Source organism: Oncorhynchus nerka, linkage group LG5, assembly GCF_034236695.1.
Source record: "Oncorhynchus nerka isolate Pitt River linkage group LG5, Oner_Uvic_2.0, whole genome shotgun sequence".
Lineage (NCBI taxonomy): Eukaryota > Metazoa > Chordata > Actinopteri > Salmoniformes > Salmonidae > Oncorhynchus > Oncorhynchus nerka.
In genome coordinates, this window is record NC_088400.1 from 23,428,643 (window position 1) to 23,500,731 (window position 72,089).

At 44.2% G+C, this 72,089-nt stretch overlaps 2 protein-coding genes across 5 annotated transcripts; both read right to left on the reverse strand.

Moving 5' to 3' along the window:
- Nucleotides 1-14,470: 14,470 nt before the first annotated feature.
- LOC115129253 (cytochrome P450 4V2) lies at nt 14,471-22,507 on the reverse strand. The gene is made up of 11 exons (XM_065018470.1): nt 22,200-22,507; nt 21,994-22,106; nt 21,670-21,755; nt 20,342-20,532; nt 20,165-20,218; nt 18,842-18,990; nt 18,415-18,591; nt 18,053-18,155; nt 17,733-17,867; nt 16,910-17,089; nt 14,471-15,958 (listed from the first exon to the last, which is right to left on the reverse strand). The coding sequence occupies exons 1-11, from the start codon at nt 22,390-22,392 to the stop codon at nt 15,798-15,800; spliced, it is 1,542 nt and encodes a 513-aa protein (XP_064874542.1). The 5' UTR covers nt 22,393-22,507; the 3' UTR covers nt 14,471-15,797.
- A 284-nt stretch (nt 22,508-22,791) lies between these two features.
- On the reverse strand, nt 22,792-51,616 carry fam149a (family with sequence similarity 149 member A). Of its 4 annotated transcripts, none has more exons than XM_029659402.2 (15): nt 51,107-51,616; nt 44,671-44,760; nt 44,195-44,366; nt 43,712-43,854; nt 43,367-43,498; nt 38,931-39,092; nt 38,564-38,757; nt 38,182-38,327; nt 37,877-37,980; nt 37,393-37,638; nt 36,919-37,045; nt 36,472-36,594; nt 35,106-35,184; nt 33,917-34,072; nt 22,792-24,700 (listed from the first exon to the last, which is right to left on the reverse strand). In XM_029659402.2, the coding sequence occupies exons 1-15, from the start codon at nt 51,235-51,237 to the stop codon at nt 24,624-24,626; spliced, it is 2,082 nt and encodes a 693-aa protein (XP_029515262.2). In that variant the 5' UTR covers nt 51,238-51,616; the 3' UTR covers nt 22,792-24,623. The 4 variants fall into 4 exon arrangements, with proteins under 4 accessions (XP_029515262.2, XP_029515261.2, XP_029515263.2 ...); XM_029659401.2 differs by lacking the exon at nt 51,107-51,616 and adding an exon at nt 45,885-46,216; XM_029659403.2 differs by lacking the exon at nt 51,107-51,616 and adding an exon at nt 45,885-46,215 and having other exon boundaries at nt 37,393-37,581.
- Between the last annotated feature and the right edge of the window lie 20,473 nt (nt 51,617-72,089).

Consider the following 72,089-nt stretch of genomic DNA (forward strand, 5'->3'; position numbering starts at 1 on the left):
CCTCTCTTCTCCAGACCATCTCCGGTGACCTTCTCCTTACCTCACCTCGCTCATCAACTCATCCCTGACCGCTGGCTACGTCCCTCCTGTCTTCAAGAGAGCGAGAGTTGCACCCTTCTGAAAAAACCTACACTCGATCCCTCCGATGTCAACAACTACAGACCAGTATCCCTTCTTTCTTTTCTCTCCAAAACTCTTGAACGTGCCGTCCTTGGCCAGCTCTCCCGCTATCTCTCTCAGAATGACCTTCTTGATCCAAATCAGTCAGGTTTCAAGACTAGTCATTCAACTGAGACTGCTCTTCTCTGTATCACGGAGGCGCTCCGCACTGCTAAAGCTAACTCTCTCTCCTCTGCTCTCATCCTTCTAGACCTATCGGCTGCCTTCGATACTGTGAACCATCAGATCCTCCTCTCCACCCTCTCCGAGTTGGGCATCTCCGGCGCGGCCCACGCTTGGATTGCGTCCTACCTGACAGGTCGCTCCTACCAGGTGGCGTGGCGAGAATCCGTCTCCTCACCACGTGCTCTCACCACTGGTGTCCCCCAGGGCTCTGTTCTAGGCCCTCTCCTATTCTCGCTATACACCAAGTCACTTGGCTCTGTCATAACCTCACATGGTCTCTCCTATCATTGCTATGCAGACGACACACAATTAATCTTCTCCTTTCCCCCTTCTGACGACCAGGTGGCGAATCGCATCTCTGCATGTCTGGCAGACATATCAGTGTGGATGACGGATCATCACCTCAAGCTGAACCTCGGCAAGACGGAGCTGCTCTTCCTCCCGGGAAGGACTGCCCGTTCCATGATCTCGCCATCACGGTTGACAACTCCATTGTGTCCTCGTCCCAGAGCGCTAAGAACCTTGGCGTGATCCTGGACAACACCCTGTCGTTCTCAAATAACATCAAGGCGGTGGCCCGTTCCTGTAGGTTCATGCTCTACAACATCCGCAGAGTACGACCCTGCCTCACACAGGAAGCGGCGCAGGTCCTAATCCAGGCACTTGTCATCTCCCGTCTGGATTACTGCAACTCGCTGTTGGCTGGGCTCCCTGCCTGTGCCATTAAACCCCTACAACTCATCCAGAACGCCGCAGCCCGTCTGGTGTTCAACCTTCCCAAGTTCTCTCCACGTCACCCCGCTCCTCCGCTCTCTCCACTGGCTTCCAGTTGAAGCTCGCATCCGCTACAAGACCATGGTGCTTGCCTACGGAGCTGTGAGGGGAACGGCACCTCAGTACCTCCAGGCTCTGATCAGGCCCTAAACCCAAACAAGGGCACTGCGTTCATCCACCTCTGGCCTGCTCGCCTCCCTACCACTGAGGAAGTACAGTTCCCGCTCAGCCCAGTCAAAACTGTTCGCTGCTCTGGCCCCCCAATGGTGGAACAAACTCCCTCACGACGCCAGGACAGCGGAGTCAATCACCACCTTCCGGAGACACCTGAAACCCCACCTCTAAGGAATACCTAGGATAGGATAAAGTAATCCTTCTCCCCCCCCCCCTTAAAAGACCTAGATGCACTATTGTAAAGTGGCTGTTCCACTGGATGTCATAAGGTGAAAGCACCAATTTGTAAGTTGGAGCGTCTGCTAAATGACTTAAATGTAAATGTAAATGTTGAAGGTTTAGAGGCCATGATTATTTTCATCATTGTGTCAAGAGATATAGTACTAAAACACTTGAGTATCTCTTGATCCTAGGTCCTGGCAGACTCAGGACAACTGAGCTTTGAAGGAATACGCAGATTTAAAGAGGAGTCCTTGATTTGCTTTCTAATAATCATGATCTTTTCCTCAAAGAAGTTCATGAATTTATTAATGCTGAAGTGAAAGCCATCCTCACTTGGGGAATGCTGCTTTTTAGTTAGCTTTGCGACAGTATCAAAAATACATTTCGGATTGTTCTTATTTTCCTCAATTAAGTTGGAAAAATAGGATGATCGAGCAGCAGTAAGGGCTCTTCGATACTGCACGGTACTGTCTTTCCAAGCTAGTCGGAAGACTTCCAGTTTGGTGTGGCGCCATTTCCGTTCCAATTTTCTGGAAGCTTGCTTCAGAGCTCGGGTATTTTCTGTTTACCAGGGAGCTAGTTTCTTATGACAAATGTTTTTAGTTTTTAGGGGTGCAACTGCTTCTAGGGTATTGCGCAAGGTTAAATTGAGTTCCTCAGTTAGGTGGTTATCTGATTTTTGTCCTCTGACGTCCTTGGGTAGGCATCAAGGAATCAAGGAAGGGCATCAAGGAATCTTTGTGTTGCCTGAGAATTTATAGCACGACTTTTGATGCTCCTTGGTTGGGGCTGAGCAGATTATTTGTTGCAATTGCAAATGTAATAAAATGGTGGTCCGATAGTCCACGATTATGAGGAAAAACATTAAGATCCATAACATTTATTCCATGGGACAAAACTAGGTCCAGAGTATGACTGTGACAGTGAGTAGGTCCAGAGACATGTTGGACAAAACTCACTGAGTCGATGATGGCCCCCGAAAGCCTTTTGGAGTGGGTCTGTGGACTTTTCCATGTGACTATTAAAGTCCCCAAAAATTTGAATATTATCTGCTATGACTACAAGGTCTGATAGGAATTCAGGGAACTCAATGAGGAACGCTGTGTATGGCCCAGGAGGCCTGTAAACAGTAGCTATAAAAAGTGATTGAGTAGGCTGCATAGATTTCATGACTAGAAGCTCAAAAGACGAAAACAATTTTTTTTAAATGTTAGCAACACCTCTGCCTTTGCGGGATGCACGGGGGATATGGTCACTAGTGTAACCAGGAGGTTGAGGCCTCATTTAACACAGTAAATTCATCAGGCTTAAGCCATGTTTCAGTCAGGCCAATCACATCAAGATTATGATCAGTTTATGATTAGTTCATTGACTATAACTGCCTTTGAAGTAAGGGATCTAACATTAAGTAGCCCTATTTTGAGATGTGAGGTATCACGATATCTTTCAATAATGGCAGGAATGGAGGAGGTCTTTATCCTAGTGAGATTGCGAACACCGCCATGTTTATTTTTGCCCAACCTAGGTCGAGGCACAGACACGGTCTCAATGGGGATAGCTGAGCTGACTACACTGACTGTGCTAGTGGCATACTCCACTAAGCTGGAATGCTGGCTAACAGCCTGCTGCCTGGCCTGCACCCTATTTCATTGTGAAGCTAGAGGAGTTAGAGCCCTGTCTATGTTGGTAGATAAGAGCACCCCTCCAAATCCTCAACTGGCAGCTTCATGAAATAGTATCTGCAAAACACCAGTCTCAACATCAACAGTGAAGAGGCGACTCCGGGATGCTGGCCTTCTAGGCAGAGTTGCAAAGAAAAAGCCATATCTCAGACTGGCCAATAAAAAGATAAGATTAAGATGGGCAAAAGAACACAGACACTGGACAGAGGAACTCTGCCTAGAAGGCCAGCATCCAAGAGTCTTCACTGTTGACGTTGAGACTGGTATTTTTCGGGGTACTATTTATACAGTGCCTTGCGAAAGTATTCGGCCCCCTTGAACTTTGCGACCTTTTGCCACATTTCAGGCTTCAAACATAAAGATATAAAACTGTATTTTTTTGTGAAGAATCAACAACAAGTGGGACACAATCATAAAGTGGAACGACATTTATTGGATATTTCAATTTTTTTTAACAATTCAAAAACTGAAAAATTGGGCGTGCAAAATTATTCAGACCCTTTACTTTCAGTGCAGCAAACTCTCTCCAGAAGTTCAGTGAGGATCTCTGAATGATCCAATGTTGACCTAAATGACTAATGATGATAAATACAATCCACCTGTGTGTAATCAAGTCTCCGTATAAATGCACCTGCACTGTGATAGTCTCAGAGGTCCGTTAAAAGCGCAGAGAGCATCATGAAGAACAAGGAACACACCAGGCAGGTCCGAGATACTGTTGTGAAGAAGTTTAAAGCCGGATTTGGATACAAAAAGATTTCCCAAGCTTTAAACATCCCAAGGAGCACTGTGCAAGCGATAATATTGAAATGGAAGGAGTATCAGACCACTGCAAATCTACCAAGACCTGGCCGTCCCTCTAAACTTTCAGCTCATACAAGGAGAAGACTGATCAGAGATGCAGCCAAGAGGCCCATGATCACTCTGGATGAACTGCAGAGATCTACAGCTGAGGTGGGAGACTCTGTCCATAGGACAACAATCAGTCGTATATTGCACAAATATGGCCTTTATGGAAGAGTGGCAAGAAGAAAGCCATTTCTTAAAGATATCCATAAAAAGTGTTGTTTAAAGTTTACCACAAGCCACCTGGGAGACACACCAAACATGTGGAAGGTGCTCTGGTCAGATGAAACCAAAATGGAACTTTTTGGCAACAATGCAAAACGTTATGTTTGGCGTAAAAGCAACACAGCTCATCACCCTGAACACACCATCCCCACTGTCAAACATGGTGGTGGCAGCATCATGGTTTGGGCCTGCTTTTCTTCAGCAGGGACAGGGAAGATGGTTAAAATTGATGGGAAGATGGATGGAGCCAAATACAGGACCATTCTGGAAGAAAACCTGATGGAGTCTGCAAAAGACCTGAGACGGAGATTTGTCTTCCAACAAGACAATGATCCAAAACATAAAGCAAAATCTACAATGGAATGGTTCAAAAATAAACATATCCAGGTGTTAGAATGGCCAAGTCAAAGTCCAGACCTGAATCCAATCGAGAATCTGTGGAAAGAACTGAAAACTGCTGTTCACAAATGCTCTCTATCCAACCTCACTGAGCTCGAGCTGTTTTGCAAGGAGGAATGGGAAAAAAATTCAGTCTCTCGATGTGCAAAACTGATAGAGACATACCCCAAGCGACTTATAGCTGTAATCGCAGCAAAAGGTGGCGCTACAAAGTATTAACTTAAGGGGGCTGAATAATTTTGCACGCCCAATTTTTCAGTTTTTGATTTGTTAAAAACGTTTGAAATATCCAATAAATGTCGTTCCACTTCATGATTGTGTCCCACTTGTTGTTGATTCTTCACAAAAAAATACAGTTTTATATATTTATGTTTGAAGCCTGAAATGTGGCAAAAGGTCGCAAAGTTCAAGGGGGCCGAATACTTTCGCAAGCCACTGTATAAGGGCACAAGGCGAGACCCAGATGCAGACACAGGGGGCAGATGGTTTGAGTCTTTGATATTTATTATATCCAAAGAGGTAGGCAAGAGAAACGTCATGGACAGGAAAAAAACTAAAAACCAGTTCAGAGTCCAGGAGGTACAGTGTGGCAGGCAGAATGGTCAAGCAGGCGGGTACAGAGTCCAGAAAACAGGCAAGAGTCAAAACCAGGAGGACTAGAAAATAGAAAAGGCAGGAGCACAGGAAAAAAGCACAGGAAAAAATACGCTGGTTGACTTGGAACATACAACTGTGAGACACGGGCTTAATCGCAGTTGCAATCTACTGCAGACAGCCTGCAGAGTTCTGTCTTACTATCCAGGTCTGTACCCAAACAATTTGAGCTTCTACTTTTAAAAATCCACCTTTCCAGAAACAAGTCTCTCTCGGTTGTCGCTTGCTATAGACCACCTGGGTATCCTGGAAGGATATTGAACTCATTCCGTCAGTAGAGGATGCCTGGTTATTCTTTAAAAGTGCTTTCCTCACCATCTTAAATAAGCATGCCCCATTCAAAAAATGTAGAAACAGATATAGCCCTTGGTTCACTCCAGACCTGACTGCCCTTAACCAGCACAAAATGTCCTGTGGCATACTGCATTAGCATCGAATAGCCTCCACGATGTGCAACTTTTCAGGGAAGTTAGGAACCAATTAGCTTAGCAGGCAGTTAGGAAAGCTAAGGCTAGCTTTTTCAAACAGACATTTCCATCCTGTAGCACAAACTCCAAAACGTTCTGGGACACTGTAAATTCCATGGAGAATAAGAGCACCTCCTCCCAGCTGCCCACAGCACTGAGGCTAGGAAACACTTTCACCACCGATAAATCCACGATAATTGAACATTTCAATAAGCATTTTTCCCACGGCTGGCCATGCTTTCCACCTGGCTACCCCTACCCCAGTCAACAGCACTGCACCCCCCACAGCAACTTGCCCAAGCCTTCCACATTTCTCCTTCACCCAAATCCAGATAGCTGAAAGAGCTGCAAAATCTGGACCCCTACAAATCAGCCGGGCTAAACAATCTGGACCCTCTCTTTCTAAAATTATCCCCCAAAATTGTTGGAACCCCTATTACTAGCCTGTTCAACCTCTCTTTCGTATCGTCTGAGATCCCCAAAGATTGGAAAGTTGCCGCAGTCATCCCTCACTTCAAAGGGTGAGGGGGAGACTCTAGACCCAAACTGCTACAGACCTATATTTATTCTACCCTGCCTTTTTAAGGTCTTCGAAAGACAAGTTAACAAACAGATCACCGAACATTTCGAATCCCACCGCACCTTCTCTGCTATGCAATCTGGTTTCCGAGCTGGTCATGGGTGCACCTCAGCCACGCTCAAGGTCCTAAACGATATCATAACCACCATCGATAAGAGACAATACTGTGCCGCTGTATTCATCGACCTGGCCAAGGCAGCGTGCTGTAAACCCGAATGAAACGGCGGTAGAAATTAGCAAAGCCTGGGAATGGTTCCAACTGCACCCTAGACATAGGTTGAGGCCAATCCACCACTGCTTTCACCTTTCCATCTGGACATTATCCTCAGCAATGACATATCCTAGAAAGGCGATTGTAGAGCGGTGGAACTCACACTTCTCGGCTTTCACAAACAATTGGTTCTGAAGGATCTGCCTGACATGAAGAACATGTTCTTGGGCCGACCGGGAAAAAAACAGGATGTCGTCAAGGTAGACGAACACAAAACAGTTTAGCATGTCGGAGCACATCGTTTACCAAAGCCTGGAAGACATAATGTCCACTGGCTGTGTCGATGGCTGTTTTCCACTCATCCCCTTCGCGTATTCGTACCAGGTGGTAGGCATTCCGAAGGTCCAGCTTAGAAAAAATGGTGGCCCCCTGGAGAGGTTCAAAAGCCGATGAGAGGAGTAGTAGGGGGTACCGATTTTTAACCGTAATGTCATTCAGTCCCCGGTAGTCAATGCACGGACCAGGGTCTTGTCCTTCTTCTCCACAAAGAAAAACCCTGCGCCGGCAGGAGATGCAAACTGAAGGACGGCCCCAGTAGCCAGAAACTCCTCTATGTACTCCTCCATAGCTTTGGTCTCCGGCCCAGATAAAGAATATAGCCGACTCCGAGGTGGTGTGGTGCCTGAGAGAAGATCAATGGCACAATCATAAGGACGGTGCAGGGGAAGGGAAGTAGCAAGTGCCTTACTGAAAACTTCAAGGAGGTCATGGTATTCAGTGGGAATGGCAGAAACAACCAAAGCTTTGCTAACGTCCTGAGGAAGACGTCTGGGGGAAGGCTGTGCAGCTTGAAGACAGTGGGAATGGCAAAATGGGCTCCAACCCAGGATGGAGCTTGTCGTCCAGTCAATAACAGGGTTGTGTTTTTTGGAGCCATGAAAATCCTAAGACAACCAGAACATGGGGAGATTCAATGAGGAGGAACTGTATGGTCTCACTGTGGTTACCTGAAACCCATATATGAACGGGCACAGTACTATGGGTGACTCTACCTATGGAGTGGCCGTCCAGTGCCCTAGCACCTACGGGAACCTAGAGAGATTGAGTGGGAATCCCTAGCGCAGAAACAATCAAGAACTTTCATCAGCCCCAGAGTCAATGAGCACTCGGAGAGACTTAGATTGGTCTCCCACAGCAAAAGCACAAAAAAGTGTGCGTTTGTTGGGAATTAGGGAACTCCCAGTCTGGATCACCAGAGTACTTGTACCCACCAGAGACAAGGGCAGGTAGCTATATAATGTCCTGCCCCTCCATAGTACAGACAACAGTTTGAACTCAGCCTACGTGAGCGTTCCCCAAATGATAACCTAGCTCTTCCCAATTGCATAGGATCAGGAATATCCAACTCACCCATCGTTGATGATTCACGAGAGTGCTCAGGTGGCTTCAGATCTTCTCGGAAAAACTGCCTTTGGGAACTTTCAGATTCCTTTGAAGATGAGCGAGCCATAGTGGATGAACGAGTGTGCCTGAGACCAGACCTCCTCTCACTCCTGCATTCCCTTAGGTGTCCATCAATTCTAATGGTGAGGGAGTCAAGGCCCAGATGGTTTGAGTCTTTGATATTCATTATATCCAAAAGGGGTAGGCAAGAGAATGGTTGTGGACAGGCAAAAAGTCCAAACCAGTTCAGAGTCCAGGAGGTACAGTGTGGCAGGCAGGCTCAAGGTCAGGCAGGCAGGTACAGCGTCTCAAAAAGAGGCAAGGGTCAAAACCGGGAGGACTAGTAAAAGAGAATAGAAAAGGCAGGAACGCGGGAAAAACACACTGGTTGACTTGGAACATACTAGACGAACTGGCACAGAGAGAAAGGAAACACAGGGATAAATACACCAGGGATAACAAGCAACACCTGGAGGGGGTGGAGACAATAACAAGGACAGGTGAAACTGATCAGGGTGTGACAATTTAAAGAATATGCCAGTTCAGGACTTGTGATGCAGCTGTTTCTCAAACTAGACGCTCTAATCTACTTGTCCTCTTGCTCAGTTGTACACCCGGGCCTCCCACTCCTCTTTCTATTCTGGTTAGCGCCAGTTTGCGCTGTATTGTGAAGGGAGTAGTACACAGCGTTGAACCAGATCTTCAGTTTCCTGGCAATTTCTCGCATGAAATAGCCTTCAGTTTTCAGAACAAGAATAGACTGATGAGTTCCAGAAGAAAGTGCTTTGTTTCTGGCCATTTTGAGCTTGTAATCGAACCAACAAACGCTGATGCTCCAGATACTCAACTAGTCTAAAGGACAGTTTTATTGCTTCTTTATTCAGAACAACTGTTTTCAGCTGTGCTAACATAATTGCAAAGGGGTTTTCTAATGATCAATTAGCCTTTTTAAATGATAAACTTGGATTAGCTAACACAACGTGTCATAACACAGGAGTGACGTTTGCTGATGGTGGCCTCTGTACGCCTGTGTAGATATTCCATAAAAAATATGCAGTTTCCAGTTACAAGTCATTTACAACATTAACAATGTCTACACTGTATTTCTGATCAATTTTATGTTATTTTAATAGACAAACATTTTTGCTTTTCTTTCAAAAAACCCAAATTTGATTTGGATTTTTTTCTCATTTTGTCTGTCATAGTTGAAGTGTACCTATGATGAATATTACAGGCCTCTATCATCATTTTAAGTGGGAGAACTTGCACAATTGGTGGCTGACTAAATACTTTTTTTGCCCCACTGTATGTCAGAGCAGTATTGGACTAAGATACAGTGACATAGTATAAAGTACAGTATATACATATGAGATGAGTGATGCAATATTTACAAACAATTAAAGTGACTAAGATACCGTAGAATAGTACATTTTACACGAATGAGATGAGTAATGCAAGATACGGAGACATTATTCAAGTGGCTAGTGTTAAATTTCCTTAAAGTGGCCAGTGATTCCTAATCTATGTCTATCGGCAGCCAACTCTGTCTGATGTGCTAGTGATGGCTGTTGATGGCCTTGAGATATAAGCTGTTTTTCAGGCTCTCGGACCCAGCTTTGATACACCTGTACTGACTTCGCCTTCTGGAAGATAATGGGGCGAACAGGCAGTGGCTCAGGTGGTAGATGTCCTTGATGATCTTTTTGGCCTTCCTGTGACATCGGGTGTTGTAGGTGTCCAGGAGGGCGGGAAGTTTGCCCCTGGTAATGCGTTGGGCAGACTGCACCACCCTCTGTGATTGTCTGTAGACCCTGCCACATTCGTCTCGTGTCTGAGCAGTTTAACTGGGACTCAACTTTGCCCCTATACTGACATTTAGCCTGCTTTATTGCTTTGTGGAGGGAATAACATAAGACAACTACTAGAAGTGGGTATGAAAGCTGATTGAACATTCTTCCTACTCATACATTCACTGAAAGGAATTTTCATTCAGCAAGGTCAGGTTTTGTTGTCTTGTACAAAGTTGGAGAAATCGCTCTCCACAAACTATCAATACTGACAGGTAGATTCTCAGCAACAAAATAGTGATTCAATTAAGATCCTACATCTGTAGCTGTTCATTCATCAAAACACAAACCTGAGTCACTCCTCACTTGATATGTACAGGTAACTGCCAAAATAATGGAAATACCAACATAACGGGTCGTAATAGCGCGTTGGGACACCATAATCACTTTATTTTGGCAGGTACCTGTATAAAGCTGTGAACACTGTTACACATTCTTTTCACAACTCCGCTGCTGCCTATTTCAAAAAATCCTGTGAACTAAAAGTTTGAAGATGGATTCTCCCTTGAAGAGAACAATCAACAGAGAGAGGTATTCCAGCTAGTTATTTCGGGAGATTTAACATCCTCCCTCTATGTTTTGGATGGCATTGATCTCCCCTCGTTGTGCAGTGTCAGCCGTATGTAGAGGCGTTTGATGAAGAAGACTGAAGTCCTGGTGTTATCTGCTGTAATCTCCTAATGGGGTAATGACGGGCTACCTCCTAACCAGACAGCGGCTAGCACTGGGTCTTGGTCACAGTGGTGGCTCCCAATTGGCACCATGTATTGGCCCTGGTTACAAGTAGTGCACTATATAGGGAATAGGGTGCAATTTGGGAGGCACATCTACCCTACCCACTCAGTATCACATGTTGTGGACTGTTTGCATGCGGCTCAGTGAGCTGAGCTGTCCTTCAAACACATTTCAAAAGAATCAGGCTGTGTGTTCCACTCTAAATCAATCTCTTTTCTCTGTGCTTTCAGCAGTCTGTCTGGAACAATCTAATTTTACCAAAGGGACCGTGTTGAGGTTGTGTTAATGCCTAGAACACCACAACACTGCTAACACCTGACCCTATTCATTGCTGCAACGGTCACGGGAGAGGAGCCATGCGTTCTCCGAAACATGACCCACCTAACCACGCTCCTTAACACCCGCCAGCACCAATGTGTTGGAGGAAACACTGTTCAACTGGCGACCGGGGTCAGCCTGCAGGCCACAAGGAGTTGCTAGGGCACAATGAGCCCCACCAGCCAAACCCTCCCCTAACCTGGACGACGCTGGGCCAATTGTGCACTTTCCTTTGCCACAGCCCGGGAATGAACCCGGGTCTGTAGTAACGCCTTTCACACTGCTATGCAGTGCCTTAGACTGTTGTGCAACTCAGGAGGCCCTACCTGACCCTATTCATTGTGTTATTCATTTTATTGTGTAGTTGTTCGGTTGGGCCTCACATTATTATAGGGGAGTGGATGTTGTAGAGGAGGTGTCATGAAACAACAGCTTTTCACCATACAACAACATAGAGCCTTTTACTGCATGAGCATCACTTCACTACCTGGGGTGTATTCGTTACGGAAACTATTGAACATTTTACAACCAAGTGGTAGCAAACTGCAAAACAAGAGTCTCCATTGGACAAATTCAGGCAGGTCCCTCCTCGTTCCATATGCTTCTATTTAGGAACAGTTTTCCAACAGAATGGGCGTAATGAATAGGCCCCCGTAAACATCGTCATGGCCATGGATCTTGTCTTCTGTTTCAACAGGGTTCGAGAAATCCATTCAAGTGATCTGGAATGTTGTCAGCTTTATACTTCCTCGAAGAGGCATTATGTTAGCCAGCCACTAAATCTAATGCATTACATTGATTGACTGTGGGACTCCGCTCTTCATTATTCAACTTTTGCTGATTTGGAGTGTCCATTTCCCACTGGGCACACACTCCTTTCAATGAAATGACATTGAACCAACGTGGAATAGATGTTAAATGGACAAATATGCCCAGTTGGGTATGAGTAAGACCGGAGCCCTTGACCTGGATTACAAAAGTCCTGTTTATACCTGGTTCTAACATTCGTCTTTTGTCCTGATCTCATCCACACTCTGATTGTGCCCACATATAATAAGCCAGTGCATTTACACATGGTATTAAAATGTCTCTCTTCTCCATCCACTGCGTCCACATTGTGAAAGGATTTCCTTGTCCCTCCCTGTATGCACATTATTTTTATAGATATTCTGTCAAATATATGTTTTTTTTTTTAAAGAGAAATCAAGTCAATGGTGCCACCGGTCAATGATTTTAGAGAGTGAAATAATGATGATTTAAATGGTTTCATTGTCCAGATCTGTCTAGACTTGTAAGATATCTAGACACAAGGAGTCCCTGACTTCCTCCGGAGGTTGGCAGGGAGATCTGATCACAATGTGTCTTTTGATTGTCTGCACTTGTCTAAGAATGACGGGCAGAATCAGAATGTGGACAAGATCAGGACAAAGGACACGTTTGAATCAGGTATAAACTGGGCTAGTGTGTCTGAGTGGGAGTGCTGTTCTAGGATCACTTTTACCTTTTATATCACAATGAGTAAGATTACATGGACTGGGGGGGGGACCTGATCCTAGATCAGCACTTCTAGTTTAAGATGCTTTGTGGATATGGACCCTGACTTGCACCCTATCTGTTGCCTTGAGGAGAGTGAACAGCTGATGAGCAGTGTTGTAATGCAGTTTAACCACATTTTGTGGAAAAATGAATTGTGAGTATAGGGAGCTTTTTTCACTGTGACCGGCGATTAGTTTACCCAACAATTATTTTTAACCACTACATCACTGCTGATGAGGTGCAATACTGGCCCACGGTGGACATCTGCGTTATTTCAAACAAGCCTTCTCAGGAGGGTGCCATTTTGATCCGTTTGGATGGGTTCCAATGAACTAATCAATCCTCAAACGTTCACTCTGGTGTCTAGAGTGTGGTAAGGTTTGGTGGTGCATGGCCACTGTGAAGTGGGCATACTGAGTTTTGCATTAGTCAGCTCAGTCAGATCAGTTTCCCAGGAGACCAGCTCTCACCTGAGGCATTCACAACCCGGAATCCAACTAATGATGGAAGATTCCTGCCAGTCTCTTTATTACTTGGACATCCTGCAAATTATGTTGGAAATGGGGCATCAGAGAACCAGGGAGGGCAGAGCTGCCAATATGAAGCCCATCATGATGGAATTTATTACAGGTAATACCCAGCATCTCAGAGCTGAACAGCATGTAAATATTGGTTCGGGCAAACTCAACAAAAAAAAATGTGAAGCATGCCAGCTAAGCCATTACACAACACAACACATTAATTGTACCATAACAGTGAAAAAAGGTTCCCACAAACTGTTTGGGCCTACGTAAAGCTGTACCAACAGCAGAGCTCTCTTTTCAGCACCATGGAGTGAATCATTATATGATATGATATGGATGACTTGCTGAAACAAATATGGTTTCTACTGTGAATTGAGATGTACAAACTATGGCATACGGGGACGATGAGCAGATAAGAGGCAATTCATAATTTCCATTAATACATTAATAATGAGCGAGCTTGAACGGACATAGTCAATATAACTATTTGTTCAGCACTTCTGAAATATACAGTGACAGAATTCAGAACATGGGCCGTTCTTACAGTATTCTTCATGTACATCAAGTCAGAACCGTAGGATAAATAAAGGGGGCATATAAGCAGACAATGAAAGCTCTTACAATATTCTGGCATTTCTCTAAAACAGGCTACATGTAAGCTGGTAGCTGTTGGTGGTGCACTACACAACATACACTTAGTAGGACTTTCTTAGCTACAGTATACATATCTCCCTGGCATTTTACATCATTTATGCAGACATTGTTGGGCTCACCTTGTGCTGTGCTTTGAACATGAAGGTGGTGCGGCGGTCCTTTGTGGGCAAATCAAACTTTGTCAAAGTCTAACATTTTCTGGATTTACGGTGCTTTCAAGACAACTGGGAACACTGACGTCAGTGATCTTTAGGTCGGAGCGCTAGAAAGAAGCCCGATTTCCCGACTTGGAATTCTGAGTTGGATGACCATTGAAAACATATTTTCCCAGTCGGAGCTCGTCCCCCCCCCCCCAACTTGTGTAATGTTTGTCGAATGGCCTATGAGCACCGATACCTTTGATCTATAATTTCTCTACATATGACAAGGATTAAAAAAATATTTGCCAGTAGATTGTCGTCTTGATTCATGATGATGACTGCTAGAGATTGAATGTATGATGTTGACAGTCCAATCAAAGCTACGGTAGATATAACGTGATTTGACAATTTTGTCTGTGGCCAATCACCTTGAGCCTTCTTGGATGGGCACTTCTAATGTAACTATATGGCAGCACCCAAGGGGCCTGATTTTTCGAGCTCTGCCCGTATATTTTGCTGTGACGTAGTGTTCCCATAAGTAACAGAACACTGAGCCAACCATGGCGCAAATAGAGAACATTACCAACCCCAACGCTCCGTATTTTCCACTGGCTGCACCACCACCACAGAAAGCACTGAGCTAGGCTGAAACACCTGCATTTTGGAGCTGCCTTACTCAAGAAAGCAAAAGAGACCATGTTTGTAAGCGGCTTTATTAACTCAATTATGATTTTTTTTTTTTTTTACATTGTTTGCAAACTGATGTGATACATATTAAAGCCAAAATAACAGGCACTTTTTAATTTTTGCTGAACGAACGGGGCTCTGCCACACCTGCCCTGAATTAAGGGTCGCCACTGGAGCTGAATCATTAGGTCAGAAACACTGATTTAGCAAATATATTTATCCAACCAGAATCCCTTTGTTTTACTTTATTCAACTAAAGAAAATAATTTAACCTTCATACATAATTTGTATTTATTAAAAAAACACTTGCTATAATATAGACACAAGATTGAGAAAGAGGCTACAACAAAACAATGTATTACGACATGACAAAGTACCATAGTATTATAGTAGAGCTGTTTGCCGGAGGAGACTAGCATCTCTTCTCTAGCATGACAAAGTACCATAGTATTATAGTAGAGCTGTTTGCCGGAGGAGACTAGCATCTCTTCTCTAGCATGACAAAGTACCATAGTATTATAGTAGAGCTGTTTGCCGGAGGAGACTAGCATCTCTTCTCTAGCATGACAAAGTACCATAGTATTATAGTAGAGCTGTTTGCCGGAGGAGACTAGCATCTCTTCTCTAGCATGACAAAGTACCATAGTATTATAGTAGAGCTGTTTGCCGGGGGAGACTAGCATCTCTTCTCTAGCATGACAAAGTACCATAGTATTATAGTAGAGCTGTTTGCCGGGGGAGACTAGCATCTCTTCTCTAGCATGACAAAGTACCATAGTATTATAGTAGAGCTGTTTGCCGGAGGAGACTAGCATCTCTTCTCTAGCATGACAAAGTACCATAGTATTATAGTAGAGCTGTTTGCCGGAGGAGACTAGCATCTCTTCTCTAGCATGACAAAGTACCATAGTATTATAGTAGAGCTGTTTGCCGGGGGAGACTAGCATCTCTTCTCTAGCATGACAAAGTACCATAGTATTATAGTAGAGCTGTTTGCCGGAGGAGACTAGCATCTCTTCTCTAGCATGACAAAGTACCATAGTATTATAGTAGAGCTGTTTGCCGGGGAGACTAGCATCTCTTCTCTAGCATGACAAAGTACCATAGTATTATAGTAGAGCTGTTTGCCGGGGAGACTAGCATCTCTTCTCTAGCATGACAAAGTACCATAGTATTATAGTAGAGCTGTTTGCCGGGGGAGACTAGCATCTCTTCTCTAGCATGACAAAGTACCATAGTATTATAGTAGAGCTGTTTGCCGGAGGAGACTAGCATCTCTTCTCTAGCATGACAAAGTACCATAGTATTATAGTAGAGCTGTTTGCCGGGGGAGACTAGCATCTCTTCTCTAGCGTAATCCAAATACCCTTCTCTGGTCGGAGTATGAGGTCACCCAGAGGTCTCAGCTCCTCTCGGCTCTGGCAGGCCCGCACGGAGAAGTGACGCAACACCGAAGACAGCACCACCTTCTCCTCCATCATGGCAAACCGCTGGCCTGGAGACAAAGGACATACAGACATGCATGTGAGGACACCATACACTGACATAGGCCTTTTCCGAATACCCATACTTGTGTTCTAAATAGTAGGCTTTTTGGGTATGCTTTAAATGTCATACTAATTTTGTATTTTTATCAAGTAGAATTTGCTGCACCCTCACAGGTGTTTCAAACAGCTGATAATCAAAATAGGGGACACGCTCTACAAAAATGAATGAATGGCGGGAATCAAGCTCACTTGCGCATTCAGATGAAGCCTTCTCAGTATGGATGAGTGGTAGGATTATATTTGTTGCTTACTGCATACTTTTTTACTGAACAGTATGTTCAAAATAGTATGTAGTATTAGTACACAGTCTGTAGTTTTAGTAAGTAGTAGGCAATACAGATTCAGACATAGAGTAGACAACAATCTGACCGTAAAATCAGACAACTGTTTCCTTTCATTCAGCTTTTGTGAGTCTCTCTCTTTGTCACTCTCTCGGTCCTCTCTACCCCCCCACTATCATCTTGAGGAGAGAGACAATCGGTCTCATTCAGTGTGTGGGAGACAGGGCTGATTGGCGGCAGCGGCTCTACTCTCAGGAGATGGAGAGTCAGTGCTCCTTTGCTCCTCCTCGCTAAATGGATGATTGATTCTTGAGGAAGAGTGGGCTCTTAAAGGGAATGGGAGCGTAAATTAGGTAAGTGAGGAAGCTGTTTCATAATAAGTGTTGGCTTTATTGCAATGTGACCCATCAGGGAAGGTGCAGCGCCCTGCTTCTAAATTGAGCTTCTCCTTTCAGTTTCTTTTCCACTTCCTGAAGCCAGACTGTGGGTCAAAATCATTTAGCTGGGTCCTTGCCCTTTGTCTGTACCATTGCAATCATTTTGATATATAATGGTTTGTATATTAGACCCATATTAAGAGGAGAGAGGGATATGAATGGTAATATGTCCTGAGCGAACCGATGCAGTTCCTGGGTCCAGCGGAGAAGGGGATGTATGCGTAGGGATGTCGTCCTGTGCTGTTCTCTATCAGGAAACGCTCTGGCCGGAACTCCTCGGGATCCGGGAAGTATCGTGGATCACGGTGCAGGGCGAAGGGAATGATCAGGGCATTCACTCCTTTAGGAATTTTAAAGCCATCTGCAATGGGAGGATATTAAGTATCAGTCATGGAATTAAATGTAATTCATTTCTAACTGTGTGCTCATTGTACAATCAGGAATTAAATGTAATTCATTTCTAACTGTGGGCTCATTGTACTGACAGTTGCATTGAACATTATGTCAATATTTTCTACCTGCAGTAAAACACTGACTTGTATTAAGCAAAGATGTTGCTTGGTCACACAGTGGAATCAAAGCTCAGTCCTTTGGCAAAGAGTGACATGTACCCATACTCAGACTAACAGATGCTTGCCCACCCTGAGAAGGAAGACCGGATTACTAACACTGTGATTTCACCACTGAGTTGACAAATCTGTATTTCCTCTAAAACTACAGTTATGCTCATATTCAGAGATAACAGGAAGTGCATATAATTTTCTAATTAGTCTAACAGTGAAATCCATCCATCTGCTTCCGCCTTGGTTTTACACTATCAGAAAATGCTTTTACTGCAAGCGGAGAGAATGGAGAACAGGCTGCCAGAGCTGACAAATACAAGTCCTGACATGTGCCGTTTCAATGAGATGGAGATGACACCCGTGGATTCAAACAGTGAGGATCTTAGTCTGCTGCCATTTTACAGGTAAAGGTGCACTTTGGGACAATCTGCTGCCACCTACTGATGTGACAGTCGTCGCTTACGGTGCGTGCGAACATGGGCACGGCGGGGAAGAGGCGAAGGGTCTCCTTGATGACGCATTCAAGGTAACGTAACCTCTTCAGGTCATCGACGGTGACGGAACGGTTGGAGGAACCTGGGTGGGTAAAAGAGGGACATATGGATGGGATTTCAGAATACAATGGTCACATGGGATGAGGAGAGAACAGGAATATGAATGTAAAGCAGTAGTGAGACAGAGAGATACGTGGCTATATGTAAAACAACTGTCACATGGGATGAGGAGAGAACAGGAATATGAATGAAAAGGAGTATATTTACCAAACACCACATGGAGCTCCTCCTGGACCTTGGTCTGGACCTCAGGGTAGGATCCCAGTAGGTGAAGGGCCCAGTTCATAGAGGCTGCTGTGGTGTCATGGCCCTACGAACACACAATCATTCAGAAGAGTGCATTAGGGTTGTGTTGAACATTGTGCCATTTGGGACCCATTAGGGTTGTGTTGAATAGGGTGCCATTTGGGACATAACCCATGTGCAGTTGTCTAATGTACATCAAGTAATTTCAAGTGAAAGAGGAACTATCCCACCTACAGTATGAAATGTTGTTCGATTGCAAAGGGCCTCAGTGGAGTCACATGCTAAATGTGTGAGCATATTGGTCTTGGGTTTCGTTACACTACCTCAAACATAAAGGTGTCCACCTCCTCTTGGATATCACTATGGCTCAAGTAATTTCCCTCGTCATCAGTGGCTTTTAACAGCATGTCCAGGAAGGCAAGTCTTCTCCTTTTGATGCCATGGTCAGATTCACTGTCAGAACCTGCATTCTCCATGCTTTCTGCTCTCTCCTTGATCACCTGGAGATTACACAAACATTAATACCATACATTTATATTTCATTTTTGTTCAAAATAAATCTGTGCCAATAGCCATGCTAACAAGATGATTATTACAATATATAACAGATGATAGTCAGTCGACTGGAATCCTTTCTGACCTGTTATATATTGTTATGTCCATTTGTTAGCAATATCATTTTTGGCAGTCCAAACCACAAACACTTAGACATACAATAGGTTCCTTAAAGACCTCAGTAGATCTACTCACACTCTGAGTGAATGAATGGAGGATCCTCAGTCTATTGTCATGGTCCTTCCCCTCCCATAACAGACTGTAGATGAAGTCTGGCCAATACCAGGGAGCTCTCTGGCGACGTCCGATGATGTCACTCATTCTGTAAAGAAAGCTCAGTAAATCTAACAGAAACACCAAGGAATGTAGACAGGGTGTAGACAGTGTATAAGACTATGTCATGATGGAATGTAGACAGGGTATAAGACTATGTCATGATGGAATGTAGACAGTGTATAAGACTATGTCATGATGGAATGTAGACAGTGTATAAGACTATGTCATGATGGAATGTAGACAGTGTATAAGACTATGTCATGATGGAATGTAGACAGTGTATAAGACTATGTCATGATGGAATGTAGACAGGGTGTAGACAGTGTATAAGACTATGTCATGATGGAATGTAGACAGGGTATAAGACTATGTCATGATGGAATGTAGACAGGGTGTAGACAGTGTATAAGACTATGTCATGATGGAATGTAGATGTCATGGGTGTATGGAATGTAGACAGTGTATAAGACTATGTCATGATGGAATGTAGACAGGGTGTAGACAGTGTATAAGACTATGTCATGATGGAATGTAGACAGTGTATAAGACTGTCATGATGGAATGTAGACAGGGTGTAGACAGTGTATAAGACTATGTCATGATGGAATGTAGACAGGGTGTAGACAGTGTATAAGACTATGTCATGATGGAATGTAGACAGGGTGTAGACAGTGTATAAGACTATGTCATGATGGAATGTAGACAGGGTGTAGACAGTGTATAAGACTATGTCATGATGGAATGTAGACAGGGTGTAGACAGTGTATAAGACTATGTCATGATGGAATGTAGACAGGGTGTAGACAGTGTATAAGACTATGTCATGATGGAATGTAGACAGTGTATAAGACTATGTCATGATGGAATGTAGACAGTGTATAAGACTATGTCATGATGGAATGTAGACATGATAAGAATGGAATGTCATGATGGAATGTAGACAGTGTATAAGACTATGTCATGATGTAGACAGTGTATAAGACTATGTCATGATGGAATGTAGACAGTGGTGTAGACAGTGTATAAGACTATGTCATGATGGAATGTAGACAGTGTATAAGACTATCGCTGTTACTGATGGAATGTAGTCATGATGGAATGTAGATGGAAAACAAACAATAGTGAAGACAGTGTATAAGCATTTATTACAAATGATGTCATGATGGTTTATTAACATGTTAATACTTACAAATAATGTCCAAAGCACAGAGTGTGATGTAGCTAAAACACTGCGGTTAAAACCGTACTCAGACTCGCTGTTACTTTGTGCGTAGATGTTCTTTCCCATTGCCGTTTCTAAAACAAAAACAAACAATAGGAAACATTGTGTCATCATTAGCATTTATTACAAATGACTTTGATCACAGATTTGGAGAGTTGATTTTTACAGTGCATTTCCAAAATCAGTCACTCACTCACCACAAATAATGTCCAAAGCACAGAGTGTGATGTAGCTAAAACAGTTGAATGGATCTCCTCCAGCCTGCTTCTCCAGTTTCTGTGTTAAAACCTCAGCCTGCTCATTCATCACCTCCAGAAACTCAGCCAAGATGGAGAAATGGAATGTCGGGGTCAACATCTTCCTTCTGCCACGCCACTTATCCCCTGTGCTGTTAGAGGCAGGACAGAGAGAACATCACTTATCCCTGTGCTTTTAGAGGCAGGACAGAGAGAACATCACTTACCCCTGTGCTGTTAGAGTCAGGACAGAGAGAACATCACTTACCCCTGTGCTGTTAGAGGCAGGACAGAGAGAAAATCACTTATCCCCTGTGCTTTTAGAGTCAGGACAGAGAGAACATCACTTACCCCTGTGCTTTTAGAGGCATGACAGAGATAACATCACTTACCCCTGTGCTGTTAGAGGCAGGACAGAGAGAACATCACTTACCCCTGTGCTGTTATTCAGGACAGAGAGAAAATCACTTACCCCTGTGCTTTTAGAGGCAGGACAGAGAGAAAATCACTTACCCCTGTGCTGTTAGAGGCAGGACAGAGAATTACCTTGAGTATTTCCCAAATGACACCCTATTCTTTATACAGCCCAATTGTTTATACAGCCATATTCTTTATACAGCCCTATTCTTTATACAGCCCTATTCTTTATACAGCCCAATTGTTTATACAGCCCAATTGTTTATACAGCCCAATTGTTTATACAGCCCTATTGGCCCTGGTTAAAAGTAATGCACTATGGCCTGCTGAGTGGTGCAGCGGTCTAAGGCACTGCATCGCAGTGCTAGAGGCAACACTACAGATCCGGGTTCGATCCCGGGCTGTGTCGCAGCCGGCCATGACCAGGAGACCAATGAGGTGGTGCACAATTGGCCCAGTGTCGTCCGGGTTAGGGGAGGATTTGGCCGGCTGGAATGTCGGTCGCCAGCTAGATGGTGTTTCCTCTGACACATTGGTGCGGCTGGGTTGTGGGTTAAGCGAGCAGTGTGTCAAGAAGCAGTGAGGCTTGGCAGGATCGTGTTTGGCTCTCATGGCTCTTGACCCTCGCCTCTCCTGAGACAGTATGGGAGTTGCAGCGATGGAACAAGACTAACTACCAATTGGATATAACAAAAATAATTTGTGACTATAATTCAACTATAATGGGAATAGGGTGCCATTTGGGATGCAACCAACACTGAATCAGAGGGCTGCCTTAAATCGACAGCGATATTTATGTAATCAGTTTAAAGTCCTCAGTCCCAATACTGTTTTTGATAATGGGGGAAGAAAGGAAGAGGAAAATGACCTACCTGGTGAGCAGGCCAGTCCCAAGCCAAGGCTGCATAAACCTATAGAAATAGGCCTTGTCTATGTGTTTGGAACTGTGCAGAATCCCCTTGGAAGAGAACAAATGAAATGAGAACAGATCCAGAAAAACAGACCAGAATTAACAAAAGATTGGAAGACTAGCTGTCGTCATGACGTCAGCTAATGGGGATCCGAATTAAGTTTAAACATTAAAGTTATGCTCAATGGAGGGTAATGTGCTATATCTCTGACAGTATCTGATGATTATCCAGTCAGCGTCAGCAGTAATACAGGTAGTAAAAAAGTCCCAGCAGTGTGGTGATTACCTCCACAGTCTCTGCATGAAACAAGACCACCAATGGCAGGGGTCCAACCCAAACCTTCAGCAATGGTAAATGTCTGAACTCCTTAGTGCCTTCAATAATCTGGTTGAAGAAATCTACCAAAAAAGAAAAAGTACTGCTATTGCATTTGTTACTTGGGAAATATTAGATAGCCTAACCTAAATACAGCTCAGAGGAGAGGATCTTACCTCCTGCATTAGTGCTGAACAGAAGTGCATTCCCAATGATTGGATAAGCTCCATCCACTCCAGGGATTGGCCTCAAATCGTTCCAGTCCTGAAAGTATTTCTTCAGTGGATGGTACATGATGCAGGCCAACAGAACAATCAGAAGGACCAGACATATGATCCCCAGCGTGTATGTTCCAGACATAATCACCATCTTGGTTTAACGTAGCAGTCTGCTATGTTGTGAAATCCCTCTGATCTATATGCGGAGCTGCTTTTGATGGACTTTAGACTGGTTATGCACTTCTCCTTTGGCACAGTTAACCGTACGGGTACTGGAACCTCGACTCTCATGCAGCTACAGTGTGAGAAACTGGGTCATGTTGGCTGCAGCAGTTAAGTGAGGGGTGGAATGATGGGGATGGGTAATGTGAAAACAAAGGTTGGCTGTGTAATGATAGCAATTACACAATCTGTGTGTGTGTGCGCATGTAGTAGTTAATAGTTATTTTCTCTTCTCCTCGGACATTGACTCATGGGGTAACTAAACCACAACTACAGTATCATTTGCACACTGATTAGATAAGCTCATTCCACTCCAGAAATACAAATGTGCATGTAACAGAAATAGCCATTTATTGCATAACAAAATTATATTGTTACAATTTCAAAACAATATTTGAATGAATGATCATTCCTTGAAAAACCTAGTGTTTTCAAGACACTGACATTTCTGTAGAAAACATACAAGTAGGACCTAGTTCATGTTTTTCCTCCTAACAGGGCTCATTTACCAAATGCATTTAGCCACATTGAAATTAGATTTAGTAATGACCTCGTGTTAAGAAGCAGCTAATAATCTGTATAAATGTTATGGTTTCATCAATCAATGTAATAATAAAAAACATTGCATTGAGAATAGTTTAGCCAAATGAAAATCCAATTGGACCTTTCTTCCTGTTGTTTCCATAAATGCGGTTATGACTACATAGAATACAGCTACGGATGAGATTTACCATTGAACTACCGAAAGAGTTAGGATTTACGTTTTGAAGCCAGATGATGAGTCTGAGTTGGATATCGCCACATGCGCAACATCGCAAGACTTCCAGGAATGCTTGAGAACTAGACCAAGCAGACCAGGCCAGGGTTTGGGGTTTATAGAAGACCAAGCAGACCAGGCCAGGGTTTGGGGTCCATGAGAAAAGAGAAATTCTTCCTTAGTTCTCGAAATCTAAAGGCACAACTTATGAGACAATGTCTTAAGTAGTTGAACATGTTATTACTCCAACCAAGTGAAAGTGACACGTTTTAATTTGAGTCAAAAATACCTTTATATTAAAGGAGTCCCTTTGATTTGATGGTATGCACACGCGCAGTTCGGCACGTGCCGACCGTTAAACCTGATGATGTGTTTCTGCACGAGCTTAGCTAGCCAACGTCGCCATGACATAGAAATCCCTGATCACAGTTGTAGGCTATTGGAGAAGCAGTTTCTGCCTTTTTATTTTAAATACTTTTTTTTACCACTTTTTTTTTACCACACGACCCTGCCAAGCCGCACTGCTTCTTGACACACTGCTCGCTTAACCCGGAAGCCAGCCGCACCAATGTGTCAGAGGAAATACTGTCTAGCTGGCGACTGAGGTCAGCTTGCAATTGCCCGGCCTGCCACAAGGAGTCGCTAGAGAGTGATGGGACAAGGACATCCCAGCCGGCCAAACCCCTAACCCGGACAACGCTAGGTCAATTGTGCCCACCTCATGGGTCTCCCAGTCGCAGCCGGCAGCGACACAGCATGGGATTTAACCTGGGTCTGTAGTGACACCTCAATCACTGTAATGCAGTGCCTAAGACTGCTCCGACACTCGGGAGGCCTCATATTGTACTGTATTTGATATCACTTAGATTTTCACAAAAAAACAATCAATATTTCACTGGCGATTGTTGATTTTGGATGAAATATCAGCGTACGATTGCTTGTATGCATAGACACTGCTTCACAATGCTAGCTAGCTTGCAAAATCAACATCTAGGTAAACAAACAGTAGTGGACAATGTATTTAATCACATTTGTCCTATCCTGTAATCGCTCTTGCCACATAAATAAACTACAATGTATCTAATTAAAACGGCAGATATAAAATATAACCAAGCAGATTTGTCCTGCTAAATGCCATTGCAACCTAAATGTGGTATTTTCAAATTAAAACCTTGTCCTTATTGTCCACCCGTTATCTGCACATTGCGGTCTTACCTCTAGATAGCCACTGTCAGGGAGGCTAGCTAGCCATCACCACAGCAATGGCTTCAAAACGTAAGTCCAAACTCTTGTTTTAGTTCTATGGTAAATCTCACCGTAGCTGTACTTCATCAAGTCACACCCATTAATTCCAATTGTTGGTGTTCCTGATGCATTCTGGTCTTCCTGTCTGGACTGTGCTCCTATGACAACACCACCTGGAGTCTCTTCTTCACATGACCAGGAAACCGACCAAACACTTTACGTTGATGAGGAACACCTGGATAAGTTTTATACTTCTGTTAAACTACAGTAGAAATGACACATGCTTAATTACTGCTTCATTTCCTTTTCCATTCAATTCACTTTTCTCATCTCCCTCTACTTATCTACCTACTAGCAATTTTCCTGTGCACATCAATCTACGAGCAGCACATTGCACTAAACCTTACTAGTGATGGAGAAAAAAAAAATCAATAGTTACATATCGCAATATAGTTTATTATATGGTTACATGAACCTTTTTTTGCTAGGTAGCGTTAGCTAGCGCTAGTTGGCTGTACCTGTGCCAAAACTCTGGTGTTTTTCATCCTATAGCTTGTTTTCCATCGCCACTTTTATATTTCCCTGACTGATCAAAACTCATGTTCTCATGGCCCTCTGGTGAGCGATATGTCTGGAACATCAAATCGGAGGGAAAAAACGCAGTATCGAATCGCAATACATATCGTATCGACACCTAAGTATGGTGATAATATGATAGAGGTGCCTCAGTATGGTGATAATATGATAGAGGTGCCTCAGTATGGTGATAATATGATAGAGGTGCCTCAGTATGGTGATAATATGATAGAGGTGCCTCAGTATGGTGATAATATGATAGAGGTGCCTCAGTATGGTGATAATATGATAGAGGTGCCTCAGTATGGTGATAATATGATAGAGGTGCCTCAGTATGGTGATAATATGATAGAGGTGCCTCAGTATGGTGATAATATGATAGAGGTGCCTCAGTATGGTGATAATATGATAGAGGTGCCTCAGTATGGTGATAATATGATAGAGGTGCCTCAGTATGGTGATAATATGATAGAGGTGCCTCAGTATGGTGATAATATGATAGAGGTGCCTCAGTATGGTGATAATATGATAGAGGTGCCTCAGTATGGTGATAATATGATAGAGGTGCCTCAGTATGGTGATAATATGATGAGAGGTGCCTCAGTATGGTGATAATATGATAGAGGTGCCTCAGTATGGTGATAATATGATAGAGGTGCCTCAGTATGGTGGTGATATGATAGAGGTGATATGGTGATAATATGGTGCCTCAGTATGGTGATAATATGATAGAGGTGCCTCAGTAGAGGTGCCTCAGTATGGTGATAATATGATAGAGGTGCCTCCTGGTGATAATATGATAGAGGTGTATGGTGATAATATGATAGAGGTGCCTCAGATATCAGGTGATAATATGATAGAGGTGCCTCAGTATGGTGATAATATGATAGAGGTGCCTCAGTATGGTGATAATATGATAGAGGTGCCTCAGTATGGTGATAATATGATAGAGGTGCCTCAGTATGGTGATAATATGATAGAGGTGCCTCAGTATGGTGATAATATGATAGAGGTGCCTCAGTATGGTGATAATATGATAGAGGTCCCTCAGTATGGTGATAATATGATAGAGGTGCCTCAGTATGGTGATAATATGATAGTATGGTGAGAGGTCCCTCAGTATGGTGTATGATAATATGATAGAGGTCCCTCAGTATGTGATAATATGATAATATGATATGAGGTGCCTCAGTATGGTGATAATATGATCAGTATGGTGGTGCCTCAGTATGGTGATAATATGATAGAGGTGCCTCAGTATGGTGATAATATGATAGAGGTGCCTCAGTATGGTGGATGATATGATAGAGGTGCCTCAGTATGGTGATAATATGTGCCTCAGTATGGTGATAATATGATAGAGGTGCCTCAGTATGGTGATAATATGATAGAGGTCCCTCAGTAGTATGGTGATAATATGATAGAGGTGCCTCAGTATGGTGATAATATGATAGAGGTGCCTCAGTATGGTGATAATATGATAGAGGTGCCTCAGTATGGTGATAATATGATAGAGGTGCCTCAGTATGGTGATAATATGATAGAGGTGCCTCAGTATGGTGATAATATGATAGAGGTGCCTCAGTATGGTGATAATATGATAGAGGTGCCTCAGTATGGTGATAATATGATAGAGGTGCCTCAGTATGGTGATAATATGATAGAGGTCCCTCAGTATGGTGATAATATGATAGAGGTGCCTCAGTATGGTGATAATATGATAGAGGTGCCTCAGTATGGTGATAATATGATAGTGATAATATGATGCCTCAGTATGGTGATAATATGATAGAGGTCCCTCAGTATGGTGATAATATGATAGAGGTCCCTCAGTATGGTGATAATATGATAGAGGTCCCTCAGTATGGTGATAATATGATAGAGGTGCCTCAGTATGGTGATAATATGATAGAGGTGCCTCAGTATGGTGATAATATGATAGAGGTGCCTCAGTATGTGATAATATGATAATATGATATGATAGAGGTGCCTCAGTATGGTGATAATATGATAGAGGTGCCTCAGTATGGTGATAATATGATAGAGGTGCCTCAGTATGGTGATATGGTATCGTGAGGTCCCTCAGTATGGTGATAATATGATAGAGGTGCCTCAGTATGGTGATAATATGATAGAGGTGCCTCAGTATGGTGATAATATGATAGAGGTGCCTCAGTATGGTGATAATATGATAGAGGTGCCTCAGTATGGTGATAATATGATAATATGATAGAGGTGCCTCAGTATGGTGATAATATGATAGAGGTGCCTCAGTATGGTGATAATATGATAGAGGTCCCTCAGTATGGTGATAATATGATAGAGGTGCCTCAGTATGGTGATAATATGATAGAGGTGCCTCAGTATGGTGATAATATGATAGAGGTGCCCTCAGTATGGTGATAATATGATCAGATAATATGTAGAGGTGCCTCAGTATGGTGATAATATGATAGAGGTGCCTCAGTATGGTGATAATATGATAGAGGTGCCTCAGTATGGTGATAATATGATCAGTAGGTAGAGGTGCCTCAGTATGGTGATAATATGATAGAGGTGCCTCAGTATGGTGATAATATGATAGAGGTGCCTCAGTATGGTGGTGATCCCTCAGTATGGTATAATATGATAGAGGTGCCTCAGTATGGTGATAATATGATAGAGGTGCCTCAGTATGGTGATAATATGATAGAGGTGCCTCAGTATGGTGATAATATGATAGAGGTGCCTCAGTATGGTGATAATATGATAGAGGTGCCTCAGTATGGTGATAATATGATAGATGGTGTGCCTGCCAGTATGGTGATAATATGATAATATGATATGAGAGGTGCCTCAGTATGGTGATAATATGATAGAGGTGCCTCAGTATGGTGATAATATGATAGAGGTGCCTCAGTATGGTGATAATATGATAGAGGTGCCTCAGTATGGTGATAATATGATAGAGGTGCCTCAGTATGGTGATAATATGATAGAGGTGCCTCAGTATGGTGATAATATGATAGAGGTGCCTCAGTATGGTGATAATATGATAGAGGTGCCTCAGTATGGTGATAATATGATAGAGGTGCCTCAGTATGGTGATAATATGATAGAGGTGCCTCAGTATGGTGATAATATGATAGAGGTGCCTCAGTATGGTGATAATATGATAGAGGTGCCTCAGTATGGTGATAATATGATAGAGGTGCCTCAGTATGGTGATAATATGATAGAGGTGCCTCAGTATGGTGATAAGGTGCCTCAGTATGGTGATGATATGATAGAGGTGCCTCAGTATGGTGATAATATGATAGAGGTGCCTCAGTATGGTGATAGAGGTGCCTCATATGATAGAGAGGTGCCTCAGTATGGTGAGGTGCCTCATATGATATGAGGTGCCTCAGTATGGTGATAATATGATAGAGGTGCCTCAGTATGGTGATAATATGATAGAGGTGCCTCAGTATGGTGATAATATGATAGAGGTGCCTCAGTATGGTGATAATATGATAGAGGTGCCTCAGTATGGTGATAATATGATAGAGGTGCCTCAGTATGGTGATAATATGATAGAGGTGCCTCAGTATGGTGATAATATGATAGAGGTGCCTCAGTATGGTGATAATATGATAGAGGTGCCTCAGTATGGTGATAATATGATAGAGGTGCCTCAGTATGGTGATAATATGATAGAGGTGCCTCAGTATGGTGATAATATGATAGAGGTGCCTCAGTATGGTGATAATATGATAGAGGTGCCTCAGTATGGTGATAATATGATAGAGGTGATAGAGGTGCCTCAGTATGGTGATAATATGATAGAGGTGCCTCAGTATGGTGATAATATGATAGAGGTGCCTCAGTATGGTGATAATATGATAGAGGTGCCTCAGTATGGTGATAATATGATAGAGGTGCCTCAGTATGGTGATAATATGATAGAGGTGCCTCATGGTGATAATATGATAGAGGTGCCTCAGTATGGTGATAATATGATAGAGGTGCCTCAGTATGGTGATAATATGATAGAGGTGCCTCAGTATGGTGATAATATGATAGAGGTCCCTCAGTATGGTGTGATAATATGATAGAGGTCCCTCAGTATGGTGATAATATGATAGAGGTGCCTCAGTATGGTGATAATATGATAGAGGTGCCTCAGTATGGTGATAATATGATAGAGGTCCCTCAGTATGGTGTGCCTCAGTATGGTGATAATATGATAGAGGTGCCTCAGTATGGTGATAATATGATAGAGGTGCCTCAGTATGGTGATAATATGATAGAGGTGCCTCAGTATGGTGATAATATGATAGAGGTGCCTCAGTATGGTGATAATATGATAGAGGTGCCTCAGTATGGTGATAATATGATAGAGGTGCCTCAGTATGGTGATAATATGATAGAGGTGCCTCAGTATGGTGATAATATGATAGGTGCCTCAGTATGGTGATAATATAGAGGTGCCTCAGTATGGTGATAATATATGGTGATAATATGATAGAGGTGCCTCAGTATGGTGATAATATGATAGAGGTGCCTCAGTATGGTGATAATATGATAGAGGTGCCTCAGATGGGTGCCTCAGTATGGTGATAATATGATAGAGGTGCCTCAGTATGGTGATAATATGATAGAGGTGCCTCAGTATGGTGATAATATGATAGAGGTGCCTCAGTATGGTGATAATATGATAGAGGTGCCTCAGTATGGTGATAATATGATAGAGGTGCCTCAGTATGGTGATAATATGATAGAGGTGCCTCAGTATGGTGATAATATGATAGAGGTGCCTCAGTATGGTGATATGATATGATAGGTGATATGATATCAGTATGGTGATAATATGATAGAGGTGCCTCAGTATGGTGATAATATGATAGAGGTGCCTCAGTATGGTGATAATATGATAGAGGTGCCTCAGTATGGTGATAATATGATAGAGGTGCCTCAGTATGGTGGTGATATGGTATCGTGAGGTGCCTCAGTATGGTGATAATATGATAGAGGTGCCTCAGTATGGTATGGTGGTGATATGATAGAGGTGCCTCAGTATGGTGATAATATGATAGAGGTGCCTCAGTATGGTGATAATATGATAGAGGTGCCTCAGTATGGTGATAATATGATAGAGGTGCCTCAGTATGGTGATAATATGATAGAGGTGCCTCAGTATGGTGATAATATGATAGAGGTGCCTCAGTATGGTGATAATATGATAGAGGTGCCTCAGTATGGTGGTGATATGATAGAGGTGCCTCAGTATGGTGATAATATGATAGAGGTGCCTCAGTATGGTGATAATATGATAGAGGTGCCTCAGTATGGTGATAATATGATAGAGGTGCCTCAGTATGGTGATAATATGATAGAGGTGCCTCAGTATAATATGATAGAGGTGCCTCAGTATGGTGATAATATGATAGAGGTGCCTCAGTATGGTGATAATATGATAGAGGTGCCTCAGTATGGTGATAATATGATAGAGGTGCCTCAGTATGGTGATAATATGATAGAGGTGCCTCAGTATGGTGATAATATGATAGAGGTGCCTCAGTATGGTGATAATATGATAGATATGGTGATGAGGTGCCTCAGTATGGTGATATGATAGGTGATATGAGAGGTGCCTCAGTATGGTGATAATATGATAGAGGTGCCTCAGTATGGTGATAATATGATAGAGGTGCCTCAGTATGGTGATAATATGATAGAGGTGCCTCATGTATGGTGATAATATGATAGAGGTGCCTCAGTATGGTGATAATATGATAGAGGTGCCTCAGTATGGTGTATGGTGATAATATGATAGTAGGTGCCTCAGTATGGTGATAATATGATAGATCAGTATGGTAATATGATAGAGGTGCCTCCCTCAGTATGGTGATAATATGTAGGTGGTGATAATATGATAGAGGTGCCTCAGTATGGTATGATATGTAGAGGTGATATGGTGATAATATGATAGAGGTGCCTCAGTATGGTGATGATATGATAGAGGTGCCTCAGTATGGTGATAATATGGTGATATGGTGATAATATGATAGAGGTGCCTCAGTATGGTGATATGATAGAGGTGCCTCAGTATGGTGATAATATGATAGAGGTGCCTCAGTATGGTGATAATATGTAGAGGTGCCTCAGTATGGTGATAATATGATAGAGGTGCCTCAGTATGGTGATAAGGTGCCTCAGTATGGTGATAATCGTGAGGTGCCTCAGTATGGTGATAATATGATGATATGGTATCGTGAGGTGCCTCAGTATGGTGATAATATGGTATCGTGAGGTGCCTCAGTATGGTGATAATATGGTATATGATAGAGGTCCCTCAGTATGGTGGTAATATATGGTGATAATATGTATCGTGAGGTGCCTCAGTATGGTGATAATATGATAGAGGGTCCCTGCCTCAGTATGGTGATAATATGGGTGATAATATGATAGAGGTCCCTCAGTATGGTGATAATATGATATGATATCAGTATGGTGATAATATGATAGAGGTGCCCTCAGTATGGTGATAGATCAGTATGGGATAATATGATAGAGGTGCCTCCTCAGTATGGTGATATAGAGGTGGTGATAATATGAGGTGCCTCAGTATGGTGATAATATGTAGGTGCCTCAGTATGGTGATAATATGATAGAGGTCCCTCAGTAGTATGGTGATATGGATAATATGATAGAGGTGCCTCCTGATAATATGTATGGTGATAATATGATAGAGGTGCCTCAGTATGGTGATAATATGATAGAGGTGCCTCAGTATGGTGATAATATGATAGAGGTGCCTCAGTATGGTGATGATAGAGGTGCCTCAGTATGGTGATAATATGATAGAGGTGCCTCAGATAATATGATAGGTGTATGGTGATATGATGAGGTGTCAGTATGGTGATAATATGATAGAGGTGCCTCAGTATGGTGATAATATGATAGAGGTGCCTCAGTATGGTGATAATATGATAGAGGTGCCTCAGTATGTGATAATATGATAGAGGTGCCTCAGTATGGTGTGATATGGTAATATGGATAATATGATAGAGGTGCCTCAGTATGGTGATGGTAATATGGTTTCGTGAGGTCCCTCAGTATGGTGATAATATGGTATCAGTATGATAGTGGTGATATGGTGAGGTCCCTCAGTATGGTGATAATATGATAGAGGTGCCTCAGTATGGTGGTGATATGGTATCGTGAGGTGCCTCAGTATGGTGGTGATATGGTATCGTGAGGTGCCTCAGTATGGTGATAATATGATAGAGGTGCCTCAGTATGGTGGTGATATGGTATCGTGAGGTCCCTCAGTATGGTGATAATATGATAGAGGTGCCTCAGTATGGTGGTGATATGGTATCGTGAGGTGCCTCAGTATGGTGGTAATATGGTATCGTGAGGTCCCTCAGTATGGTGATAATATGATAGAGGTGCCTCAGTATGGTGGTGATATGGTATCGTGAGGTGCCTCAGTATGGTGATAATATGATAGAGGTGCCTCAGTATGGTGGTGATATGGTATCGTGAGGTGCCTCAGTATGGTGGTAATATGGTATCGTGAGGTCCCTCAGTATGGTGATATGGTATCGTGAGGTCCCTCAGTATGGTGATAATATGGTATCGTGAGGTGCCTCAGTATGGTGATATGGTATCGTGAGGTGCCTCAGTATGGTGATAATATGGTATCGTGAGGTCCCTCAGTATGGTGATAATATGGTATCGTGAGGTCCCTCAGTATGGTGATAATATGGTATCGTGAGGTCCCTCAGTATGGTGATAATATGGTATCGTGAGGTCCCTCAGTATGGTGATAATATGGTATCGTGAGGTCCCTCAGTATGGTGATATGGTATCGTGAGGTCCCTCAGTATGGTGATATGGTATCGTGAGGTCCCTCAGTATGGTGATATGGTATCGTGAGGTGCCTCAGTATGGTGATATGGTATCGTGAGGTGCCTCAGTATGTTGATATGGTATCGTGAGGTGCCTCAGTATGATGGTAATATGGTTTCGTGAGATCCCTCAGTATGGTGATAATATGGTATCGTGAGGTCCCTCAGTATGGTGATATGGTATCGTGAGGTCCCTCAGTATGGTGATATGGTATCGTGAGGTCCCTCAGTATGGTGATATGGTATCGTGAGGTCCCTCAGTATGGTGGTGATATGGTATCGTGAGGTCCCTCAGTATGGTGATAATATGGTATCGTGAGGTCCCTCAGTATGGTGGTGATAATATGGTATGGTGAGGTCCCTCAGTATGGTGGTGATATGGTATCGTGAGGTCCCTCAGTATGGTGGTATGGTATCGTGAGGTCCCTCAGTATGGTGGTGATATGGTGGTGAGGTCCCTCAGTATGGTGATATGGATCCCTCAGTATGGTGATATGGGTGATAATGGTATGAGGTGCCTCAGTATGGTGATATGGTGAGGTCCTCAGTATGTTGATATGGTGATCAGTATGATGGTATTGTGAGGTCCCTCATGGTGTGGTGAGATCCCTCAGTGTGGTGATATGGTATCGTGAGGTCCCTCAGTATGGTGATAATATGGTATCGTGAGGTCCCTCAGTATGGTGGTGATATGGTATCGTGAGGTCCCTCAGTATGGTGGTGATATGGTATCGTGAGGTCCCTCAGTATGGTGGTGATATGGTATCGTGAGGTCCCTCAGTATGGTGGTGATATGGTATCGTGAGATCCCTCAGTGTGGTGATAATATGGTATCGTGAGCTCCCTCAGTGTGGTGATAATATGGTATTGTGAGGTCCCTCAGTATGGTGATAATATGGTATTGTGAGGTCCCTAGCAATTCCCAGGCCTATGCAGTACCCTCTCCACTTTCCTCCTAATAACTCCATGTAGTCATTTGCCCTTTATACAGTATTTACCTAACAGCAGTGGTTCGGTCCCACTCTCTTCTTCCACAGAGGAGGATAGCGGGCGCTGGCGTCTCATCGTTGCCATGGTGCTCTCGGAGAAGCCACTGGAGCCGGAGCAGGTGATACCCACGCCAAAGCCTGTCACTCCAATCGGAGCACAGTCACCTAGGAGACCAGAGGTGACGCATTACGACATGCCCGTCTAACGCCGACACAGATATCGTCCCAAATGGCACCCTATTCTCTGGCTGCATTCCAACACATAAAGACACACCCTCGCCCCTCAGCGCTCAAATTAAGTGAACACTTCTGATGATGTATCATGACGTCTGACGAGTACACTTGCAGGGCAAAGGAGGAAGAAATTATTTTTAAATGGACTACCCTTGGCTGGAAATTCAATCATCCTGCGATGATTGGGTTTTCAGCCACCGGTAGTTTGTGGGTGCTTTATATGTGCTACAGTCAATTATGATTGCATGTCTACTATAGAACTATTAATGTACGGCTACTGTATGATAGATAGCAAATTAATTAGCTAACTCACGTTGGCCTGCCTATGTTTTCTACAATTTCCAAAAGCTAAACAAACAAAAACATCATTCATTTTACGAGACGTGTTTGTGCATTAGTAGCACAATTTCTAACTTACTTACATATGTTTTTACTTACACCTTGTATGTTGACTCCATATTGACGTTTAGGTTTCGGCTGACTTTTCTTAGTGAATGTACAAACATCGGTAATTGAATTATGGGGTGTTTCAGCCCCAACATAATTGTATACTTGCAAACTCCATTAAGAACGAGGGCTGAAGGGCTTAGGTTGCAAACTTCCCTTTCTTGGCTAATCATTTGGACCAACAACAAGGCCGTGGGGTTTCCCCCAAGGGCATAAGGCGAGGGTAAGTGGACAAGGGTGTCTTTTATGAGTTGAACCGCAGCCTCTGTCTAATGCACTACTTTGAACCAGGGCCAATGGGGACGATGACACATTCTGCCTCTGCCTTTAACCTCCACTTTCCTCAAAGGCTGTAATAATAAATAATGAATTCCGACAACACGAGGCTATGAACACGCACTGAAAAATCTAAAACAATATTTACAATGTACATAATACTTATAGATGCCCCTGCACTGGACACCTGTCCTGTCATTTGTTGGCTAGACACATGAGTACACAGTACTATTGCGGTCACCTGGGTGAGGTCCTTTCCCAGTCTTCATGTGGCAGGTGAAATCCATGGGAGTGAACAATCGCTTCATGGGTGTGTCTGACTAGAAAACAAATAGCTGCTTTCAAGTCACATGTTAAAAGAAAAAAGGATACTATTTGAGCAAACACACCTAGATAAATAGTGGTAATATGGAACCTACACTACAGTAATCCAAGTTAAAACAAGGATAATAATCTATTATGTTACCATAATACCATGGCATTGTACAAAAAGGTAGACAGCTTTTATTTATTTAGCCCTTATTTAACCAGGTAAATGAACCCTCTACAGACTAAGCCTTACTGTAACGAGTGCACTGAGAGTCGGGAAGCAAGTTCAATGACCACGAAACACAAACACCGCACCGACATGAAAACAGAGTCAATAACACCTGAGGAAAGAACCAAGGGGAGTGACAGATATAGGGAAGATAATCAAGGAGGTGATGGAGTCCAGGTGAGTGTTATGAGGCGCAGGTGTGCAAGACGATGGTGACAGGTGTGCGGGATAATCAGCAGCCTGATGATCTAGAGCTCGGAGAGGGAGTATGCGTGACACTTACTGCTATTAGCCCACATAAACACGTTGAATAACATTTTCACTACATGGAACGAAAGATAGTCCCCCCCAAAAAATCAGTCCTACTGATAGATATAAAACCAAATGATTTTACATGTATTCAACCCCTTATTCTTGCCACTAAACTGTCTCCACATATACTTCCATTCATTTTTTAAACTGGTACCGGGGGACCTTCAGACAAGTCTTGTGAGGCCTGTGGGCGTCCTAGAGTAAAACAACCAACATGTACGTGTCCGTGACAGGCTCGTATTTGTGTGTAGCCCAAACTGTTCAGACGCTACAGACATAACTTGACAGATCGGCTGTACCTCAGAGTAAAACGGAGAACACCATCGTGTTTGTGAGAGTCTCGTCTTTCCATTGAGGGGTCGTATGCTACATCATGGTCTGACAAACACCGCTCTAGCTCTGCCACCTTTCACCTCAGATGCAGAAGTAAAATATCGGCGGATGTGGTGGATTGAGACGCATCCAATGCAAAAACTGATTTCTAACTTAAATTGACAGATTTTCATTTTATTATGCTAATTAGATTTCCACAGGGGTGCAGACATCGACTCTAGGGGACATTAAGAACACATTCTCTTTTCCAATAACGAGTTGACCAAGGTCGAGCAATAAACCACGCTGCAAAGCAGACAGCTCTATACCCTTGATATAATGATAAGGGCATCTGTTATGCAACAGACAGTAATACAATCTCTTCTACTGCCACTCCCACAGACAACCCCACCACGCCACCACTGTGTGTGTGTGTGTCTCGTACCCGGAGTATGTGTGTGGTGTTGGGACGAGACAGGGACTCCAACAGCAGAGTGGGCTCTCTGAGGAGAGGAAGGATGGAGATGGGTACAGTGGTATGTCCTCCTTGCAGAATCCTCCCCCTCAGCTGTGAGAGAGAGCGAGAGATATAAAGCCCTTGAATTGAATTGAGAGAGAGAGAGAGAGAGAGAGAGAGAGAGAGAGAGAGCAGACCAAAGTTCACTTGCCCTACAGCAGCACACACCTGCTCTTTGTACTGGAAATACGCATGTTTGCAAGGTCAGCCAAGCCAACACATATTTGCTTTAAAAGACATGTCATCATTACCCATTTATTATGGTATTCAGGCAAATGTAATTTACTATAACCTGCATTAGAATTGACACATTGATATACTAACTTCCTGTACTGACATTTGAGTACATTGACGAAACAGTAGGTCACCTGGTACCTGCATGGGTGCAGCAGTACACACTGAGGTTTCCAGCTCTGATTGGTCAGCATGGAGGAGGGGGAGGAGCCTCTGGTTCTGTATTGAACTGAGGATTGGGGACGGCTGTCCTTCTGTCACTGTGGTCCTATAGTACAAACCAGGACAATTACAGCCTTGTTATGATAGTTGGACGGCAGGTAGCAATGGGGCCAGTAACTGAAAGGTTGCTGGTTCAAATCCCAGAGTCAACTGAGTGAAAAATCTCTCGGTATGGCTATGAGCAAGTCACTTAACCCTAGCTGCTCTGGATAAGAGAGTCTGCTAAATGATGTAACACTTCTCTAGAACAAAACTGCAATTTTATTGACCTAAAAATGTAAATATTACCATAACCAAGTCCTAATCATTTAATGTAGTTGCATATACCTATTATTTTGTTGCAATTAAACATCAGCCTAGCTTACTTATTAATATATACAGTAGATATCTCACAGTCTGGTTCCTCTGATGACCTGGTGTCTGGGGACAGTGTGTCTGGGGCTGAGGCAGCTCCTGGCCCTGCCCCTGGAGCTGGTACTTCTGGAGGTGGAGCTGGGTCTGGAGCAGATATGGAGCCTGGGCAGGGGCAGGCCTCGCTGGGCTGGGCCTGGGGCTCTGTGGGAGGGCGTACTACATGCTCTCCTGGATGGAGACATAGTGGGGGCTGAAGCTCTGCTGGGTCTGTCCTCCAGATCACAACTACAGAAAAGTTTTTAAAAGTAGTGATACTAATGACATTACTTAAAGTCATACCAGTGTGTCAATTTCTTTTCTAATCTATTTTAGATGTTGGAGTTCTTATTTGTACTCATCTCAAAGCCTAACAGAAAGGCTGCATCCCAAATGGTACCCTGTCCAGCCCCAAAGAGAAACAGGAATGGTTTTGTTTGTTCAGGATCAGACCCGAGCTTATAGCTGGGGATTCAGACAGACTTACTGAGACTTCTCTGCAAATCCATGTTGTCTTTGTTGAAGAGGCTTAGCTTGGATTGTCATAACACCGTTTAAATTAATCTTGAAGGTACTTGATACCTGAGAGGCCTAGAAAAAAAAGAAGTAAATAAATATAGCTCAAGGCTTGTTTTAAGGGGGCCTTGGCTCCTCTTTTGAGGCCATTGTAATAATTGTATTTGAGATAAATGTTAATTCAATTGAATGGTGTTGTTGCCAGAAGTGCACGAGCTCCTCTAGAGAGTCAATGGCAGCAGCTGACACTGTTTTGGTGGCTGGCAGACTTCTCACCTGTGTACAGTTGGACCACAGCAGCATGCTACGTGTGTTGGAGCCCCTGGAGAGAGGGACACGCTGACATTTAATGTTGATGTGAGGAGAGGGATCACCCAAGACTCCACCAAGAGCCTCCAACACTCCTCTGTGACCTGCTCCACCTCCGGTAAAAACAAAATACTTTGATTCTTAACTAGGACCCAGAGTTTATCCTGGCCAGGTCAAGTGATCAGGTCTAACTCCTAGCCCAATTCATAACACATCATAACAAAAAGCATTAGTTATAACAGAGTTGGTGTGCAGTACCATGATTGCTGTGTATAATAGGCATATCGTCATTGGTATTCATGTAGTTCTATGGCAGCTCTGTAATACAGTGGTTTGTAGTTAGACAGACCAGTGATTTGTCTCTGCCAGTGTTTGTGGAGGAGCTCCCCCAGAGAGTTCACCACCTCCCTCCACATGTCATCAAAGGCCTCGTCAGCCACGGCATCCCTGATACAGGTGTGGGGAGACACAGGGGGTACCCCGGATCTCCCTGCTGCCCCCACAGATCCCGAGACTCCTCTCTGACTCACCCACTCATCATCCCTGGGGAGAGAACACTGACGTCACGACACACTGGAGCAATAAGGCCCTCGTTCCACCCACAGGCTTGCACACAGACACACGCACACTCCCTCTCTCTCTCTCCCACAGGCTGTTACATGCTTCCACATAATCTTGAAATATTATGCTTAGAAAGTAAAGTTCAAATGCCTTACGTGTCTTTGGCATCATAGGCAAGAAATTCCTCCATCCTTCCCTCTGCCTCGTAGACCTCTTCTTGTAGAAGGGATGAGTGATCACAGAGAGAGTGGGAGAGAGGGGTTGCCCCCTGCAATGTGCAGGGAGTTGGGGTAAGACCGTGACCTTCAACACATAACCTGCAGTCAGGAAAGCAGATTATTATGAGTACACTGCCTTGCAAAAGTATTCATCCCCTTTGCATTTTTCCTATTTTGTTGCATTACAACCTGTAATTTAAATAGACTTTTATTTGGATTTCATGTAATGGACAAACACAAAATAGTCCAAATTGGTGAAGTGAAAAAAAAAACTTGTTTAAAAATTTTAAAAAAAAATCTAAATGGTGGTGCAGTGGTACGTGCATATGTATTCACCCCCTTTGCTATGAAGCCCCTAAATAGATCTGGTGCAACCAATTACCTTCAGAAGTCACATAATTAGTTCAATAAAGTCCCACCTATGTGCAATCTAAGTGTCACATGATCTTAGTATATATACACACACCTGTTCTGAAAGGCCCCAGAGTCTGCAACACCACTAAGCAAGGGGTACCACCAAGTAAGTGGCACCATGAAGACCAAGGAGCTCTCCAAACAGGTCAGGGACAAAGTTGTGGAGAAGTACAGATCAGGGTTGGGTTATAAAAAAATATCAGAAACTTTGAACATCCCACGGAGCACCATTAAATCCATTATTTAAAAATGGAAAGAATATGGCACCACAACAAAGCTGCCAAGAGAGTGCCACCCACCAAAACTCACAGACCAGGCATGGAGGGCATTAATCAGTGGCAACAAAGAGACCAAAGATAACCCTGAAGGACATGCAAAGCTCCACAGGGGAGATTGGAGTATCTGTCCATAGGACCACTTTAAGCCGTACACTCCACAGAGCTGGGCTTTACAGAAGAGTGTCCAGAAAAAAAGTTCACCAAAAGGCATGTGGGAGACTCCCCAAACATATGGAAGAAAGTACTCTGGTCAGATGAGACTAAAATTGAGCTTTTTGGCCATCAAGGAAAACGCTATGTCTGGCGCAAACCCAACACCTCTCATCACCCCTGCCAGGTCGCAGTTGTAAATGAGAACTTGTTCTCAACTAGCCTACCTGGTTAAATAAAGGTGAAATAAAAATAAATAAATAAACTCTGAGAACTCCATCCCCACAGTGAAGCATGGTGGTGGAAGCATCATGCTGTGGGGATGTTTTTCATCAGCAGGGACTGGGAAACTGGTCAGAATTGAAGGAATGATGGATGGCACTAAATACAGGGAAATTCTTGAGGGAAACCTGTTTCAGTCTTCCAGAGATTTGAGACTAGGACAGGGGTTCACCTTCCAGCAGGACAATGACCCTAAGCATAATGCTAAAGCAACACTCGAGTGGTTTAAAGGGGAAACATTCAAATGTCTTGGAATGGCCTAGTCAAAGCCCAGACCTCAATCCAATTGAGAATCTGTGGTATGACTTAAAAATTGCTGTACACCAGCGGAACCCATCCAACTTGAAGGAGCTGGAGCAGTTTTGCCTTGAAGAATGGGCAAAAATCCCAGTGGCTAGATGTGCCAAGCTTATAGAGACATACCCCAAGAGACTTGCAGCTGTAATTTCTGCAAAAGGTGGCTCTACAAAGTATTGACTTTGGGAAGTGAATAGTTGTGCACGCTCAAGTTCTGTTTTCTTGTTTGTTTCACAAGAAAAAAATATTTTGCATCTTCAAAGTGGTAGGCATGTTGTGTAAATCAAATGATACAAAATCATTTTAAATCCAGGTTGCAAGGCAACAGATTAGGAAAAATGCCAAGGGGGTGAATACTTTCACAGGCCACAGTATACCTATTTCAGACAGAATTCATGCTATGTTGCCAGTAAAAAAATATGTCACTGTTTATATACCAAAGGTATTTTTCATTGTAATGACCCAAGCGGAGCCTTCAGCGGGTTACGAAACAATGTGAAGTACAATAGCTCTTCACAGAACATAGGGCTATTTACATTGATGTCAAAATATTTACCCTGATACTAACCTAGGTCGAGTGTCCTACTGGAAGCTAAATAGCTCCTTGTTAAATAATGATATAATTAAGTTTGAGGTTAAACCTCTGCTCTCACACTTTTGGGAAAGAGCTTGTGAAGAAAAATCTTATCGCAAGAACTGGGAGCTCTTTAAATTTGAAGTGGCCAAAGACCTTAGAAAATCTGGTGGTAATCTTGCTAAAACCAGAAGAGCTGAGCTGAAAGGTGATCATTAAGATAACTTCCCTTTCTCAGAGGTCCCCAGCCGGCCTCTCAGGGGAGTAGAACATGGAACTGATTGAGTTACAAAATAATCTGGATAATAAATACACACACACACATATATATGATTAAATAAACTGGATAATATATATAGATTAAAAGCAGGAGCCTTTATTAGATCTAGGAAAAAATGGCTTGATGAGGGAGAACAGAATTCATCCTATTTCATTCTACAAATAACACTATTCATAATTTAAACATTGATGGTGTTATTACAGATGACCAAACAAGACTTGCTAACTACTCTAGCAATTTTTACTTAACATTAATAAATGTGAACCTACGACTGTCAAATATTGTGTGACACCCTCATATTATGGTATGCCAGTGAAAGAAGCGCTTAGATATTTAGGCATAACCATTAATAAGGATTAGAAGTCTAGAGGCTAAATGTTAACCTTCTTATTTAAAAACCCAGAAGAAGCTAAATCAATGTCTACAGAGGGATGTACCTATAAAAGGAAGAGTCCTAATAACCAAGGCTGAAGGTATCTATTTTATCTTGGGGGTAAAATAAGCAAAGACATAGACCAGATGCTTTTCAACTTTCTGTGGAGAAACCGAACTGTTGTAATGAACACTTATGAGTATGGTGGGCTGAATTATCTGGACTTTACTACCTTAAATAATACTTTTGATATCAATTGGATAAATTAATTCCTAATAAGACCTCCTTATATGTGGAAATGTATTCCTCATCATGTCTTCTCTACTTTTGGTGCCCTTAACTTCATGTTGGTTTGCATTTTTTTTGTACAGATGAACGTGGTACCTTCAGGCATTTGGAAAGTACTCCCAAGGATGAACCAGACTTGTAGAGGTCTACAAAAAAAATTCTGAGGTCTTGGCTGATTTCTTTTGATTTTCCAATGATGTCAAGCAAAGAGGCACTGAGATTGAAGGTAGGCCTTGAAATACATCCACAGGTACACCTCAAATTTACTCAAATGATGTCAATTAGCCTATCAGAAGCTTCTAAAGCCATGACATCATTTTCTGGAATTTTGAAAGCTGTTTAATAGGCACAGTCAACTTAGTGTCTGTAAACTTCTGACCCACTGGAATTGTGATACAGTGAATTATAAGTGAAATAATCTGTCGGTAAACAATTGTTGGAAAAATTACTTGTGTCATGCACAAAATAGATTTCCTAACCGACTTGCCAAAACTATAGTTTGTTAACATGAAATTTGTGGTGTGGTTGAAAAAAACGAGTTTTAATTACTCCAACCTAAGTGTATGTAAACTTCCGACCTCAACTGTACCTGTGTTACCCATGTACTTTTTGTATTGATTTGTTGTTAATAAAAAATATGCACTTTTTTTTTGCTAAAATAATCAAATAAAAAGCTGGGACAAGTTTTCAGAGGCATCGAAGGATTTTTTGTAAGAAAATACCACAACCATGTCTCAATGCGTGTTTTCATGTACCACATTTTTTACTCCCTGCCCCTTTCAGATATAAAAAAAACAGAAGGCTTAAGGCAGACAGTATGGTAAAGAAAGTCAGGTTTTGATATAAAAGGGATTTTAGTTAGCTATGGTCTGAGAAAACATCAAGGTTGTTTAAATCTTTCAGAGTTCATCTTGACGTGTACTTGGATTAGGTCTTTTGGCATTTCTCCTTACTAGATAATTTCTAGATCATTGTTTTGGATCACCTTTGAAAGCATAATGTGCTACCACTTGCATTGTATTCATACCATACTACAGTATGTGTATTTATGCAGCCAGACAGTCATTCTCCCACTAGTCTGGCTCCCTCACTGAATCCTGAACAAACAAGGCTGTAATAGGTGTGTTTAAGTAGGTGTGTTTAATAAGGTAAATCTTCGTTTGGAATTGATTAGTAAACAAACAACTGTGTTGTCTGGAGACAGACTGCCTGGATGTTATTCCCAGAACCATGGCAGATTGCTCATTATGCCATCTGTCCCTTAGTTGGCCCACTGCCACAGAGCTCACCTCCACAACACACACCTTAACACACAACCATAATACCACTCCTCCAAAATTCTCATGTCTGCTCTGTTGCATTGGGAAACCAACTGAAGCACCGTGAGATGTTAGCGTCATGTTGTTGTTTTTGTGTAGTATACAGGCCAGGCCTTACTCTCCAGAGTTCTCCCTCTTGTCCACACACGGGGGCAGCACTGCACTCCCTCTCCCTCCACTGGCCTCCACTCTCCTGTGAACGTACTGAAACCCTTCCTGATTGGGCGACTCCAGCTGATTACCCAGAATTCTGTGAAGGAAAGAAAGAAACAATATAAGAAAGTATTGGAAAGAGACACAGAGGGAGAGCCAATTCAATTAAACACTTTCACATGAAGGACTTTATTTGCATCCCAACTGGCACCCTATTCCCTATGTAGTGCACTACACTTGACAGGAGCCCATAGGGTAAAGAAGTGCAGTATAGATAGGCATTTGGGACATGGCCATGCTGTTGGTGTACCTGAGGTGTGGGGAGTGTCCGTTCCACTCCTGACACTCCTCCTGCAGTCCCAGGGAGCTGCTGTTCACCCTCCCTTCATACAGCAGCTCGTCCACATCACTGAATAGCTGACGCACACGCTGGGTGTTCACTCTGTCAAACTCCTGAACACACCACAGGAGGCACACACTCACAAGACCTTCTTTATTGCAAAGGGCTCTGTGTGTGTGTGTGTGTGTTTTTTATTTATTTTTTATTTTACCTTTATTTAACTAGGCAAGTCAGTTAAGAACAAATTCTTATTTTCAATGACGGCCTAGGAACAGTGGGTTAACTGCCTGTTCAGGGGCAGAACGACAGACTTGCCAGCTCGGGAGTGTTTTCCAACACTCTAACCACTAGGCTACCCTGCGTGTGTGTGTGTGTGTGTGTGTGTGTGTGTGTGTGTGTGTGTGTGTGTGTGTGTGTGTGTGTGTGTGTATATGTGTGTGTGTGTGCTCATACATCATATCTCCATGAGTAGAGAGAGCTCTGTTCAGTAGAGAGGCCTGTATCACAGCTCTGAGTCTCAGACCAGCAGGTGAGGAGTCTCTCAGGGGTCACTCCTCCACAGGAAGAGGTGAGGAGTCTCTCAGGGGTCACTCCTCCACAGGAAGACTGGTACGAAGACAACTCACTGGAGGAATACATTAGCATCAGAGAAGACCTCACCCACAATGGTTGCATCCCAACTGGCACTCTATTCCCTATATAGTGCACAACGTTTGACCGGGGGCTCTGGTCAAAAGTAGTGGTCAAAGGTAGTGCACTATAGAGGGAATAGGGTGCCATTGGAGAAGCAGACCTGGTTGTCCATTATGAAACAAGTCGTTATATAAAATGTTACTTATGGCTGTTAAAGATACTGTTAAAACATTTACTACCGATTTCTATCATTGGAAAATTACAACTTAACACATGATTGATTTGAAGCACAGTACCTTAGCTGACTTGCAATGGCCACTCCTTGACTGCCTCGGGTGAAGAGGGAAGGGTTTGAGAAAATGCTCTTCTCGCTGACCAGCTTTTTCCTGGAACAAATGCAAAGAAAAGCTGGCAATGTTTAAAAGTTTTTGCTTTGCGGGGAAGAATAGTAGGTAGGTAGATGGAAGGCAGATGAGGAAGTTCCATACCTATGTGATTATCTTGCATACATTATACATACCACATACACCACAGTCAAGTCACACCTGATACGTCACCTCCATACTTACCTGATGAGTTGACAGTGCCAAACAGATGTCCCGTTCAAAAGGACACCAGCAACATTAGCACGCTGATGGTAACAAACCCTCACCCAGCCCGTAGAACAGCACCCCAGCCAGCTTTCTTCCACTGACTGACTACCCCCCTAATCCTCCTGCTAGTTATGACATCAATAATTCAACCTGAACAAGGCACGGTAATAAATATGCTGACAATTACATGCCTGAATGAGTTAGTCTACTACATCATCTTTTGTTGTTTGTTTGAAATAAAGATGGATAGACAGAATTAGAATAAAAACATTGAAATATATCTTTTAAATTCATATCCACATGTCATATTGTTTCAATTTCTTGCATAATATGTCCCTGGATTTCCATTTAAATGTCTCTTGTACACAATGTAATCTAAGGAGAGAATAGCACAAACTGGTGTGAGGTAAATGTACACTGTCTGATAATGCCATTTCTAGTCCCTGCTGAGTTTTCGGCTGGGATAATGAACAGCGTGTCCTGACACTATTGCAACATACACAGCATACTACAAATATTACAATGAACTATGTCATAGAGCAATGGAACTGTTAAACCGCTGAAAAGTCATTACAAGATGGAAACTGAAACCAAATCAGTGCTCGACTTGGACTGAAATAGGTGCCGGTACTCATTTTGGGTGCTGGTACTATTTATATTTAGGTGCAGGAGCTACACAAATACTTTGAGCTAATATTCTATAAAGAGGAACAGGAGCTCAAGCTGTGGAAAATGTCAGGTGCCAGTTCTCAACTCCGGTGATCTCCTGCCCAAGTCAAGCCATGAACCAAATGTCATTGAAACTAGACGCCATCAGGTGATACAGATGAATGGAGTGGAGATAAATGTCTCAAATATGCATTTTTTATAATCAATTAACTATAGCTTCCTTACAAAAAAAACACGACTTGACTTACCCTATGACGATGAGTGCCCTGCCCCTGCTGTGTTCCCCTGGCCTACAGTAGTCCGTGTGGAGCGGGTGGACCAGCAGTGGGAGGCTGGAGCCAGGCAGGGACCCCAGGTTGAGGGAAACACCCTGGGTAACGGCAGCCGCAGGCATCTACTCTCCCTCCCTAGAGGTGCCTGGAGCCAAAGAGCCAGGTGTTGTCCACTGCCTCCTCCTCAGTTGTCTGACCCGGCTGTCCACCCCAGCACTCTGCCCGGCACACCTCAGCCCACACTCACGCATCTCCAGCCAAAGGTTCCTCCTCCCCCACCTCCTCTCCTGCCTCCTCTCTGGCTGGTACAGTAAAGGTCAAAGCAAACCCCAGGGTGCTGGTCACGCACAAGGTGACGGTCTTCTCATCTCCCCCCCCCCACCTCCGACGCCCCCCCTTCAGATCACCAGATGACTCTGATACCTTCTTACGGTCTGACCCTGGTTGAAACTCCCTGCTGACGTCTCTCCTCTCTTTCTCTATCCCTCCCCTCCCTCTCCTGTCTATCCCTCTCCTCCCTCTCATCTATCCCTCCCCTACTCCAGTCTATCCCCCTCCTCCTATCCCTCCCCCTCCTCCCGTCTATCCCTCCTCCCCTCCCTCTCCTGTCTATCCCTCTCCTCCCTCCCGTCTATCCCCTCCTCTCATCTATCCCTCCCCCTACTCCCGTCTACTCCTCCCTCCTCCCTATCCCTCCCCATCCTCCTATCCTCCTCCTATCCCTCCCCCTCCTCCCGTCTATCCCCCTCCTCCTATCCCTCCCCCTCCTCCCGTCTATCCCCTCCTCCTATCCCTCCCCTCCTCCCGTCTATCCCCCTCCTCCTATCCCTCCCCCTCCTCCCGTCTATCCCCCTCCTCCTATCCCTCCCCCTCCTCCCGTCTATCCCTCCTCCCCTCCCTCCCCCTCCTCCCGTCTATCCCTCCTCCCCTCCCTCTCCTGTCTATCCCTCTCCTCCCTCCCGTCTATCCCCCTCCTCCCATCTATCCCTCCCCCTACTCCCATCTACTCCTCCTGTCTATCCCTCCCTCTCCTATCCCTCCTCCTCTTCCCGTCTATCTCTCCTCCCCTCCCCGTCTATCCCCTCCCCTCCAGTCTAACCCTCCCCCTCCCGTATATCCCTCCCCCTCCCTCCCGTCTATCCCTCCCCTCTCGTCTATCACCTCCTCCCTTCTATCCCTCTCCTCCCATCTATCCCTCTCCTCCCTCCCCCTCCCCCTCCTCCCATCTATCCTCCCCCCTTCTTCCTCTCTCTCCCCCTTCCTGCTCTGTCTCTTCTATGTCTATTGGTCTGCTGGGGACAGGCAGTTCAGCGATTCATTAGTTGCATGCGCGTGCACACACACAGACACAGACACACACACACACACACACACTTACTAGTACACCATATCACTGCTATGTCTCCTGTCTGGCATCCAGGGACTGTCTTCATCTCTCTTCCTACCCTTTCCTGTTCTGTTTCCACTCATCTCTCTCTCATTCTTTTCTCGCTGAATCCTTCTCCATCCCATAGCAACAAATGCTATCCATACATCTTTCTCTCCGTTTCCTTATTTCCTTGGCTCCCGCAGCAACAGTTGAGCCCCAGTGAGTGGAAGAGCGGTCGGTCCCACCTGTGGTTCAGTAGAGCGTTCATGTGGAAAAACCACACCTTGCTATCTTTGTCATTCTCTCCCCCTGGGCAGAGTCTAGCAGCACAATGAAACTGCTGTCCTCATCATGTTTCTATAAGCTCGTTCATTAAAATAATAAATGCACAGAGGAAAAGATGCATGTGGGGGAAAAGCTTCATTTCCACAAAAGGAATCAAACTTAACTTGAATGTGAGGGGGATCCTGTATACTTCCTGTAAACACTACACACTACCACCCTCTAGTAAACAAGAACAAAAACCCTCCTGTGTGGTATGGATGGCAAAGGAAAACTAATTAGCGAGAGAGTGATGCAGGCGGCTTAACAGTTGGTGGAGGTCAAAGAGGAGGGTGGACGTCGCAGCCAGACAGCTCACATTTCCCTCACAGAGCAAATGCCAAACCAGCCGAACACAACCCAGCCAACACAGGCTCATCAAACTTTCAGCAACAGCACGGGTACAGAAAGGCCCACCTAATTGAAATGGAGTCGTTTTCTCCCAGGCCTTTGTGAGGCAACAATAGTACAGTGATTTCATAGGGCTTGAGCAACCATCCCTGTGAGATCTCTGCTGCTCCATATCTGCTTTTCTGCCAATTCAGTGACCACCAAGGTTATTATAGGAAACGAAAACGAAAAGTAAATCATGAAAAAACTATTCTGTAAACTGAAATAAAATGATTAACAAACCGGTTTGAAAAACTAAAACTATCTTTGACTCTAAAACCATTCAAATAAAATAAAAACCCAAATGAAGTATTTTCCGTTTTTTTAGGGGGCAAAAATCAAAGGGGGTTTTCAAGTTTTTTTTTCTGATTTTGTTTTCAAACTTAGTCTGGCGGGTCACATGGACACTGACTTTGTCATTTAAAAGGTAGACTCAGCAAGATGGCTTCGAAATAAACATGTAAACATCACACACTCACAAACTGAAATTATAATAGTATGTGTGTACATTGTACAATCAATTAGTGAGAGAGCGCCTCAAATATTACATTTATTTGTATACAGTATATCCACCGTCCACATAAATCCCTGCAAATCTGTTCTTGTTTCAGTCATGTCTTTGGTCACGTTCGCATGGTTATACAAAGACTCCCTAATGCGTGACAATAGAGCCTCCCACAGTGCAGGCGACGGCTGCATGGTGCAGCTGGTGAGAAGTCCTTTAATTGCATGATATTTGTAAAGTACATGTAGGTGTAAAGGATGTCACGCTGCTTGCTTAGTGAATCAGCTCACACTGAGGCTCGACCCCAGGACCTCTGCCTTGCTAGCACTAGTGACCGGCCTTCTGAAGTGTGTTACCAGTCTGCGCCAGGCTAAAAGCTAGCCATTCAGGCTGCGGAGGATGTTTTACACATCCCCATGTGCTACGCCATCCTCAGTCTGACAATTGTTCTCCCCAGAATGCAACACTCCTTGAAAAGCGGTAACCGACGATGGTCATCAACTTGGCAAAAATGATCCGCTCGAAAGCGGCCATTGAGATGAGCACGATGCAAGGCTTTCATCTCACACAGTCAGAAAGAATACCTGGGATATGTGCATTTACCAGTGGAGGCTGCTGAGGGGAGAACGGCTCGTAATAAATGTCTGGAATGGAGAAAATGGAATGGTATCAAAAACATGGTCTTCATATGTTTGATACCATTCCATTACACTGCATTCCAGCCATTATAATGAGCTGTCCTCCCCTCAGCAGCCTCCACTGCACAACACACTGTTACAATGTTACAATGTGGCAGCTACAGGACCAAAACAGCTGAGAAGTTTAGCCTCGCGCTTCAGCGCTCCTGGTTTTTGAGGAAATGTATCCACTACTACTAGTGTACTTGGTGCAGCTAAATCTCCCGTAATTTCTCTGAGTCTACCTTTAAAGATAACGTAACCTATGACCTGACCCATCACCTTATGCATTACTGTCCAAGTAGCTTGGCGGTTAGAAGCATTGAGCCATTAACCGAAAGGTTGCTGATTTGAATCCCTGAGAAGGCAAGGTGGATACATCTGCCATTCTGCCGTTGAACAAGGCAACTAACCCCCTGCAACAACATCCTGCTTTCCAGTCAACGGCGATTAAGGCAGCGGAAGACATATTTCAGTTGAATGCATTCAGTTGCATAACTGACTAGATATCCTTCCCTTCGCAGTGGCAAAAAGTGACATCACAAAAAATATACAACACATAAATGGCTCCGAGCCTCTCACCCATAGGCTACTTTCTGTTAATGTGCATCATGTGATTTTAACCAATTATGAGTAGGCAGTGCCTAATAATTTCCTTCTAATTGTCTACTAATTGGTTGTTGATGTCATTGGAAACACTTATCTTCCTCTCTTTTTGACTGGTGTGTTGCTGGAAATGATGAATATGAACATTTTTGAAATTTCCCTTTAAAAGTTCAGAGCCCTCATTCTCTATTCTTTTCACAAGAGGTCACTAAAATACCATTGATCAAACTGCTGGAGCGTCACTTTGCCTAACCCCTATGCATTACGTTACCACACAAAATATAGCAGACATACTACTGCCGTGATTTCACTTAAATCCATATTCATGCAATGGCTACAACTGAGACTATTTAACAACAATTATAAACTGGATGGTTCGAGCCCTGAATGCTGATTGGCTGACAGCAGTGGTATATCAAACCGTATACCACAGGTATGACAAAACATTTAGTTTTACTGCTCTAATTAGGTTGGTAACCAGTTTATAATACGTAGCAATAAGACACCTCTGGCGTTTGTGATATATGGCCAATATACAACGGCTAAGGGCTGTTGTCGTCGTGCATAATAATAATAATACTATCCCTTAGCAAGGTATATTGGCCTTATACCACACACCCTCAGGCGTTATTGATTAAAATTATAGCCCGCATTAACGTTCTTTTCAAATCAAATTAAGTGAATGCAATAGCAGTCCCTCGTCTCATTATCTGAGACAGAGAGGTACTCAGGGGGTATTTAAGCCGTAACTATGCCTTAACCATGCTATCAGGGTAGATGGAGCAATTAGATATAGCTGTGGCAAAGGAAAGACTACACCTTGATTCTCTGACATTGGCCCTGTATTAATTAGTCATATCAAGATGCCATTGAGGGACAAAATAAATTAAAAATTGAGAGCTGTAGTTTTAGACTTGGTCAGTGACTTACTAATGAACCATGGTCAACTCTCCCTTATTTTTTATTTGTCCAAAGGAATAAAACAAATCTGTAGAATTTAAAGAGTGCTTCTGTAAAACAACTCAGATCTGAACAGATGGAGCAGACCAGTTGATGAGGAAATGAATAAAGGGGTCAGAAGACATCTGCACATTATACGTTTTTTTCATTAACCTCCATAGGCGGCAGTGTTTGACTTAGAACGGAAAGTGTCTGGCGAACGAGATAAGAAGTTCTATCAACTTCACATTAAACAACAAATACTTACACAGTGGAAGGTGCGTATCACAACATTTTAAATAATTCCACAATGCAAAAGTATTTCCAACTTTTGGTTGTGATAAATCAGAAGGAAAAAAAAGCTTAAAATGATGCATTTAGGGAATCTTACTTTGAACTGTCATCCTTCTGTGGCATCTGTTGCAGTCTGCTTGTGCTCGGCCTCTTCCATTGATACTGATCTCTGTCAAGCAGGAACCATTTGTCGGAGTTAAGATACATTATTTCTAACAAACACTCCATGGGCTATGGAGCCTGCAGATCCTTTATATGCGTTGTCTGTGCCTGGACCGTCATGAAAAAAGCCTAAACTCGTCCTAGTCCCTACTTTCAACTGATCCCAGGTCGGCTCGGTGTCGAGAGACGTAAACTATGAATGGGAATGCGACCGCAGCCTCGCATCCCAAATGAACCGAGCCTGGCAGCACGTGTGCCTGCCAGATGCAGGTGGTTGCTACGCCAAACAAATGTGGGGAATCTGATTGGACCAAGGAACTTCGCTACTGTATCAGGCTTTGATCTAGCCTACTACATCAAATACTTTTACTGAATGTATTGTATTCCTGCATTGCATTCAATATGTTAGTTGTAACCAAAGTAAAATAGGACCATGTTGGTAGGCGATAAAACAGACGAGTTACAGTGCCTTCGGAAAGTACTCAGACCCTTTGAGTTTTTCCACGTTTTGTTACCTTAGTCTTATTCTAAAATGTATTACAAATAAATAAATCCTCAGTAATCGACACAAATTATAGCATAATCACAAAGCGCAAACAGGTTTTTAGACATTTTTGCAAATTTATTAAAAATCCAAATTTAAAATAGCTTATTTTTACAAGTATTCAGACACTTTGCCATGAGACTCGAAATTGAGCTCAGGTGCATCCTGTTTCCATTTATTAATGTTGAGATGTTTCTACAAATTGATTGGAGTCCACCTGTGAAATTCAGTTGATTGGACATGATTTGGAAAGGCACACACCTGTCTATATATATACAGTGGGGAGAACAAGTATTTATACACTGCCGATTTTGCAGGTTTGCCTACTTGCAAAGCATGTAGAGGTCTGTCATTTTATCATAGGTACACTTCAACTGTGAGAGACGGAATCTAAAACAAAAATCCAGAAAATCACATTGTATGATTTTTAAGTAATTCATTTTCATTTTATTGCATGACATAAGTATTTGATACATCAAAAAAGAAGAACTTAATATTTGGTACAGAAACCTTTGTTTGCAATAACAGAGATCATACATTTCCTGTAGTTCTTGACCAGGTTTGCACACACTGCAGCAGGGATTTTGGCCCACTCCTCCATACAGACCTTCTCCAGATCCTTCAGGTTTCGGGGCTGTCGTTGGGCAATACTCCAAATATTTTCTATTGGGTTCAGGTCTGGAGACTGGCTAGGCCACTCCAGGACCTTGAGATGCTTCTAACGGAGCCACTCCTTAGTTGCCCTGGCTGTGTTTCGGGTCGTTGTCATGCTGGAAGACCCAGCCACGACCCATCTTCAATGCTCTTACTGAGGGAAGGAGGTTGTTGGCCAAGATCTCGCGATACATGGCCCCATCCATCCTCCCCTCAACATGGTGCAGTCATCCTGTCCCCTTTGCAGAAAAGCATCCCTAAAGAATGATGTTTCCACCTCCATGCTTCACGGTTGGGATGGTGTTCTTGGGGTTGTACTCATCCTTCTTCTTCCTCCAAACATGGCGAGTGGAGTTTAGACCAAAAAGCGCTATTTTTGTCTCATCAGACTACACGACCTTCTCCCATTCCTCCTCTGGATCATCCAGATGGTCATTGGCAAACTTCAGACGGGCCTGGACATGCGCAGGATTTTAATCCATGACTGCGTAGTGTGTTACTAATGGTTTTCTTTGAGACTGTGGTCCCAGCTCTCTTCAGGTCATTGACCAGGTCCTGCCGTGTAGTTCTGGGCTGATCCCTCACCTTCCTCATGATCATTGATGCCCCACGAGGTGAGATCTTGCATGGAGCCCCAGACCGAGGGTGATGAACTTCTTTCATTTTCTAATAATTGCGCCAACAGTTATTGCCTTCTCACCAAGCTGCTTGCCTATTGTCGTGGAGCCCATCCCAGCCTTGTGCAGGTCTACAATTGTATCCCTGATGTCCTTACACAGCTCTCTGGTCTTGGCCATTGTGGAGAGGTTGGAGTCTGTTTGATTGAGTGTGTGGACAGGTGTCTTTTATACAGGTAACGAGTTCAAACAGGTGCAGTTAATACGGGTAATGAGTGGAGAACAGGAGGGCTGCTTAAAGAAAAACTAACAGGTCTGTGAGCCGGAATTCTTACTGGTTGGTAGGTGATCAAATACTTATGTCATGCAATAAAATGCAAATTAATTACTTAAAAATCAAACAATGTGATTTTCTGGAGTTTTGTTTTTAGATTCCGTCTCTCACAGTTGAAGTGTACCTATGATAAAAAATTACAGACCTCTACATGCTTTGTAAGTAGAAAAACCTGAAAAATCGGCAGTGTATCAAATACTTGTTCTCCCCACTGTATATATAAACAGGCATGTATACTGTAACAAAGTATTGAGATAAACTTTTGTTATTGACCAAATACTTATTTTCCACCATAATTTACAAATTAATTCATAAATGTGATTTTCTGGATTTTGTTTTCTCATTTTGTCTGTCATAGTTGAAGTGTCCCACTCATCTTTTTAAGTGGGAGAACTTGCACAATTGGTGGCTGACTAAATACTTTTTTGCCCCACTGTATGTATATAAGGTCCCACAGTTGACAGTGCAGGTCAGAGCAAAAACCAGGACATGAGGTTGAAGGAATTGTCTGTAGAGATCCGAGGTAGGATTGTGTCACTCTACAGATCGGAGGAAGGGTACAGAAAAATGTCTGCCGCATTGAAGGTCCCCAAGAACATAATGGTCGCCAACATTCTTAAATGGAAGAAGTTTGGAACCACCAAGACTCTTCCTAGAGCTGGCCACCCGGCCAAACTGAGCAATCGAGGGAGAAGGGCCTTGGTTAGGGAGGTGACCTAACGAACCCGATGGTCACTCTGACAGAGCTCCAGAGTTCCTCTGTGGAGATGGGAGAACCTTCCAGAAGGACAACCATCTCTGCAGCATTTCGCCAATCAGGCCTTTATGATAGAGTGGCCAGACGGAAGCCACTCCTCAGTAAAAGGCATATGACAGCCCGCTTGGAGTTTGCCAAACGACACCTAAAGACTCTCAGATCATGAGAAACAAGATTCTCTGGTCTGATGAAATCAAGTTTGAACTATTTGGCCTGAATGCCAAGCGTCACGTCTGAAGAAAACCTGGCACCATCCCTATGGTGAAGCATTAGTGGTGGCAACATCATACTGTGGGGATGTCTTTCAGCGGCAGGGACTGGAAGACTAGCCAGGATGGAGGCAAAGAATGAACAGAGCAAAGTACAGTGAGATTCTTAATGAAAACCTGCTCTAGAGCGCTCAGGACCTCAGACTGGAGCGAAGGTTGACCTTCCAACAGGACAAGAATCCTGTGCACACAGCCAAGGCAACACAGGACTGGCTTTGGGTCAAGTCTCTGAATGTCCTTGAGTGGCCCAGCCAGGGCCCGGACTTGAACCCGTTCAAACATCTCTAGAAACATGAAAATAGCTGTGCAGCAATGCTCCCCATCCAGCCTGACAGAGCTTAGAGGATCTGCAGAGAAGAATGGGAGAAACTCCCCAAATACAGGTGTGCCAAGCTTGTAGTGTCATACCTAGAAGACCCGAGGCTGTAATCGCTGCCAAAGGTGCTTCAACAAGTTACTGAGTAAAGGGTCTGAATACTTATGTAAATGCCATATTTCAGCTTTATTTTTAATACATTTGCAAAATGTTCTAAACCTGTTTTTGTTTTGTCTTTATGGGGTATTGTGTGTAGATTAGACAAAAGCAATTTAATAAATTTTAGAATAGGGCTGTAACCTAACAAAATGTGGAAATAGTCAAGGGGTGTAAATACTTTCCGAAGGCACTGTGTGTATTATACCTTTTAGGGTAGACCTATGTATAGTCTGAATTATATAATTTTACTTTTTATTTTAGCCAATGTGGAAGAATATAAGGCAGACCCAAAACCAAACAACCTCTGCATTTACTGTTAATGGTTTAAACAGTAGCCTACCTAAAATGATATGCAGCCCTCTGACCACCAGGGGGAACTATAGAGCTTTCTGTGTTTGCATTGCAGCAAGTTGGTGGCAGAACAAGGTGGGGTTCTTCTGGAATCCCAGCAAAAAAAGCCTCTATTTACATGTTGCTTATGCGTGCATTTCACACTACTTTTGGATTATAATCGGATTTTAAGGCTCTTGTGAATGTCCTGCTTAATATAATGTTTGTGTCATCAGGTGCTTTTACACCTGCATTGTTTGCTGTTTGGGGTTTTAGGCTGGGTTTCTGTACAGCACTTTGAGATATCAGCTGATGTACGAAGGGCTATATAAATACATTTGATTTGATTTGATTTGATCGCAAATCACCTGCGTTATACTTAAAAACACTTCCACCAGTAAAATGGCTCTTTGGCTAGCTTTTGCTACAGCCTATATCAATGAGCGTTAGCATTCTAGCTAACAACTGTTGCATCCAAAATAGTTATTTTGCTAAGATCACAAACAAATACAATCTTAGCGACTGTTCAAGCAAGAATCAAAACATAATTGTAAGCGTATGAGGACCCCCCCCCCCAAAAAAGTTATTTTGTTTCGAAGTAATAAAAAATACAGTGCAGATGGCCAAACCATCATACTACCACCATGCATGATAGTTGGTCTGAGGTTCTTACTCTGGAATGCTGTGTTTGGTTTTCGCCAGACCTAATTGGACCCATCTCGTCCCAAAAGTTGACTCAAGATTGCCAAGAGGCTGGGAATGTTCTATGGACCGATAGAAGTATAACTTTTTGGACGACTTGGGGACCATTACATTAAAAACCAAACACTGCATTCCGCAGTAAGAACCTTATACCAACGGTCAAGCATGGTGGTGGTATTGTGATGGTTTGGTGGGTGATGCTTTACTGCTTCGGGACCTAGACGACTTGCCTTAATAGAAGGAACTATGAATTATGCTCGATATGAGAGAATCCTATAGGTGAATGTCAGGCCATCCATCTGTGAGCTGAAGCGCAGCTGGGTCATGCAGCAAGACAATGATCCAAAACACACAATCAAGTCTACATGAAAATTGCTAAAAAGCAACACATTTGACATTTTAGAACTGCCTAGTCAAAGTCCAGACCTAATCCCAATTGAGATGTGGCAGGACATGAAACGAGCAGTTCATGCTTGAAAACCCACAAATGTCGCTGAGTTAAAGCAGTTCTGCTTGGAAGAGTCGGACAAAATTCCTCCACAGCGACGTGAGAGACTGATCAACAACTACAGGAAGTGTTTGGTTGTGGTCATTGCAGCTAAAGGTGGTACAACCAGTTATTGAGTGTAAGGGGGCAATTACTTTTTCACACAGGGGCATTGGGTGTTGCATAACTGTGATTATGAAAAAAATGGAATATGTAGGTCATTGTTGTATTTGTTAACTCACATTCCCTTTATCTAATATGAGGTTTTGGTTGAAGATCTGATAACATTCAGTATCAAAAACATGCAAAAGTAGAGAACATTAGAATGGAGGCAAATAGTTTCTCACAGCACTATATCCTTGACTCAGGTAGGATCCCCTGGAGGGAGGTGCAGCAGTGGGAGAGAGACCCCCTCCCCCTCTCTGGTCCTTCAGAGTGCCTAAGTGACAGGCTTATTTATGTGGGCAGGTATAAATAGTGACAGAGGAGCCGTCCAAGCCAGCCGAGCCAGGCTGAAGCTAGCTGTGAATCCTGCCGCCGGGGAGGTGGAGATGTGAGATGGATGGTTTCACCATGGGGGGGGGGGAAAGGTCATGGTGAAATCAATACAGCCATAACTCAGTCCTGGGGAGGATCCCTACTGCTCCCTCCCTTTCAGGTGCTGCTGCCTGGCCTGAGTGGCCTCCCTTTTACATCTTTGTTAAGCCTATTCAGGAATTAGCATGGAAGAGACTGCTAGACTTACTCCACCCTGCACTGGGCTGACTGGCTCTTTGACCCTCTTCTTGCTCACCTGCAGACTCTATAATAGGTGTGTATTACTTTTTTACTTTTGACTTCTTATCCAGAGCAACGTATAGTGAGTGCATACTTTTCCATACTGGTCCCCCATGGGAATCAAACCCACAACCCTGATGTTGCAAGCACCATGCTCTACCAACTGAGAAACCCTAGGACATGATTCATTACATTCCAGGCCGATTACATTGCAGATTTTGTATTTCATCAACTATTGGTTGCGTGCCATGTCATTGACTACACAGTCGGGCACCAGATTGCTATATCATATGATGTGATTAGCTGATATGTTAAACACATGTCTATCAAGGCGTTCAGAGATCTGGCATACATCTGCAATGTAGTCCGCCTGGAACGCCACTGTTCAGGCTGTGAAACAATGAGGTGTCATCATATCAGATTCCTGTTTCACATTCCAACTGACACTTTCTTGGTGGAATGACAAGATCAGTGGATTGACATTGAGCGGATGAATGTGTCATGTCCAGTAAACTGGTAGTACATTGTAATAGATAGAGCAAAACAATAGAGCAAAAATCCATTTTTACCTTTAATAGTCTCCTCTCAGGATCCCATGCTGCATTCTGTTCTTGCAGATGTATTATTCTGCAGTGGTCCTTGACGCACACACCACTCTCTGAATATCTGCTCTTATAAGAGGCAGGTGGGTTACCTCAATGGCCAATGGACTGGGCATTACTTCACCATCACCAGTCGCCATGCGTTTCACTGAGCTGAGCACTGCCATTAGGCCTAATAACTAACACCTCCAAATGTAGGCTATTCTACTGCCATCCCCATCTGCTTTGATTTAATTCCGGGGAAGCCAAGGCAAGAACTCTGATTGGTTTTGTGCTGGGCTAAGCCGCTGACTGCAGCTTAAAGTATTTGTCAAACATGAGACGCAAAAAGCACTTTTGTTTTGGTGCTGTGTTGCACGTGTCACCACATGTAGGCTACCTGAAGACCCCAGAGTCTAGGCGCAGCACCCCCCGCACAGCCACAACGCTCTGTGCCACAGAGCTCATTAACTAAAACAAATGTTAACAAAATGTGTAATGCATTTTCATTTTAGTATGCACGCCAAACAAAAGGCAAACAAACTGGACATTTTGGAGATACGCCACTGAAGGTTATAGACCTAGAAAGGAAACGCATTTGAGCGGCAGGGTGTCAGGTAGAAACCAATCAGAAGCAGTAGATTGGATTGCTATGGGACAGTGAGAGGAGTCCGGCCTAGTTGACTGTCATTAAAAGTGTTTGGGATACCATGCGCTCCCGTTCATATTAGATGACCAATGCAAAATAATGTTTTGTCCATAGGACTGGCTGTGTGGCATTGTTATTAGCAATGGCCAGAGGTGCTGAAATGAAGCAGTGAAGCCACAGTTTTAAAGTCAGAGAATGTGCTGCTTCTTTGATGTTTTATCCGGTCAGCCAGGCAGCCATATAGGTAGGTCCAGCAGGCCGGCTGGCCAGAGAGGTAGGTCCGGCAGGCCAGCCAGTTAGCTTGGACCGGGCGGCCGGCCAAATTGGAACAGATTGGACCGTCCGACCACATAGCTAGGTCCGGCCTGCTGGCCAGATATCTAGGATTGGCCAGCCGGCCAGATAGGTTGGTCCGGCAGCCTGCCAGATATGTAGGTCCATCCTTCCGGCCAGATAGGTAGGTCCGGACGGCTGGTCAAATTGGAACAGATTGGACCGTCCTGCCACATAGCTAGGCCCGGCCTGCTGGCCAGATATCTAGGATTGGCCGGTCGGCCAGATATGTAGGTCTGTCCTGCCGGCCGGACAGATAGTTAAGTCAGCCCGGCCAGCCAGGAAAGTAGGACCAGCCTGCCAGATAGCTAGGCCAGATAGGTAGGCCAGATAGGTAGATCAGATAGGTAAGGTCCAGCCGGCAGGCCATATAGGTCCTATTTGACTTACCTATCTGACCGGCCGGCCGGACCTACCTATCTGGCCAGCCGGCCCTACCTATATGGCCGGCAGTCTGGCTGGCAGTCTGGCCAGGTAGGTCAAGCCAAAAAGGTCCGGCCGGCCTGCCAGATAGTAGATCCAGCTGGCCTGCCAGCCTGCCAGATCTATCCGACCAGATAGGTGGGGTCGGATGGCTGGCCAGATAGGTCCGGTTTGGGCAGCCAGGCAGGTCAATTAGGTCAGGCTGGCCAGCCAGATAGGTAGGTCCGGCTGGCTGGCCAGATAGGTAGGTCAGGTAGGTAGGCCGACCAGGTAGGTCCGGAGCTGGTGTAGTAGGATTCAAAGTGCTGTACTGACGCGTTGCCTGTTTGATGGTTCGTCAGGATTTCTTATCTGACTTCTCTTTACCGCTCTGTTGTTCATGGTGTATGGGGCCTTCACTTTTGTTTTCTCCTCCGTGTCAAACCGCTCTGCAGCCAGGGTAACAATGATTGTTGGCATTGTCTGGAGACGTCTATCTGCTTCACCTTTTGGCTGTTGCTTCAAGGACTTGGTTAGCTTTTTCATGAATCTGGAGCCACTATTTCTCCCTTTTGGCTAGAGGCCACTTAACCCGCCACTGTTCTGGTGGTCTGCATGGAGTTTAAGTTTTCAGCCACTTTCAGCTGCTTTCGGTATTTGGAGGTTTTGGCACTGTGGGGTGAGTTTGAGCCATGACTCCTCCTGCGTCTCAACAGAAGTGGTTCCTGTGCACTCTGTCGAATGTACCACCTGCACGCATTTTGAGGCCACGCAGGTTCTTGCAGATCATGCTGCAACCTCATTCTGTAGTCATAGTCATTATTCTTTTGCCAAGAGTCGGTGTCCTTTGGTCCGTTCATCTGGGGTGCTTATCCTACCCCCTCTCAGGCACCCCTGTTCGAATAGTAGCTTGGTTGTGGGTTTCTTCCTCTCGGGAAATGCAGATCGGGCTGCCAATCCTTGCTGTTCCAGTTACCGTCTTTCTGTGCTGTCTTCTGTTTAAGTGTGTTTCTTTACATACAGTGGTTCTTCTTTTAAAAGTTTTGAGCTTATGCCGCGACCGTTTGTGGTAAATGGTGGCAGATTGTGGTAAATTGCGTCATTCTAGCAACAATGGCTGACACTTAAATAACGTGCCATAGAATTCCACGGCACCCCGCAAGCTATGCTGCAGTACACCGCAACTTTTAAAGGAAGAACCACTGTATATACATATGTATCAATGTCTGAGTGTGTACAGTATGTCTGTGTATGCATTCTCACTGGCACCACGAACTATCAGAATCCTTCATAGTTGTTCAACTCCCTCTCAGACTGCTCTGTCTTCATCTTAATGTTGTTCTGACTGCAGGCCATCAGTTTGACCGGGACGTTGAGCTGTTGCATTAAGCCCATCAGTCTACTGCCAGGTGAGGGGGTGGTGGGTGTACTCTGTTGTATTAAGCCCATCAGTCTTCTGCCAGGTGAGGGGGTGGTGGGTGTACTCTGTTGTATTAAGCCCATCAGTCTACTGCCAGGTGAGGGGGTGGTGGGTGTACTCTGTTGTATTAAGCCCATCAGTCTTCTGCCAGGTGAGGGGGTGGTGGGTGTACTCTGTTGCATTAAGCCCATCAGTCTACTGCCAGGTGAGGGGTGGTGGGTGTACTCTGTTGTATTAAGCCCATCAGTCTTCTGCCAGGTGAGGGGTGGTGGGTGTACTCTGTTGTATTAAGCCCATCAGTCTACTGCCAGGTGAGGGGGTGGTGGGTGTACTCTGTTGTATTAAGCCCATCAGTCTACTGCCAGGTGAGGGGGTGGTGGGTGTACTCTGTTGTATTAAGCCCATCAGCCTACTGCCAGGTGAGGGGGTGGTGGGTGTACTCTGTTGTATTAAGCCCATCAGTCTACTGCCAGGTGAGGGGTGGTGGGTGTACTCTGTTGTATTAAGCCCATCAGTCTACTGCCAGGTGAGGGGTGGTGGGTGTACTCTGTTGTATTAAGCCCATCAGTCTACTGCCAGGTGAGGGGTGGTGGGTGTACTCTGTTGTATTAAGCCCATCAGTCTACTGCCAGGTGAGGGGTGGTGGGTGTACTCTGTTGTATTAAGCCCATCAGTCTACTGCCAGGTGAGGGGTGGTGGGTGTACTCTGTTGTATTAAGCCCATCAGTCTACTGCCAGGTGAGGGGGTGGTGGGTGTACTCTGTTGTATTAAGCCCATCAGTCTACTGCCAGGTGAGGGGGTGGTGGGTGTACTCTGTTGTATTAAGCCCATCAGTCTACTGCCAGGTGAGGGGGTGGTGGGTGTACTCTGTTGTATTAAGCCCATCAGTCTACTGCCAGGTGAGGGGTGGTGGGTGTACTCTGTTGTATTAAGCCCATCAGTCTACTGCCAGGTGAGGGGGTGGTGGGTGTACTCTGTTTTATTAAGCCCATCAGTCTACTGCCAGGTGAGGGGGTGGTGGGTGTACTCTGTTGTATTAAGCCCATCAGTCTACTGCCAGGTGAGGGGGTGGTGGGTGTACTCTGTTGTAGATTTGGGTATGTGGGATAATCTGTGGATCTGTTGGGGTGGTATGTAAATAGGAGTGGTCCAGGGTTTCTGGGATGATAGTGTTGATGTGAACCCTGACCAGCCTTTCAAATAATTTCCTGGCTACACATATGAATGCTACGGGATTGTTTCCGGATCAGCTGGTACAGTGTTATCTGCCTTGAAGCAGCATAGAAGACATTTAGCTTGTTTCCGGATCAGCTGGTACAGTGTTATCTGCCTTGAAGCAGCATAGAAGACATTTAGCTTGTTTCCGGATCAGCTGGTATAGTGTTATCTGCCTTGAAGCAGCATAGAAGACATTTAGCTTGTTTCCAGATCAGCTGGTACAGTGTTATCTGCCTTGAAGCAGCATAGAAGACATTTAGCTTGATTCCGGATCAGCTGGTACAGTGTTATCTGCCTTGAAGCAGCATAGAAGACATTTAGCTTGTTTCCGGATCAGCTGGTACAGTGTTATCTGCCTTGAAGCAGTATAGAAGACATTTAGCTTGATTCCGGATCAGCTGGTACAGTGTTATCTGCCTTGAAGCAGCATAGAAGACATTTAGCTTGTTTCCCATCTATTTCTGATGTCCATCCAGTTTGATTTCAATTTGACCATATCTTTTTAACTGTGCTGTTTTACAAATGTTCTAAACCTATTTACAGACACAGTATATTTGACATTTGTTATCTTGTTGTTATTAGTCCCACCCTTCAGCTCAATTCAACTTCTCCCATTTATCTTGTAACACCATCCATTTTGGATTTATATTTCTCATATATTTTTCAAGTGTGCTGTGATTCTTCACAAAAGTTCTGAACCTTTCTATTCTCATAGTTTCTACAGATTGTAAACTAAAGATAAACATTTTTGCTAAAAGTATTATATTATTGATCGATTAAATCACCCAGTATTGCTATGTGCAGCGTTAGCTCCAGGTAAATGTTGCAATTCTTCAGCCATTCCTGGACCTGTGACCAAAAACAAGCCACAAATGGACACTACCAAAATAAATGATCTAATGACTCTTCGCAGCAAAATCTGCAGAGCTGGGAAGGTTGTATCCCCCATATACATAACATTCTATTGGTTGCAAGAATTTTGAATAATAATTTTAGTTTTGTGTATCAGTTCATAAACCATGTGCCATGGAATCGGTACATCGGAAATCTCTTTTGCAATCTATATGACACAGCTGTGAAAAATAAATTGTCCTTAAAGTAAACTGTTATATCTTTTTATTTACCACCATTTTCTTTAACCAATTTTGGTCTTTAATACAGGGCCGAAAGTCATGTTCCTCACTTTCCCTTCCACTTGAGTTTAACCACAATATTTGTTGTATTATTTGTTCTGTCTTTTCTGGTGGATTAAACTGAATTTGTAACCAACTTTCTATGGTTTGTTTTAAAAATAACTATATTTTGGAGATTTAGTTTTCAAATAACCGAAAGTGAGAGGTTGTAATCTGAATAAAGGGAAAAAGGCCATTCTTGAACATGGGGTCAGACATTCTTACTAATTTGTTAGAGAACCAGTTCAGATTTAAGTATAACTTTTGTATGACTGATGCCTTACGTGAGAGGTCTAATGCTTTAATATTTAATCATTTCTGCCTTCCAAATTCATATTAATTCTATAAATAGGCCCTTTTAATTTTGTCTGACTTGCCATTCCAAATAAAATGTAATATTTGTTGCTCATATAATTTAAATAGGTTGCTAGGTGTAGGCAATACCATAAGCAAATAGGTAAACTGGGATATGACTAAAGAGTTCATCAGAGTGATTTTTTCCCCACAAATATACGGGCATTTTCTTTTCCAAGATCTTATCTATTTTTGCAAACTTTCTATTAACATTTACTGGAGTGAGATAATGTCTTTCTTTCGGGATATGTATACCGGGTATGTCCACGTCCCCGAGTATGTCCACATCCCCCGAGTATGTCCACGTCCACGTCCCCGAGTATGTCCACGTCCACGTCCCCGAGTATGTCCACGTCCCCGAGTATGTCCACATCCCCCGAGTATGTCCACGTCCCCGAGTATGTCCACATCCCCCGAGTATGTCCACGTCCCCGAGTATGTCCACATCCCCCGAGTATGTCCACGTCCCCGAGTATGTCCACGTCCCCGAGTATGTCCACATCCCCCGAGTATGTCCACGTCCCCGAGTATGTCCACATCCCCCGAGTATGTCCACGTCCACGTCCCCGAGTATGTCCACATCCCCCGAGTATGTCCACATCCCCCGAGTATGTCCACGTCCACGTCCCCGAGTATGTCCACGTCCACGTCCCCGAGTATGTCCACATCCCCCGAGTATGTCCACGTCCCCGAGTATGTCCACATCCCCCGAGTATGTCCACGTCCCCGAGTATGTCCACATCCCCGAGTATGTCCACGTCCACGTCCCCGAGTATGTCCACATCCCCGAGTATGTCCACATCCCCGAGTATGTCCACGTCCCCGAGTATGTCCACGTCCCCGAGTATGTCCACGTCCCCGAGTATGTCCACGTCCCCGAGTATGTCCACGTCCCCCCGTCAGATAGCTAAGAAACAGTATCTAGATCCTCTATGAGGCTGTGGAGGTATCCATATTGTCGATGTAAAAGAAAACACGAATCATCATCGTACAATGACACCTTTGTTTTTAAGCACTGGATTTCTCACCCCTTAACATTATTGTTGGATCTGATATTAATAATAAATAGACGAAAGTGAACAGCCTTGTATTACTCCTCATGGCAGTTGAAAACTTTCTGAGAAGTGGCCTTTATTTACTATTTTACACTTAGGGTTACTATACATAACATTAACACGTTTTATAAGAGATTTGCCCAAATTGAAATATTCCAGGCATTTATATATAAACTCCAGTCGTACTTTATCAAAGGCCTTTTCAAAGTCAGCTATGAATACCAGGTCTGGTTTCCCAGATACTTCATAGTGTTCTATTGTTTCCAGTACTTGTCTTATATTATCTCCAATGTATCGTCCATGTAAAAACCTATCTGATTAGGATGAATAATATCCGCCAATACCTTTTTAATTCAATGCGCTAAGCATTTTGCTAGAATTTTTGCATCACAACACTGAAATGAAAGAGATCTCCAAATTGTTTTAATGAACTGAATCTTTATACGTATTTACCACTTAGATCCTTTTTCAGTAATAATGAAATCAAACCTTCTTGTTGAGTGTTTAATAATATACCATTTATTTAGGAGTGGTTAAGACATGCTAATTATGGTCTTCTGAGTATATCAACAAATGTTTGGAATACCTCCACTGGTACGCCATCCAGCCCTGAAGATTTCCTGGACTTAAAGGCTTTAATTGCATCAAGAAGTTCCTCCTCTGTAATTTGGCCTTCACATGAGTCTTTCTGTACAGCTGCTAATGTTACATTATTAATAGGGGAAAAATCCACACAATTGGCTTCGGTTAGTGGAGATGGTGGAGACTGAAACAAAAACATATGCTTAAAGTACTTTACATCCTCTTTCAAAATATAATTTGGTGAATCTGCTGTTTTGTCTTGCCGATGCACTGAAAACCCAGCTAACTATATATTATCCATGCTCTTCTTCAGCCACAAGTCGGTGAAACAGGATGTTAACAGTTGATACAGAGAGCTTAGTGACTTGGCAAGCAGCCTGTTGAGAACCAGCTGAGCTTCAGTCTCGAGCCTGCAGAGGACACTGAGTAAAAAACATACTGTTTACACTGTGCAGGCTTTGGTCAGATGCATTAAGGAAATGTGCCACCACGTACAGGCAAGACTACCATGACACTCCATTAACAGAAACTGTGCATACACTTCTAAGGCATTTCAGATATGTAGTATGATTTGATACATTTAGTAGGTACCACCGTCTCATCATCGACCTTCCTCTCCACCACTCCACCATCTAAAATCCTCTCTCTCCCCCATCCTACCCTCAACCTCTCCCTTACTCCACATTCATCCTCTAACTTTCCCCTCTCCCCCACCCTACTCTCTATCTGGCTCCCACTCCCCCACTCCACCTATGTCCCCTCTCTCTCCTTTCTCCTACCCTACCCTCTACCTCTCCCCCCCCTGCTCTTCTCTCTATCCTAGCGCAAAATAACCGATAACTGTGAGCTGCAGTTTTCCAGCAGAGCTAGTCCTGTGTTTATCCATAAATGTGTTCTGTGAATGTACCTTTATGTTTGTAACCAATGATTTCCCCCCTTCTTTCTCACACTGTTATATGGCAGCCCAATGCCCAGGATGATTGCATGTCGTATAGCTATGTCCAAATCAAATCAAATCACATTTTATTTGTCACATACACATGGTTAGCAGATGTTAATGCGAGTGTAGCGAAATGCTTGTGCTTCTAGTTCCGACAATGCAGTAATAACCAACAAGTAATCTAACTAACCATTCCAAAACTACTGTCTTATACACACAAGTGTAAGGGGATAAAGAATATGTACATAAAGATATATGAATGAGTGATGGTACAGAGCGGCATAGGTAAGATACAGTAGATGGTATCGAGTACAGTATATACATATGAGATGAGTATGTAAACAAAGTGGCATAGTTAAAGTGGCTAGTGATACATGTATTACAAAGATGCAGTAGATGATATAGAGTACAGTATATACGTATACATATGAGATGAATAATGTAGGGTATGTAAACATTATATTAGGTAGCATTGTTTAAAGTGGCTAGTGATATATTTTACATCATTTCCCATCAATTCCCATTATTAAAGTGGCTGGAGTTGAGTCAGTGTGTTGGCAGCAGCCACTCAATGTTAGTGGTGGCTGTTTAACAGTCTGATGGCCTTGAGATAGAAGCTGTTTTTCAGTCTCTCGGTCCCAGCTTTGATGCACCTGTACTGACCTCGCCTTCTGGATGATAGCGGGGTGAACAGGCAGTGGCTCGGGTGGTTGTTGTCCTTGATGATCTTTATAGCCTTCCTGTAACATTGGGTGGTGTAGGTGTCCTGGAGGGCAGGTAGCTTGCCCCTGGTGATGCGTTGTGCAGACCTCACTACCCTCTGGAGAGCCTTACGGTTGTGGGCGGAGCAGTTGCCGTACCAGGCGGTGATACAGCCCGCCAGGATGCTCTCGATTGTGCATCTGTAGAAGTTTGTGAGTGCTTTTGGTGACAAGCCGAATTTCTTCAGCCTCCTGAGGTTGAAGAGGCGCTGCTGCGCCTTCTTCACGATGCTGTCTGTGTGGGTGGACCAATTCAGTTTGTCTGTGATGTGTATGCCGAGGAACTTAAAACTTGCTACCCTCTCCACTACTGTTCCATCGATGTGGATAGGGGGGTGTTCCCTCTGCTGTTTCCTTAAGTCCACGATCATCTCCTTAGTTTTGTTGACGTTGAGTGTGAGGTTATTTTCCTGACACCACACTCCGAGGGCCCTCACCTCCTCCCTGTAGGCCGTCTCGTCGTTGTTGGTAATCAAGCCTACCACTGTTGTGTCGTCCGCAAACTTGATGATTGAGTTGGAGGCGTGCGTGGCCACGCAGTCGTGGGTGAACAGGGAGTACAGGAGAGGGCTTAGAACGCACCCTTGTGGGGCCCCAGTGTTGAGGATCAGCGGGGTGGAGATGTTGTTGCCTACCCTCACCACCTGGGGGCGGCCCGTCAGGAAGTACAGTACCCGGTTACACAGGGCGGGGTCGAGACCCAGGGTCTCGAGCTTGATGACGAGCTTGGAGGGTACTATGGTGTTAAATGCAGAGCTGTAGTCGATGAACAGCATTCTCACATAGGTATTCCTCTTGTCCAGATGGGTTAGGGCAGTGTGCAGTGTGGTTGAGATTGCATCGTCTGTGGACCTATTTTGGCGGTAAGCAAATTGGAGTGGGTCTGGGGTGTCAGGTAGGGTGGAGGTGATATGGTCCTTGACTAGTCTCTCAAAGCACTTCATGATGACGGAAGTGAGTGCTACGGGGCGGTAGTCGTTTAGCTCAGTTACCTTAACAGGAACAATGGTGGCCCTCTTGAAGCATGTGGGAACAGCAGACTGGGATAGGGATTGATTGAATATGTCCGTAAACACACCAGCCAGCTGGTCTGCGCATGCTCTGAGGGCGCGGCTGGGGATGCCGTCTGGGCCTGCAGCCTTGCGAGGGTTAACACGTTTAAATGTTTTACTCACCTCGGCTGCAGTGAAGGAGAGGCCGCGTGTTTTGGTTGCAGGCCGTGTCAGTGGCACTGTATTGTCCTCAAAGCGGGCAAAAAAGTTATTTAGTCTGCCTGGGAGCAAGACATCCTGGTCCGTGACTGGGCTGGTTTTCTTCTTGTAGTCCGTGATTGACTGTAGACCCTGCCACATACCTCTTGTGTCTGAGCCGTTGAATTGAGATTCTACTTTGTCTCTATACTGACGCTTAGCTTGTTTGATTGCCTTGCGGAGGGAATAGCTACACTGTTTGTATTCGGTCATGTTACCGGTCACCTTGTCCTGATTAAAAGCAGCGGTTCGCGCTTTCAGTTTCACGCGAATGCTGCCATCAATCCACAGTTTCTGGTTTGGGAATGTTTTAATCGTTGCTATGGGAACGACATCTTCAACGCACGTTCTAATGAACTCGCACACCGAATCAGCGTATTCGTCAATGTTGTTGTCTGACGCAATACGAAACATATCCCAGTCCACGTGATGGAAGCAGTCTTGGAGTGTGGAATCAGATTGGTCGGACCAGCGTTGAACAGACCTCAGCGTGGGAGCTTCTTGTTTTAGTTTCTGTCTGTAGGCAGGGATCAACAAAATGGAGTCGTGGTCAGCTTTTCCGAAAGGAGGGCGGGGCAGGGCCTTATATGCGTCGCAGAAGTTAGAATAGCAGTGATCCAAGGTTTTGCCAGCCCTGGTTGCGCAATCGATATGCTGATACAATTTAGGGAGTCTTGTTTTCAGATTAGCCTTGTTAAAATCCCCAGCTACAATGAATGCAGCCTCAGGATGTATGGATTCCAGTTTGCAAAGAGTCAAATAAAGTTCGTTCAGAGCCATCGATGTGTCTGCTTGGGGGGGAATATATACATACGGCTGTGATTATAATCGAAGAGAATTCCCTTGGTAGATAATGCGGTCGACATTTGATTGTGAGGAATTCTAAATCAGGTGAACAGAAGGACTTGAGTTCCTGTATGCTTTTGTGACCACACCACGTCTCGTTAGCCATAAGGCATACGCCCCCGCCCCTCTTCTTACCAGAAAGATGTTTGTTTCTGTCGGCGCGATGCGTGGAGAAACCAGCTGGCTGCACCGACTCCGATAGCGTCTCTCCAGTGAGCCATGTTTCCGTGAAGCAAAGAACGTTACAGTCTCTGATGTCCCTCTGGAATGCTACCCTTGCTCGGATTTCATCAACCTTGTTGTCAAGAGACTGGACATTGGCGAGAAGTATACTGGGGAGTGGTGCACAATGTGCCCGTCTCCGGAGTCTGACCAGAAGACCGCTACGTTTCCCTCTTTTACGAAGTCGTTTTTTTGGGTCGCCGGCTGGGATCCATTCCGTTGTCCTGGGTGAAAGGCAGAACACAGGATCCGCTTCGCGAAAGTCATATTCTTGGTCGTACTGATGGTGAGTTGACGCTGCTCTTATATTCAGTAGTTCTTCTCGACTGTATGTAATGAAACATAAGATCACCTGGGGTACTCATGGTCATGGTGTCTTCCGGGTTGGAGCGAGCGGTCGCATCTGCACTCGGTCCGCAGGTAGTAGGTAGTAGTACATTTCATTATAGTACAACGGTTTGATTTGTCTAATCTTAGCAATTTTTCTTCTTAGCTAGCTACATTGCCGTCTTTGTATCATAGATAATTGCGTAATTATCGTATTTCGTCGTCCTAACGCAGTCTACACCGCCCTGCAGCTAGCTAGCTAGCTAACGTCTACCGTTAGCTAGTCCACCGTCTACAGATTAGCAGCACAACTTTCACTCAACTGAACGACTTGATTAGTGTAGTGTTAGCTAGCTACATAGTTGTCTTTGCTGTCTTCGTATCCAAGATAATTGTGTAGTTTAGAGTGTATAGTTTTAGAGTGATTATCTTAATTTACCGAGGTTAGCTAGCCAGCTATTCGTCGTCCTTAACGTAACAGAACTTCCGCACTCAACAATCCGGTCGCATTTCATTCGCTCCACAGGTAGTATCACATTTTTCATTTCATTACAGTACAACGGCTTGATTTGTTTGATCGTAGCTAGCTACATAGCTAGCTACATAGCCGTCTTTGTATCAAAGATAATTGTGTAGTCTTGAGCGATTTCCTAGGTTAGCTAGCCAGCTATTGTCGTTCTTTTAACGCAACGTAACGTAAATCAACACTGCTAGCTAGCCAGCTAGCCCCGAATAGCAGCACAGTAGAAACCATTACACTCAACGGAACGACTTGATTAGTGTAGTGTCAACAACGCAGACACTGCCAGCTAGCCTACATAGTCAACAACGCAGCCTCTGCCAGCTAGCCTACTTCAGCAGTACTGTATCATTTTAATCATTTTAGTCAATAAGATTCTTGCTACGTAAGCTTAACTTTCTGAACACTCGAGACGTGTAGTCCACTTGTCATTCCAATCTCCTTTGCATTAGCGTAGCCTCTTGTGTAGCCTGTCAACTATGTGTCTGTCTATCCCTGTTCTCTCCTCTCTGCACAGACCATACAAACGCTCCACACCGCGTGGCCGCGGCCACCTAATCTGGTGGTCCCAGCGCGCACGACCCACGTGGAGTTCCAGGTCTCCGGTAGCCTCTGGAACTGCCGATCTGCGGCCAACAAGGCAGAGTTCATCTCAGCCTATGCCTCCCTCCAGTCCCTCGACTTCTTGGCACTGACGGAAACATGGATCACCACAGACAACACTGCTACTCCTACTGCTCTCTCTTCGTCTGCCCACGTGTTCTCGCACACCCCGAGAGCTTCTGGTCAGCGGGGTGGTGGCACCGGGATCCTCATCTCTCCCAAGTGGTCATTCTCTCTTTCTCCCCTTACCCATCTGTCTATCGCCTCCTTTGAATTCCATGCTGTCACAGTTACCAGCCCTTTCAAGCTTAACATCCTTATCATTTATCGCCCTCCAGGTTCCCTCGGAGAGTTCATCAATGAGCTTGATGCCTTGATAAGCTCCTTTCCTGAGGACGGCTCCTCTCACAGTTCTGGGCAACTTTAACCTCCCCACGTCTACCTTTGACTCATTCCTCTCTGCCTCCTTCTTTCCACTCCTCTCCTCTTTTGACCTCACCCTCTCACCTTCCCCCTACTCACAAGGCAGGAAATACGCTCGACCTCATCTTTACTAGATGCTGTTCTTCCACTAACCTCATTGCAACTCCCCTCCAAGTCTCCGACCACTACCTTGTATCCTTCTCCCTCTCGCTCTCATCCAACACTTCCCACACTGCCCCTACTCGGATGGTATCGCGCCGTCCCAACCTTCGCTCTCTCTCCCCCGCTACTCTCTCCTCTTCCATCCTATCATCTCTTCCCTCTGCTCAAACCTTCTCCAACCTATCTCCTGATTCTGCCTCCTCAACCCTCCTCTCCTCCCTTTCTGCATCCTTTGACTCTCTATGTCCCCTATCCTCCAGGCCGGCTCGGTCCTCCCCTCCCGCTCCGTGGCTCAACGACTCATTGCGAGCTCACAGAACAGGGCTCCGGGCAGCCGAGCGGAAATGGAGGAAAACTCGCCTCCCTGCGGACCTGACATCCTTTCACTCCCTCCTCTCTACATTTTCCTCTTCTCTCTCTGCTGCTAAAGCCACTTTCTACCACTCTACATTCCAAGCATCTGCCTCTAACCCTAGGAAGCTCTTTGCAACCTTCTCCTCCCTCCTGAATCCTCCTCCCCTCCCCCCTCCTCCCTCTCTGCAGATGACTTCGTCAACCATTTTGAAAAGAAGGTCGACGACATCCGATCCTCGTTTGCTAAGTCAAACGACACCGCTGGTTCTGCTCACACTGCCCTACCCTGTGCTCTGACCTCTTTCTCCCCCTCTCTCCAGATGAAATCTCGCGTCTTGTGACGGCCGGCCGCCCAACAACCTGCCCGCTTGACCCTATCCCCTCCTCTCTTCTCCAGACCATTTCCGGAGACCTTCTCCCTTACCTCACCTCGCTCATCAACTCATCCCTGACCGCTGGCTACGTCCCTTCCGTCTTCAAGAGAGCGAGAGTTGCACCCCTTCTGAAAAAACCTACACTCGATCCCTCCGATGTCAACAACTACAGACCAGTATCCCTTCTTTCTTTTCTCTCCAAAACTCTTGAACGTGCCGTCCTTGGCCAGCTCTCCCGCTATCTCTCTCAGAATGACCTTCTTGATCCAAATCAGTCAGGTTTCAAGACTAGTCATTCAACTGAGACTGCTCTTCTCTGTATCACGGAGGCGCTCCGCACTGCTAAAGCTAACTCTCTCTCCTCTGCTCTCATCCTTCTAGACCTATCGGCTGCCTTCGATACTGTGAACCATCAGATCCTCC

Bases quoted from the DNA above. Each gene is read 5' to 3' on its own strand.
- LOC115129253 (XM_065018470.1), bottom strand. From the start codon at position 22,392: ATGGTGATTATGTCTGGAACATACACGCTGGGGATCATATGTCTGGTC. The intron at 20,533-21,669 runs GTAGGTCATTTT...TGCCTCTAACAG, and splicing joins GGGACTGGCCTGCTCACCAG to CACAGGGGATAAGTGGCGTG. The intron at 18,156-18,414 runs GTAGTGTAACGA...GTGTGTTCGTAG, and splicing joins TGGACACCTTTATGTTTGAG to GGCCATGACACCACAGCAGC.
- fam149a (XM_029659401.2), bottom strand. From the start codon at position 46,030: ATGCCTGCGGCTGCCGTTACCCAGGGTGTTTCCCTCAACCTGGGGTCC. The intron at 39,093-43,366 runs GTAAGGCCTGGC...TCCTGACTGCAG, and splicing joins AAGAGGGAGAACTCTGGAGA to GTTATGTGTTGAAGGTCACG. The intron at 38,328-38,563 runs GTCTGTCTAACT...TTTTTACCGGAG, and splicing joins CTGGCAGAGACAAATCACTG to GTGGAGCAGGTCACAGAGGA.